Source organism: Phaenicophaeus curvirostris, chromosome 2 (genome assembly GCF_032191515.1).
Source record: "Phaenicophaeus curvirostris isolate KB17595 chromosome 2, BPBGC_Pcur_1.0, whole genome shotgun sequence".
In the NCBI taxonomy this organism is placed as follows: Eukaryota; Metazoa; Chordata; class Aves; order Cuculiformes; family Cuculidae; genus Phaenicophaeus; species Phaenicophaeus curvirostris.
The window spans coordinates 31216163-31288251 of NC_091393.1; the positions used below are offsets into that span (position 1 = coordinate 31216163).

General features: G+C 37.9%; 1 protein-coding gene across 1 annotated transcript; it reads right to left on the reverse strand.

Moving 5' to 3' along the window:
• Nucleotides 1-27217: 27217 nt before the first annotated feature.
• LOC138717342 (melanin-concentrating hormone receptor 2-like) lies at nucleotides 27218-35490 on the reverse strand. Its single transcript, XM_069850858.1, is given in 8 exon segments — nucleotides 27218-27308; nucleotides 27310-27537; nucleotides 28655-28745; nucleotides 28748-28773; nucleotides 29900-29999; nucleotides 30002-30055; nucleotides 30058-30089; nucleotides 35468-35490. Coding segments are annotated over 8 exon segments (645 nt in total).
• Nucleotides 35491-72089: the final 36599 nt, after the last annotated feature.

Consider the following 72089-nt stretch of genomic DNA (forward strand, 5'->3'; position numbering starts at 1 on the left):
AATTTTGTATGTCTAAACTGTAACTTAGTTTTTCAAAGTAAATCTCATCAGTATTCCAGAGCTGCTAAGATATTTTACTGATGAGTCATATTTTTTCTTTTCAAAACTTGCAGGCTTTAAAATGGCAATTAAGAAAGCCATTATAAAGCTTTCTAAGAAAGAAAAAAATATGTGCCAGCACTGTAAAAGGCAGTTGTTACGTTGCTAGACAAATGAATGTAAATTAGAGAAGAGGAAAAAGGGACATGAAAGATGGAATAGGACACAGAAAGAAATCTGGAATAAAACCATACAAGAAAAAATGAGTCAGAAAAATCATGAAAGCAACATTCATACTAATTTAGTGAAGGAAAAGAACAAAATTCAGTAACGAGACTGCATATCCAAAATGGCTTTCCTCTCACATCTTTCAGTCTGCCTAGTGGCTCACTGCTGTGAGTCACACTTAACTCCCTTCTTGCAGTTCCCTGATGTGCTATCAGCTATAATTATGGCATGCAGTCATCTATTCTATAACCTTGAGCCTTGTCCTGTTAATTTTCACTGGTATGAGATATGAGACTGGCTGAACTGCTTTCCTGGATTTAGGCATCTAAATTAAACTTGGTTTCTAAATAAGGCAGTCCAAATCCTGTCTCCTAGTTCTTGATGTGACATTTGGATGAACCATATGTGACCAAGTCCAAAACTGGGGAAACATAAAAAAAATCCACATTGTCTTTCAAGCTGCTGCCTGTCTTTAGAGTGTTGAAACCTACAAACCCTTCACTCTGTTACTGAAACCTCTGTGCATATCCAAACTGCCTCAGTCCAATATCCCGGTGCCTTGTTCAAACCCATGGCTAATCATAATCCATAAATTATTAATCAAATTATGATTTAAATCCAGACTCATCTTCATTTTGGCCCTCTGTTGGTCTTGTTTTCAGAACAAACTGCACATACACCATTAAGGCAAAACCCCCTAGCAAAATGTGCTTGCAGCCAGTTCATTTTTAAGAGCACCTGGAAGGAGAAATAATGCACTATATTTATACAAGGGCCAGACCACTCTGGCTCAATGAATCATGATTTTTTTTTTTCTGTGTAGTGTCACAGCTTCAAGAAGAAGGATGGAGAATCTTTAATCCAGACAGCATAACCTGCCAGTTAGAGCACCCTCTTAGCAGATATCTTGTGTCTCCATGGGCTGTGGGAAGAACGATTCTAGGTCTCACTTCCTTGACAGGTGTTTGAGCTCCAGATCAGGAAGATGAAACACTCGAGGAAAGAATTTTAGAATGGAAAAATACCACTGCTGCTCCCTTTACCTTTTATACCCCTAATGGCTGAAAAAGGCATCTCCTACAATGGTGATATGTCTTTAGAAGTGAAATGTTGGTTCACACAGAAGCTGAAGAGAAAAGAGGTGAAATAAAAGCGGCTAGCCAACAAACCTGTGTGTGCATCCAAACCAGCTAACTCTTCTTACTTAGTAGTGCTCCAATATCTCACTTGAAAGCCAAAGTAAAATGGGAAAGATGTAAAAATAGGAACATACAAAGCACCTATCTCATTTTGATTGAGACTTGTCTTCTGTAAATTGCATATTCAGGCCCTTCACAAAGCATCACAAGGCTGACCACTGACAGCTCTACTTTTAACAATGGAAACTGGAAGAAAAAAGGTCTGCAGGCATGTTGCAAATCATATATTTGCGAGTCCTTGTGCAGAACTAAACAGTGTTAATCTATTGAGAGTTGCTGTAAGAACTCTGAAAATGTTTCATCAAGGAATTATAATACAAAATTAGGCCTATTTCCTTTCAAGTGGGTAGATTTTAGAGGGAAGAAACTTTATGCCTTTGGTATAAATGTAGCACTCCAGACAGTAATGAGCCTTCCCATCCCTAAGTGAAATCTAGGATGCTTAAAAGGATCTGAGAAGAATCAGGACATTTACATAGTCTCTCTCCCTCACAGTTAATTTTAACTGATCTTCTCTTGCATATGACAATCTACAGATTGATGCCATTGTAAACTTTGAACCATGTGCAATGGAGAACATTTGTAGAAAGCAATGAAACTTTCTGCATTATCTTGTAGCTTTTGTGGAAGCCACTTTTCCATAGGAAAGAAGACAGCTACGACAATAAGACCATTCATAAACAGAGTTGAAGACAGCAATTTGAATATGAATTCATGTATCATAAGCAGAAATAAGGGAAATAAACAGAAGAAATTGTAATTCAGTAGTTTTGATATGCAAAAATTGTTAAGAATGTAACAGGAGATAAAAATGGTTCTTGTGATTCAGATGAAGGCTTACATAGTCCAGTGCTCTTCCACTGATCAACAGCAGATGTTTAAAGACATAATGCAATAAATAAAGCAACTGTACAAATGCTTTTCACAGTATACAGTTCTGCCTTTGGCTAGGAAACTAAGGATTTCAGGAAAAAAACCCCACATGGCTTATAGGATGAAAAATAAAGAACAGAAAGTTTTGAAATGTGAAGAAAACCCTAAAAGACTAAAGGCAATTCTAGTTGGTGATAAGACTCAAAGGGCAGAAGCATTCAATCACTATTTTTCTTCTGTATTTAAAGACAAGAGGGTCATGGACTCATACGATGAGGAGGTGATGAAGTACTTTCTAGTGTTGTCCTCATTGAGAACTGTAGAAGATGTCATAGCAAAGCTGATCACTATCTGAACAATTTACCAAGAGAGGCAATGTCGATACCTTCTTCGGAAATGTTCAAATATATTTTTTTTCTGGGTACATGTATGTAGTTTTTGAGTTCATACCTTTGGCCACAACACTCCTTTGTTGCTACTCCTTTTGATGTTTCTTAGAATACGCACAGCTTGACATCTTGTTCTCTGGTATAATGACTGCAGTTTCCAGCTCCTCTGTCCCAATGTCATTACTTCTCAGAAGCAGATATTGCTCTTTATCACAGTATTTAAATCCTTATCTCTTTACCAGTCTGAAGGTGATTCGCATGTATGGAAGCGGGACATGGCAGGTACATAAAGGTTTTTGGTGACCTAGTCACAAGTTTGGCAGTAGTGGCAGAAACGCTTGTTGTCATGCTAAGTCATCTAAAGCTAGATTTGTTGGCAGGTAGTGTGAGGAGTATATTGAAGAGCTCGCATAGCCTTGCTGTAACATAGAGGATGTTTAAATGCTTAAAGATCCAGAGGCAGAGTTACCAAGAGGAGAGAAGGATATAAGTAACATTCTGAAAGAGGGAATATCCAAGTTAAGGAGTCACTGCAAGTAGGAAATAAAGTGAGAACATCACTTGTGGCTCAAAGTGAGCTTTTGGGAGGCCGGGTGCTGTAGGACACCTGTTCATCCTGGCTCTATATTCAGTTTGCCCTTAGGTAGCCAGCAGATCTGCTACAGCTTTGGTGGCAACTCCTGAACCCTGTGCAGGACCAGTGACTAGGATGTTTTGACAGCACCCTGTAAAGAGAGAAGAATCTATGAACCTGAAGAATTTATGCAATTCCAGCACAGACACCCGCCATGAGGAACTGTCTTTCTTGAGGAAAGTCAGTTCAAGCAACTGTGAGTAGAAACGTATGTTTTCTGTTTGACCTTTTATAGCTCCAGACGTAAAGAGACAACACAAATTTGTAACTGCTACTGAGGTTACTTGTATATTTTCAGTATTTCAGGTTTGGATTTTCTTTTTTGTGTTGAATTTTACTAATTGTACCTTGTCTAACACCATTGAAACAACAATCTTTTCCACCAGCAGTTGAATGGTCTAATGCTATCATTTTTGTCCTTACTTCCCTATATAGTCACTAAGTCAAAAAAACTCAATGTTTGCCTTCCCCAAAAGCTTCCAGTTCTACATTTCCAGTTCCTTACTTCCACTTTTCCAAACAATTTACTAATGTATTAGAAAACAAGCCATCTATGATCTGTCAGTTTTATGGCACCCTGTATCTCCAAACTCACAGTCACTGTCATTTGCATTTAAATTAATACCTTGTTTGAAATAGACCTTACCAAAGCAGTTCCTGAAATTAAGCAAGTATTTAATACTCCAGAAAGATTAACAGACTTTCAATTGCAGGAGTTTAAAAAACTTATACCTGTACAACAAATATGGTGGTAATTTGCAATCCATATGCATGACGAATCAGTAAGATATTTGAGCCTCTGTGAATGTAAACACATATGCCATTCTTTTTTCTTTTGACCCTGGGACCTGGTACTGAAGAGGCAAGTAGTCTCTAGTTAGGCAGGTAGACTAAAGCATCCCAAATATTCAGGTTAGTTTCATTTGAGAATGCTTCAGAAATGCATATAGCCTTTTGGTTCAGAGACGTTGTGTTAGGACATTTTGCAAATGGTACATTTTCAAGCATCAGATTCACCTCATGCTTGTAGGCTGCCTGTGATGCATAAGTACTGATACTTCTTTGCTGTGTGTATATAGTTAATCCATCATGACTTGGAAACACAGCATGTGCTGTGTATGTACAGAATTGTTGAGTCATACTTCTGAACTGATCTACTGTTTTTGAAACCGCTGGGTCTGCCTAGCTGTTGCACTACATTTTTTTCTCAGCATGAACAACATATATGGTGGCCTTAGGATAAGTAGACCTACCACTAGCGATTCCATTCTCTGAAAGCCAGTTATCATTTGAGATAATACTTTTGTTTCTTCAAAATTCTTGAAGAAACGACTTTGGTAATAGCACCAACAACCTGCCAGTTAACTGGTCGACTTGATGTAATATTTAGAGACCCACAGTTCATCAGTATGGTCTTGCCAGAGAATAAGAGCAAATAGATTTTATTTTGGTCTTGGACCTTGGTTCTGTAATGTGGAACCACGAAGTTATGACAGACACTTTACATTCCTCTCAACATTTCCAGTCCCTTGTGTGGTAGTTCTGGTATCTGTTCTGGTATCATCCACTGCCCTCAAGATGATATGGTTACATCATCCTGCAATAGTCCTCAAGCTGCAGAAAAGCTTATGTACCTACATTTCATATCTGCGACATCAGTCTTTAGTAATCTGTAATAATTTATCCTTGGTCTCCCTATTGAGTGTTCTCCTGTAATATCTGTAAGGCATTCAGATCTCATTCTGAGGAAGCTACTGCACGTTTGAATTGCATAAAAGATCAATTGAAAAAAAAGAAAGGAAGAGGGGGAATTATACCTGTATGCAATACAGAACAGTAAGTTAGGGTGAGTCGTCTCACAACACACTGCACCAGAAGTCCTACAAGACAGGTCAGAAAGGTTGAGTAGTTCACCAGAAATCTTTGCATCTCATAGAAATACCAACAAAACCAGCATCTGATGTATTTTGGCAAATCAATGCTGACAGAGGAAACAGTTTTACTGGGTTCTGGCTTAAACATCTGAAAGTACAGATTACTTGTTTAGAATGAGAAAAGCAGTCTATCCGAACTAAAGGTCTCCATTCAAGGTTATGTAGGGAAAGTTTTATATTCTGGTTCATGAGAGTTTAGACTAGAGCAACCAGTTGTTAGTTGTGGCCTTGAATCTGGCTGAAAATCACTAACTGATGTGCATAAACCTCAGTCTCGAGGGATTTCTCCTGTGGCTGGATGTTTAGGCTTTCTCCCAATTGATCATCAACCTCACTGCCGGTAGGACCAGCAAGAGAACTGCTCTGTATGAAATATCAAAATTCTTGTGAGCACACAGGCAGTTACAGAAATAGGACCAACACCATTAAATATTTTAAGATTTTCCACAGATTTTGAATTAACTTCTCGGTTATTTTCATCAGGTCTTTTCTTTCACAGCAGAACTACACACTTCTGTTCTTTCTGTGACAAACATTTAAAATCCCCTGAAGTTCTCAGCAACACAGAGTCTAACTTTACTCCTTGATTCTGTTTTGTCTAAGAACTACCAAATTTTGGTCTCGTATGATGTGTAATAGTCTGTCCTTTCCTGAAAGAGTCTACTGAATACTACACACACACACAAACAGAGAGAGATGTAAGCACGTACACCCTGTTAGGTGTAACGGGACAGCATTCTCTTAAAGTCTTGCCTGAGGACTCTTGGTAATTCTCTAACACAAATATTATGCAGTCAGAGCTCCATGAAGAAAGGTTCTCCTCAGGGTATTTTGACATTTTGCTTCATTGTGATTCTGAGAACTCCCAAGGCTCCATAAGATCGACACTTGAAGGCTGAGCTAGGTCCACGCATCTTTCTCTCAATGCATTGAGAAGCACAACACAGCTTTCCTTTACACTTTCTAGTCCACAAGACCTATGACAGAATAATAAATTACTTCCCTTAGTAATTGTAGAGCATATATGCATGCTTAAAAAACTTGTTACTATTCTAATGGTAGATATGAGTGTTCGCATTTCCGGCGTAGCTGTCTGCAAAAGAAAATGGATACTATCACTGTTGTTCACATACTAGTAAAAAAGTGATTATGTGAAGTTGTTGACAGGGTGATTCACATCGAGCTAGTGGGCATAATTACCACCTTCAGCTAAGATCTACTGCCCCTGCTAGTAAAATGGTCTCTGATCTGTTTGACTACTCATGCCAGGTTGTAAAGGCCAGTAGTTCAGGAGTTGCTTCTAAAGGGGATTAGTAGTAGGCAACTGGAGAGAGATGCACAACAGAATGGGTTAAACTTGCAGGTTATCTGCCACTTAGAACTGCATGGGAGGCATAACTGATTTGTTCTCTTCCTCTGCGCTTAAATGATAGAAAACATTAATCTTTACTTAAATAGAATATAGTTAAATATATCATTCGGATATATGAGATGAAATAAATTTATCTGATTTTTACAAAAGTTCCAGCTCTTTCCGTTATAAAAATAGGCTTTAAATGGTAATAATTTAGTTAAAATGACAGATTCATGCTGAAGCATAGTTATTGCTCATTCACGGGGCAAGATGTTTTCTAAGGTTTCAGCAGTCAATAAACACAAGAGGAGACTGAGACTCTGTTTAAGCAACAGCACTGAGGGCTAGAGTTATCTAGCTGAAATCAGTGGTATTCTTGTTTTTTTAAGTGAACAGCTAGTGAGGATTCTGACACAGAGCCCATTAAAATTCAGGGCAGGTGTTTAATTGATTTTTTAATAAGTCCTTAAGTGCTTTGCTAAACAGACGGCTCGGTACCTTACCTATAAACTCATTTGCAACTCAGGAATAACTACATGCTGCTATTAGATCCTTACTTGTCACCATGTTCCACTGGGAGTTCATTATTGACATTCCATACCTTTTTTTTGGCGCATCTTGTTCATGCTTTGCAAAATGGTCATCTAACTTGTTATTTTTCTATTGCATCTGCAGTCCAACTTGCTTTATTGAGCAGTGAGCTTTGCCAAAAGCTTGACTGTACATGAAAAATTGCTTCCATAAAGTATAAAATAATTACCATCTGTGTCTCCTGAAATTAACAGGCTACTAGTCATCATTATTCAAACTTTGAAATCTTGCATTTTATGTTTTTATATCAAACTTATCTATTTGAATTTCTAAGTGTCTAAAAGTTCAGCTTCTTTTGCAAGTTACTGTATTTTATTAAAATAGTGAAAATCAAATTATCTTTTTAAAGTAAGCTTAATTTGTTTCAGTTTCCTGATCAAACACTACTGATCTGGATACATACTTGAGGCATACAAATTTGTTTAAACTTCTTGCATACTGAAGTTACTGAACATGGTAGGGAATGTTCTCCAGTTTTCAATAGAAAACTGATAAAACATTCTATTATTTACACATGTATTAAAACCCATGCAGATTGCATATGAAATGGAGAAGCTAGCTTGCTTCTTTTATGCATATCTCTATGCATTCAATGTTAAACATAAACAACCCTTGTAATGTTTACTAAAGAATCTTAAATGAATTGGACAAAAAGTTCTGAGCCTTTCATGTTAGGAATAGCCTTGCAATTTCTGAATCATCTGTTGATACTCCCTCCTCAGACAGCACGCACTTCCAATCTTTTAAGAATAAGTTTGCTCTAATTCATCCCACAGCGATTTATAGACACACACACACATATATAAACCTCCTCCAGATAATAAGCAAAAAACAAATGTGGAAGCAATCAAAAGTTCTAAGTTATGAAATACAGACAATTGATAAGGGAAAACACAGAGCTCAGGAAACATACATGATCAGCAGGATTCCCAGGAGTGAAAGGGTAAAGATATGAGTTGAAAGGGCCACGAAAGATGGAACAAATTTCTGCTGTTCATTAGAGAAGATCAGGGGCACTTGAATAGGGTGAAAAACTGCTGCTGAGAGTGTCTAAGAGCAGAGATTTCAGTTACTGCAGATTCATCTTTAACTTTGTAGAAAACGAATGTCTGTTTAGATTTGCCTTTGTCTTTGCAATACTGTTCCTCCTGTCTGTTCTTAATGTTAGGCTTAAAAACTCTTTAATTTGATCTAGCCTTCCATCCACTGTTCCCAGAGGGGAGAGTCACCAGTCTCTGACACAACTGAGACATGCAGATATGAAAACCAACATCAATCTACAAGTTCTATACAGTCTTGAAGGAGGCTCCCAGGGGAACTGAAGACAGATGAGGGCATATTGTATGAAGATGACACTCCATGTCAAAAAACTTAAACTGTGAATTCTGGGAAATGTTAATTTGTCTTCCATGAATTTACAGAGACAGTGATAGGTGGATTAAAATAGTTTGTCATCATAATTTTCTAATAAAATGACAAGTATAGCAAAAGAGATCCATGGACAACCCACAGTTTTAAGGGGATGACACAATTTCTATGGGATTTACTTTTCTGCTCTTCAGATCCTTTTCTAAAGGTAGCAGGAAAGGAACTGCATGCACTGTGCCGTGAAGTTTTTTTGAGCCATATAAATAAAGACATATAAAGTGTATCTCAGCTACTAACAACAGCATGAAAACCAGAGGTATTATATTTTCTCATAATTGACGTTGGAGTATTGGAAAATAAGAGCATATTCAGCTCTACATCCTTCTGCTTATTCCGTGTTCCTATACACTTTTCTTTTAGCATCTGCTTTTTCCTTTAAAATCTTTACTAGAGACCAGTTTCCAAATGGGAAGATTTCCCTAACCCGTGGCAGCATTATGACTGTAAGTGCATTAAAATTGTGGAAGGTATTCCAGTGCCCCTGAAGTATGGATGTGAGAAAACATCTAAGATTGAAAGCCTTCAGCATGGATCTAAATGTCTGAGACAAGTTTGTCTACTTAAAAATAACTGAAGACATAATTAAAGAGGGATGTTTGCAGCAGATGTCCAGATATCAGCTGCCACTGGGACCCTATGAAAACAGATGGCCAAAACTTTTTTTTGGTTACACATGTAGAACAGCTACCTTTTCAGTTAACTTTTCCAGTTCTCCCCTGGCTCTTTTTTTTTTTGTTCTGCATATAAAACCAACTGGGTATTTCTATTTATTCTTTTGAAAACTGAAAATTATTTGAGATATTTTTATTTAAAAACGCATCTCTCTCCTTCCTGCAAAAAGTGATAAGAGGGATTTTTTTTCTATAAAAGGTTACAAAAGTTTCCCACAGACATTCAGAGGAAAATAATTTTGTACTGAAAGATGTCATGACAGAAATGTTTCAACCGATTCTGTATTATGAAAGTAACAATAGAACTGATTTGCAGGTATAAGACTAAATCAAGGCAAGACCTAGAAGAGTAGCTGTCTAGGGGAAACAGATAGCTCTAAAATCTTACACTTGTTTCCTGCTGCCAGGGAAGATTCTTCTTTGATTTTACTCAGCAGCATACAGAACTTAAGGAAAGAATCACTACCATAAAATTGGCAAGCTTTTTCTTAGCTGTATAACAGTGAATACAAGGTATGTTCCACACCTGTAATTCTCAGTCATAGAGATTAAATCATATGAGATTTAATTGTTTTGGCTTCCAGAAAAAAGAGTTTTCAGTTCTACTGAGTTAAGACTGCTATACAGACTTGTATAATAAATCATTCAAATTTTCTGCATCGACCCAGGTCAGTGGTTTGCTCTTTGAAGCTGAAGATGTCTTCAATACAGGCATTCAAAAAAATTGTTCATATAAAGATGTCAGTTTTAGAGAAAGCAGGATGCATTTTTAATAGATTTATGCTTTATTGAAATGCAGATTTGTCCAAAGGCATGCCACCAATTTTTAAGCACGTTGGACAAGAAGTTGTAGCAGATCCTGAAATTCCTTCAAGGGGGCTTTTTTCCTCAACATTAACTTTGATTTGGCATTTATTTGATCTAGATCAGTTCACAGTTTAGCTCTCTTTGAAAATCGAAAGGATATTAGCTCTGTATGATGCATATTTTTTACTGTGTGAATAAGGAGACTTCCAGACAAGCTATCGCAATTTGTGCCAGAATGATTTGAAAAAATGTGATCCTCAAGCTTGCTTTCATTTGCAGAATGAGTAGAAGCAGATATATGCAAACGCCTAATGCTCCATGGGTCTCAGCCTGACTGTTGCGGGAGTTTAATTAACTCTGGGAAATATGATGACAGAGAAGTGAACAGAGATCTTGTTTTGCTGATTCTGAGAACGTTAAAGGAAAAACTACTGGCAGAAGAGCAGTAGTTATCACCTTGGAGTATATTCTTTAGCTAGCCTGGCTCATCGAGTGACACTTCAATTGTTTGAGCAGTTTCAGCTGCCAAAGAAAATATCAAATAATCAAGGTAAACAAAAGCCTCAGTTATTGTAAGCAGATTCTTTCATTTGGTTGCAGAGATTTAGCACAAGAACTTCCCACTGCTTTCATGGTAGTATTCCTGGTGACTTCTGTGGGAGGAGAAAAGCTCCCAGATGGTTGTTGCTGTATTTGTTTATGCATTACACAGATCTCAATCCTAAGTAGGAACAATTTTAATCTCTTTTTTACATTTAAAGCCTGATTTTTATTGGTTTTCTTTAATTGTTTGATTGACTTATCAGAAAAGAAAATCAGGTATCATCTTTCTAACTTTCACTGCTTGTCCTGCAAGTGATTTTCATACATTATCTATGATATTTACATTAATATATATCAGTCATATAATAATCAACTATTCATACAGTCTGCCAGTTATTGCATGGATTACGAGTTCAACTTCTGATCTCATGGGTAAGAATCTTCATATATAATATTTTACTCTACAATAATGCTGATTCAACCAAACTAAAAAAGATCTTGCAGGAACTTAATGATGGGGTAAGCGATATCTCAGAGATACTTCTTAAATGTGCTGTTCCAGTTGGAAAAAAAATGCAGCTTTCAGATGTTCCCTTCCTGAACAGAGGGCCTGCTTTCCCCAAGATTTTCTGTACTGCTTCTGGCAATTTACTTTAGCTAATATTTCAAAAAATTCAGGCCACTAAATGAATTACCTGTAGACAGCTAAAGTTCAAAACTGAAACATCTTGAGCCCGAAAACCAGACATCAAACTAAGTGAACTACTTTTGAAAATTAGTTCATGAGTCTTTCTGTATATGAAAGTGGAGTATGGACTTAGACATTTCAAAGAAAGGAGCTGTAAATATTACTGTAAATTTTTGAATTATTACTGATTTGTTTGTTAATGTTGTTAACAGATTTTTTAAATTATTTAGCTTAGGAGAATAAAAAGAAAAGCAATTTTTATTGTTTCATAGATATAGATGTTTGTCCTTTTTATTCTGCCTTTGTGTGGCACATATAAAATATTACATTAAAAACTTTGTATGAAGTGAAGGTAGCTGGAGCTCCATAGGTCCTTAATCACTGTTAAAACACTTATTTTTTAATTTTGTGTAGTTCTATGCTTTGCATAAGAACAAGTTTTATTGCTCATAAGCAGTTTTACACTGAGTGGAAAAGATTTTTGCATTTGAAATTATATCATCACAAACACAGGAAGAAGCATAATTTATATTAAAATACAAATGCAGTATTTATTTTGTTTAAACTTTACCTTCTTCCATGCAAAGCCAGAAAAATACACCCAGAGAAAATATTTTACCAATTTTTGTCCTCATATTCTTTCAAGAAGGACAGAGATAGTTCAGATAAAAATGTCATTCTGCTGAAGGATAAAAGATAGTCACATCACTGCTGTTTGCAGTAGTAATAGGCTCATGGAGGTGCTGTTGGCATGTGATGGAGACACAATCGTGGTTCAGTTCTAGCCATGGAGCAGTTCTGGTCCGTTTCTGACCATACTGGTAGCATACAGTTCTATGTCCACATGACTAGTGGAGAGTTGGAAGAATTAATCAGTGTGCTTATCATAGTGTGCTACTAAAACCAGAGCAGCATTGAACCACACAGTATGGTGTTAGAAATGCTTCCTGGTCACAGTGTTACAGACACAAATCACAATTTTTTCTTCTGACAGTTTTCTGCCCACCATGTTTTTATAAGAACTCCTAGAACCATATAACTACTATAACTAGAGAAGAGGAACCTGCTGACTGTTTCATCTCCCTATTAAGCTGTCATCAGAAGAAATGGTTCATTAGTTTTTTAAAAAGCAGTTTCATTTTCAAAATGCATTTTCATATCTACAAAATTATGATACTCCTAATGTTAACACTTTTGCCCCTGGGGGTAAGTTTATGAAGTAAATGCATTATTTTGCTGCAGTTGGTTTCAGTGTAGTCATTTTAGCTTATGGCTTCTCTGTCACATAGCCTGATGGATCCCTTCCCTCAGGCTGTGAAAAAAAAATCTTCTGTAACTTTGTCAAACCAATCTGGAAGCAAAGAGCTTAAGTGTATGCCACATAATAAGTAACAATTTGCTATTTTTTTTTGTTTTGTCAACATTTTCCATTAAAATAATAATTTCAAGTCTATAAAAAAATTGACAAATGCTATTCAGCCAGCTCTTCAGTGCAAAACTCACACTTGCCTAGGTTTTGACATCAAACCTCTCCCTTTTATATTTACAACACTTCACAATGTTTTTTTCTGACACTTGTCCCCTCGAAATGCTGATCTGTTCTGCCAAATAAGTTTTCCAAAAAAGAGTCATTCCAGAAGAACTGATCATGATTAAGTAGTGCTGAGATCTACCACTTGTCACTAATCACTTGCAGAACTGTTTGGTTGAAGCTAAGGGGCATTTGAAAAGTCATAAAACCAGACCAGGTAACACAGTGCCAAGATTTCTGCATTCTCATTTAACTCTCTTTGATTGCTATGGAAAGGCCTCATCATACAGCTATAACTGTGCAAGACGAGATTCCGTATGACTTTTCTTAAAAAAAAAGAAAGTGCCAGAAAATCCTATTCCTACTGAGAGGGCATTCTCAGACCAGCTATTTCTTCCCAAAGGATTTCTGCTCCTGTGCCTTTACTCACAAAGAACAGGGAGATGGGAATTAAAGTTTATTTGCTTGGGATTAGACAATCTTCCCTCAAAGGGACCACAAAGCTGTAGGCTGTTTCTGGTGAGCATGGGTATGAGGAAGAGAAAACGGAGTTTCAAAAGTAATAAAGTTAGAGATAAAAAGAAAATGAGCACAGGCACCAAATCCAGTGGCTTCAGAACAGGTTAGGGCCAACGAATTTCTAAATCTGTTTAACAGAAAATATACTGACAGTTCCAGAAACAGATGCTAGAATCTAAAGTTGCCCTTCCAATACTGGTTCCAAAACACCTGGCCACACATTTCTCTGTGGCTGGGGGCAGCTTCATGTGTTCCATGCAAGTAGAACTCTCTAGCAGGAGTGTCAGCTGCTTACCTGTCTCCTTTTTTCACATGGAAGTTTCTATGTGCCTCTTCTGTGCATACCCAGAAGTGCTTGATTCAGTGCAGAATTCACCCCAGGGAAGTTTAGGGCCCTGTCCTGGAGAGCTGGTGATAAACCTGTCAATTGAATGTTCTTCAAGGGAAATTCAAAGAAAATGAAATTAATCTAGGAGCTAGGGCACACTTTAGTTAGGGGAAGTTGTAGATCAAGTCCCCTCAGATGGAGAGACCATATTTTCCACTTCCTAGTAGGTCACCACCTCTAACAGTGTGCTAATGGGTAAAAGTGTCAGTATTTTAATGGGAGAAAATATTCACTGATAAATATTATGCAAAAATCTTCAAATGTTTCCAAAATGGGACCATCAAATATGATACAGAGAAATACGCCTAAAGATACCCATGCCAGCTCAGGCACACCCTGGTTTTGATAGAAACTGAGTGTGCCTTTTCAGGATGACACTTTTGAGAGTAAATATCTAGATTCCACCTAAATACTTTATTGCATCTTCCAATATCCTGTCTTGGATTTGTGCTCTCAGCTCCATGTTCTCATGAGTATCTAGAAAAATAAATAAAGAACACAACTTTTCCAGGTACCTTTGAGACATCATTTATAAATCCGTCCTCTCTTTTCCTCCTTAATGATCGTACTTTGATGTATTAGTTGTTCTGGACTGGAGGTGAAACACTTGAACAACTTAAAACCAGTCTTTCATTCATAAGCCCTAGAGTCAGTCTGTACACCACCAGTGTGTCTATATCAGTGTTGTCTTGGTAGTAAGGTTCCTTACTGGACCTGTGGCTCATACAGAAAAATGGGCTCAATTTCCAGTACACTTAACAGTGACTCCAAACTGCATAATCTAGGAAGGCAGACTTTGTTTACTACTGCAAATCATGCATCCCCTGATTCTATGACTCGGTGTCCACACGGGGGTTTTGTTAACTTAGTGGGATCACTAGTCCTGCTAGTCAAGCTGTGCAGTGGTGTTGTAGACAGTCAGTAGACTAACTGGTTGAAGGTGTCAGAAGTCTTTACTCTTGAAAAGATGTGGTTATTTTGCCCTTGCAAATTTGGGCACATTTTAAATGTCTTGACCTCCTTTTTTACAGCATATCATGGATTTTCTCTGAGGTAAAAACATTTGTCGAGGCTGAATGGTCAAGATGTTAGAGCATTTACCTAGGATTCAAATTGCCAAAATTTCCTTTCTTCCAGACTTGCAATTTTACAGAGAAAGGATGCCCTGGCCAATTACCATGAAATGACAGGTTAGAATACTCAAATCTGTCTGATTTATGACAATCCTGTTCTGTAGATTTGGGTACAGATTTCACAAAGCATGATAGCAAATGGACATTGTGAAAAATGGATATGACAGAAAATGGATATGGCAGACTATGAGAATTAAAAAGGACAAGTGCAAACCGACCTGCACTTTGATCTGGTGGGCTCTGCCAGAGCATTCTGATAGCAGAAGGTAGCCCCAGCTCTGAACAGTTGTTTATTGACTGGTCATTAAGTGGGATGAAATGTAGCTGTGTACAATCTGATGTGCAACATTCTTTGCAGCTGCATGCCAGGTGTTCCTTGAGATGCACAGGGAAGTCTGAATGAGGTTTTCCTGTATACTGAATATCCCACTGCCAATAAACATTCTTCTCTTTTTACATGTCTTACAGGTTTGCCATAACAATCTGCTCAAATCTAAATGCTCATTTCAAACTGTCATTGAAATAATTACCAGACTTTTCCAATATTTACTTTCTCATATTTTTTAGGAACACTGAAGTAAGTCTTCTGATCCTTCACAGTGCAGGTCACCTCATATTCTGACAACACTTATTCCATCTGTCACTGAACAGAGTTTGCTTTTCATACGGTCTTTATTAGCATTAGGATTTCTTTTCACTTCACCAGCTTACACTTTTCAACTGGTTGCAAATATTAACACAAATTAGATTTTTAGTGTCTTTCTCTAGTTCATTTTTTTCTTACCTCATAAATCTGTAATGCTGCCCTTCATCTGCCCCATGGTACAAGTAGCTTGTTTCCCTTCCCAGAAACATACATGCTGGATTTGACCAGCATCACCTGACAAAGGAGAGAACCCTGAAGAACCTGCGGGCTCTGAAGCATGTTAAGCAGCTCCACTGAAGTCATATGAGTAACAGTAAGCATATGCTTAGATTCTGCTTTGGGATTGTACCAGTAAGTTCAGCACTTTGAAAGACCAAGTCCAGAGCATTTCGGTTTACAGCACACAGGCAAAGGGGAACAGTTGAGACACAGCAGAATGCACAAGTTGTGGAGTTAATCTTGACTTCTGCAGGCACTTAGGCACTTACACTTTTTGTATGGAGCCTGGGTGAAAGAAGGAGGGAGGGCAAGCCTTTTGCTTAACCTGGCTTCCAGGAATGTGGAGTCAGAGAAATCACTGTCATTTTCACTGCTAGAGTCTGGAAGAGGGACCCTAAAAAGTGATCTAGCCCTTAAAACAATCTCCTCTGACTGATGAAGTTCCCTCTCCAACCTAGCAACCAATAAAATTAATGCTGGATCTCACAAAGTGTGGAAGAGGCCAAGAGGTGCTTATAGTTTCTCCCAAAGAGCTGCAGAAAAAGATTTTTACCAGTCCAACAAATACTTCAGTATTCAGTGCAGTATGGCTAATGCTAATATGCTGCTTTAGTCTGTTAACACAAGACAATTTCATCGGCTAGGCAGACGGAAGACTATCTCTTCTCTTATTCATTGTTGTGATCATGCGATGGGGAGAAAGCAAAGACCAGAAGTGTCTGAAATTCACAAGCTCATTGGGCCTAACATTGGACCTCCAGAAAATGTGGATTGATTTTCAGGTGTGCTATGGTGCTGAAACTACTGCCTGCAATACAATCTGATATTTTGGGTTTAGTCATGTATTTCTTAGTCTAGACATAGGAATAGATCCTGATCAACAGCAGAATCTCTCAGAGGTCACCTTAACTAATAATAAATACTAGTGTAAATAATCAGACACTAAAAATCAAGTTATTTTTTGGTTAGTCACCAACTATAGAAGTGCTTGTGTTTTTCTGAAAAGAAAAATAAAAAAGATTTCTGTGTCCTTTTCTCCAGTTACAGTTCTGTGCATGTAAATTTATGCAAGCATGTAAGAATATACAAAAGGACAATTTTGAATGTACTTCCTAAATTTACATTTCAGTCAATCCATTATGTCAATTAAAATCAATTATTTTATGTTAGACAGTACAGGAGTTAATTTGAACCACTTGATTTTGTATTGAGTAGATTCTTCAATGACATTTGCTTAATCTTTGTTATATTCATGCTGAAATTCCTTTCACAAAGTGGCATGCGATATTTTAAGATCTGCCTTCCCAAGCTTAATTCCAATTCTAGCCTTCAAGGATCTGACACAGATAAGAAATCAGTTTTTGTTTTGTTAACTAGATTTTTTTTAGGACCCCAAAACATGCTTAAAGAAAAGTCATTGTATGATCGTAACTGCATACTTAGTATAAATTCTCTTTATTACAGTTTATGGTATTCTGATTTCAGTGTTATCAAGATAGCACCCAGATGATAGTAGTGCAGTAAATGGCATAATATTTACTACATATGGGTAGTCAATACATGTTCTACTCCTAAGTAGATGAATCAGTTTTTATTCATCTAATCAAATGCTGCATTTCTGATCCATATTTCTAATCTGAACAGGCTACTTACACTCCTTTTGTAATCAGTGGAAGAAGAGTAAATGGGTATGATTCATCTTATTCTAATACAGCTGCCTATAATAACATAGATTTTTCCCTCCTTAGCTCTAAAGGTTAGCAGAAGAATGACAAAACCTTATTGCCCATTTCACCACAAATCTTCTACTATAGTATGTTAAATTATGTGTTGGTGAGGCATGAAATGACAGATAGTGGCTTGGTTCGAAGTGCAATGCTGCTTTTCTATACTAGCAATAATGGTAGGAGCAAAAATAATTTCCCAGCGTTACTGACTTTTAGTAGTTTGAATAGACATTTAATACAACAGAGTCATTCCTGTAATAGAGTATGAATTGACTTACGGCCAGGTATTGTATCAGGTTACTCGCAAAATATTGCTGAGCTGCAGCTGAGAATAAGCTATATATTTGCACTCATTATTGCTGGTTTAGTCACCCTTTTATAGGGGATAACACCCTGGTTCAACTCTGCTATGTAATGGCAGTCACAAGCTAAGGGTGGCTTTCCCATGGTCCCAAGGGAATCTTAGGAATTGATTTACAAATTCATGTCTCCTTGGGAGAAATTAAGTGTTTAAATAGTGTTCAGACATAAAGCAGAAGAGGCAGACTCCCTTGATCACTCACTTGAGCTCATCACGACAGATCTCGCATTAAGATTTTTCACAGACTCACTGAATGCTCATTTCCAGATTGCTCATTATTGTTGCTTGCAGCTTGCACTTATAGCAAACTTCATTACTACTTGTTTCTTTTCCAAGAAACAGATATTTTTTTCCACCAGAAATTAATTATCAGTTTTTGGGAACCTGTTCTACTAAAACAGAACTGTTGTTGAACCTAGAGGAACTTCTCACTTTATTTATTGGAGTTTTAAGCTAACTTACTGAAAATATTCTAATTTTTTAAGTGTTTTCATTCATGTTGATTTTTCAAGAAAACGACTAAAAACTGATGACACCAAATTGGGCAGGAGCATTGATTTGCTTGAAGGCAGGAAGGCTCTGCAGAGGGACCTGGACAGGTTAGATCAATGGGCCAAGGCCAGCTGTATGGGATTCAAGAATTGGGTTCTTCACTTTGGTCACAACAATCCCAAACAATGCTACAGGCTTGGGAGAGTGGCTTGAAAGCTGCCTGGTGGAAAAGGACCTGGCAGTGCTGGTTAACAGCTGGTTCAGCATGAGCCAGCAGTGTGCCCATGTGGCCAAGAAGACTGACAGATTTCTGGCTTGTACCGAAAATGGTGTGGCTAATGTGAGTAGCTAAGTGATCATCCCCCTGTACTTGGTGCTGGTGAGGACATCGAATACTGTGTTCAGTTTTGGGCCCCTTAGTACAGGAAAGATATTGAGGTGCTGGAGTGTGTTGAGAAGGTGCAATGAAGCTGGTGAAGGGTCTGTAGCACAAGTCTTATGAGGAACTTAAGGTGAGGGAACTGGGATTGTTTCACCTTGAGAAAAGGGAGCTCAGGGGTGACTATATTGCTCTCTACAGTCACCTGAAAGGAGGTTGTAGTGAGGAGGATGTTGGTCTCTTCTTCCAAGTAACAAATGAGGGAATGAGAGCAAACGGCCTGAAGCTGCACCAGGGGAGGTTTGGTTTGGATATTAGGAAAAAATTCTTTACCAAAAGAGTGTCAAAGCATTGGAACAAGCTGCCCAGGGAAGGAGTGAAGTCATCATCTGTGGAAGTGTTAAAAAAATTTGTAGACTTTGCACTTTGGGACATGGTTTAGTAGGCATGGTGGTGTTGGGCTAAGAGTTGGACTGGATGACTTAGAGGTCTTTTCCAACCTTAATCGTGCTATGAGTGAGGCATTAACCACGAGTTTTGCCCATGTGATGGATCCTCCACTGCAGAAGATAAATGCTGAGAAACTTGTTGTAACAATCTCCTTTAAGATGTATGAACTCACAGCATCTAGATCTGCAATGAATTTCTAAAAATGTATTGTGCTGCTTTCGTAGTTATTTAGATGCAGCTCTGATAAATGGCTACTTATCTTACTAGAGGTGAATTAAATGTACTGCCACAGTGATTTATTTTAAAAAGCTCATATTTCAAAATTCACTTGTGAAATACTGAAACTTGGAAAAGGGGTTATTAGGACATTTTCATTTGTGGTTTATGCTGGTGGCAGCTGGGTAAATTCACAAAGTCACCCTATGCTATAGAAATGTAGTGAAAAGGAGGGGTTTCTGCTGGAACAGAGAAGTCACATGAATTTTGCCCAATACATTCTGTCGAAGCTGGTGTTTAAAGTAGTGTAGAGGGCTGAAAGGCACAGTTAATATTCTGCTGATGAACACAGCTCATGCTGCTACAGCTGGTCTAGAGCTGGTAATCACGTTAGTCCAGTTATCTCTAACTGTAACACAAGCCAGAGTGTAGAAAACTGTAGCAAATGTGTTCACAAGCATGTGTGAGGAAATGCCAGCACTGTGTACATTTTTTTCAAACATTGACTATAATTCAACGATTAATTATTTTTCCTACAAAATCAGATGGAAAACCTGCAAGGTTAAATATTTTGTTAATGCTATTTTAGATTTATAAGTATTAGACTTTACAGTCTGAATCCTCACAGGTTTCTTGAGCACCAAAATCCTGAATGAGATATCATTACAAGAAAGTAAATGCATTTGTCTTTCTGTTTGTATAGTTTTACTTCCAAAGCAGGAATATTGCTAAATATAGCTTAATTGTGGGCTTTTTTTAATCCACACAAGCCAGAAGGTGCAGAAAGCAGTGCTGAAGAAAACAGATCCTCCCCTCCTCTCATTTTACTTTGTGCCACTAATACTTTCTGAATTTTAAGACTGTACATACAAAGTTTAGAGAAAATGGCTTATTTCCCAGAAATGCAACTGTTAGTTCTCTTTCCAGCTAAAAGCAAGGGTTTAATTAAATTTTTCTGGTTTGGGACACTTTACCCCAATTTGTTTAAATAAAACAGCTTATGAGTCTATTCAAATCACTTTTGTTCTCTTTTGCCGCTAGTCTAATGAATGGCAGCAGTTAAAAGCATCAGTAATGTAAAAATGGAGAATGCCTCTCCTCAAGTTTATATGAATACATTTGTTAGTAATTATTTTCTCTCTGTTTTTCACTTATTAGTGAAAATGCTTTCAAGGAGACTGTTTCTTTCTTCAAATATCAAAGTATTTAATTTTCCTCTTTCGTCTTATCTGCTCTTGCCTGTCCTTTGTCATGATTTCTGAATCACAGAAAGGGAGAGGGAGGTGAATTTTGGGAGCTGAACCTAAAAAAAGAAAGGGCTGAACTAGATGCATTTCTCTTTGCTGAATTTCAATCTGCTCCCTTTGCAGACCTCAGGGAAGGGTGCCAGCCCTTGGCTTCTTCCCTACCCAGCCCTGCCAAATGCTGATGTTTCTCCTCACCTCCTTATTCCCACCCCAGAAACCCTGCACTACCCCTTGGTGTCTGAAGGAAATGCTAGGAAGGTCTCTCTGCCTGGGATGCAATATTATTTGTCCTCACTTGTGCTCCTCTCCCTACCCCTCAGTGACGTTGCTTTTAATTTCTTGACAATGGACTCTATTTAAAAACTATTTTTCTCTGAGATGTTTGTATGTGAAGGAATTGGAAATCCAGGCTTGCAAGCAAGACTACCGTTTTGATCCCAGATCTGCAGACGGACAAAAGGCTTGAAATAGGGTCAGGCATATCTTTGTTTAAATGTCAACTTTATCCTACCAATTTACTGAAGTGATGGGTGCAGGTTTAAACATCCTCATTCTTCCCAGTTATCTTGTGGCTACAAGGCTGGCCAAAGCCACTGCAAATCTCAGACTATGCAGGAGACAAAACAGAACATCATATCACAAACTGAAGATAAAGTTTTATTGTCTTCAAGGAAAAAGCTAAGAAAATAGCTCTGATATTCTCATTTCTCTGTAGGAGACCAGAAAATAAGCCCATCAAAGTATTCAAACATACTCCTAAATCCAGATGAATTAAATAGTCAGAAGCAGATGCATAAATATTCTGCTGAATCATAGCTGAAACTACAGTATATTTAGAACAGATATATCTGTAATATACAAAGATCTATTTTTTAAGAATGGCTGTGTCCACATAAAAGTAAAAGACATCTCTGCACAGTCTGTAAAATGATTTATTGCCCACAGAGACTATCACTGCTCAAGAAAACAAGGAAGTGCAGAGATGTTATATGAATCCCATGTAGAAAGACTTCTTTAAAATGAATACCTTGTTGAGCAATAATTTCAGAATTTGTCATGATAAAAGGAAAAAAATGACTTATATCTTAAAGACCTTATTAAAAATATTTTTACTAAAGCTTTTAGTCTTTTTTGCTTTTCAGTACAAATAGCTTAAACAAAAAACAAGCATATGATCCCTTATATCCCTCCTTTTACACAGAATATTATATGAAAAAGGCATGTGCATGAAGTTTAAAGCTTAAGCTGAGACTGAAGTTATTTGCCCAAACAGTTCCCACAACTATGGCGTTACTTTCAGAGGTTCTCCTTTTCAGTTTGTAGGGTAGGATACACAATTAAGAAATATGTTCTATTATTAGCATGGCTACCAAAAAGAGAAACAAGTTGTTGTTCTTTTATTTAGCATCAGGAACAGGACTGGGTCATTGACAGCAACACGATAAAGTTTCAGTAGTATGAAGTCAATCTGCATAAGGAGAAAACCAGATTATTTTTCAGTATCAGAGCCTTTTTGGTATACATCCTACAGGTCTTGGTGATTAATTCTAATTCCATCCTTTGAAATGGGAAAGTGCAATGGTAACTAGTCATTCCCTCAACTTCATCACCTTCCCTAGAGTAATGGAGAAGGTAGCCACCTACGATACTGTAGTATGGTCTGTGTTAGAAGGCATCATCTACCTACCCACCCACCCACCCACCTACCTACCTACCTACCTACCTACCTACCTATGTTTCTGTCTGTCTGTCTATCTATCTATCAATCTATCTATCAGTTGAGACAGTACATACTTGGATGTAGTCTGTACCATTTCACAGTATGTGTGCAAAGAACTTGCAGCACAGCAGTGTGTAGAGTGGTAAACACCATATGAACAAAATGAGGACTGGCCAGTCAGTACTGGGTGAGAAGGCAGGAAAGCAATTTTTAAAAAAGGGAACAAAACTCACACAAAAAAGGTGACTTGTGACCTTTTTTGAACAAAATCATTTTAAGAGAGCTTGTGGAGTGTGTTAGTGTGGAGTGTTCTTCCAGTTTTCCAGTGATGCCATAGAAAATGATTTTCTGTTCCACACAGTCCTGCAAAAATGCACGTGAAAGATTAAAAAGTCTGACTAGAGACATAGTGTGATTGGAACCTAAACGGTTTGAATATTGGAGTCCAGGCACTGGACCTGAGGTAACAGAGCCTTGGATCTGTGGACTCCCTCAAACACAAAGTCCTTTGGCAATTTATCTACTTCTACTAAAAGACTAGGAATACACTTTCCTTTTTTTTCTGCTTCTTTTGAGGACTCTGAAGACTTCAAGACAGGCTTTCGCAACACCTTTTGAGAATGAAGGAGAACTGGGAGTGTACTTAGCAGAAGCTGCTTGGAAACAGTGTGACCCCAAGCTCTGTCTGTCAAGCAACTCTCAGTTCTAATGTTTAAAATAATAAAAATTTATGTGCAAGACTGATTAAACAATTGCGGAGATTGCCATTGCCATTGGATCAATACTACATTATGCATAGTTTAGCTGAATTATTGAACAGAAAACACACTTTTAGCTTACAGTATACATTTAAGTGTGTGGAAAATTTCCCTACAAATCTTCAAATACACAAATGTATTGTATGCATAAACAAAGAAGAAATCACTGCTTTACCAACATTGCTGTTGATTTGGATGGGGTTGTTTCCCTTTGAAGAACCACCCAGGTGATGCTGATTTTCTTTCAAGGCAGGAGGGAGCTGATGGGCCACACAAGGCACAGAAGACACTACTGCTCTACAGCAGCTTGGCCATGATAGTTGATCCTGGCTCAAATGCATACATGGCTATAAACTCAGCCCTGAGAAACTCAGCTCTAGGAAATATTTCTGAAGGTGAGAATAGTCTTCCTATCAGATCACCTCTTGAGTGCTAATTATATCCTTGACTATTTCCAAACACTTACTTGTTAGGAACTGTACACAAACACCCTCTCTTTCTGCACACACCTTTAAGTAGAGTATGCCCTGTATTTTCTCCTCCATATGGTAGTAGCATTTGGACTGAAGGTTTGGGCCCCAGTATAGCAAGTAATGTAGTCATGTGCCTACATTGACTTCTGTGAGATTACCTACATGCTTAAAATGCAATAAGTCTGTTAAGTGCTTTTACTGGGCAGGGAATGCTGCATATATCATACCATTACCAACTCCTAAACTATCCAATTTCACTCAGGCATCCAGTTTACTCATTCAGGCAGCATTTTAGACTGGATGCTGGGATTACAGTAGTCATCACAATGTACATAACAGGTGATAGGTTATTAAATCCCAAAGCTTTGACATTTAATTCTCTGGAAGCAGTTTCAGGTCCACAGTGCCCTGGAGTACAGTCAGGACTAGCTTCCTGGTGGTTTGAAAACTCTCAGCTGGAACACTCTGATTTATTGTCTGAATATTCCCCCCACAACCAATCACCATAAGCTCAAATACAATAAAAATTTCAAATGCTGAACTGGGTGGTGGCTGCAGTACAGTGGTAATAGTTCTGATCAAAATTGCTCCATTTTAAACAAGGGTTAAATGCAAAATAAACAATGCAAAACTTATCTGAAGGTATGAGTGTACCACTTATCTGTATGCAGATATGACTCACCAGATTGCAAGTAAATATCTTGAAAGAAAAGCCTTGAAATTGTAGGATTTTTGTAGCTTGTAGTTATGTGTGAAGACGCAGTGGCAAAACTACACAGAAAATACATATCACCAGCAGGGAATGGACACAGTGCTCCACTTTGAATCCAGCAGTACTTTGCCTTTACACGGACTTCTATCATTTTTCCCTAAACCCACAATAGCATTCTTCCTTCAGATCCAAATTTTCTTCATCACTACTATTTCAACTGAAAGACATACTAAATTACCTCCTTTTCAGGTTTTATAGTTGCTTTAAATTCAGTAGGTCTGCAATATCTTCCTTTTCTCCCCCTATCTATTGCCTGTTTTTATTTTCCAATGAATTACATAGTCTAGTTGTGTGGGAAACAACATAATCAAGATCAGATTCTCCAAAACATTAAAGGAAAAGAATTATTTCTATCCTGTTTCTCTATGGACTTCCATTAACATAGAGAATTTAGAAACTAGTAAATAAAAAGTTGAATATTTACATACATTTCTTGTAAATATATCTATTTTATTTTTGGATACAGAGAATTAAAGCAATAGTGAGAAAATGAAGTTAACAGTGAACTGTAAATTATTTTATTAGTGCTCCACGCAAGAGGACATTCAAAGTCCTGTTGGCCATGTTGTTTTTAGGATAATTTAATGAAGTTGTGCTTCTGTGATTCCATTTCACTGCTATGACCTCAGAAGCTCAGAAACTTTAAAAGTGAAGGTGTGACAGGAAAAGAGAAAAACACTAGGGTTATAAAAAAGACTAATTTATCATTGTTTTAAGTGTTAAATGTCATATCCTGAGTTACTATGTAACTGATGTACCTCACTGAACAGGTAAACAAGTTTGAAAAAAAAAAAAAAAGTCTCCTTTTGGAGGAGAACTTGTATCAAGATGTAACCAAAATGCCAAGCAAGGACATTAAAAAGGGGGGAAAAAAAAGGAAGAAAAAAGAGCTGAAACCTGTAAAGTTGCAGTTGTAACTCAGAAGCAAAGGTGACATGCAGACACAGACTGGAACAGTGAGCTAACAAACTGGCACTTAGTAGGCTGTATTTCTGTGATAGTCGATAAGCCATCTTTTGTGCAGACTGTTGAATGAATGAATTATTTTTTAATGACAAGGCCTGTAGGTAGAGATAAGACTTTTAATAGACTAATATATACAGCTGAGAAAAGTAGATAACCTTTTCAGATCTGAACAAATCCTTTCATCTTGACATCTTATGATTTTGTAGCTATCCCATAGGTTTTAATGATTCTACTTCCCCACTCATAAAGTTTGAGTATTTTTCTTTAGACTATATGGTTACAATAACACCATCACAAATGTTTTATGATACATTTTCTATTTAAAGCTTTGGCTCTACACTATGTATAGTGATTTTAAGTCCCTCAAACTCCTTTTTCTGTATGCATGAGACCTGTGGGACTGCCAGTCACCACATGTTGGCAGGAGCAGACAGGGCAGTACCTCAACCCACTGTTTGGGAATGTGTAGCCCAGCCTTCCCTTGGTGAAAACCTTTTCCACTTTGCTGCATCGTGTCTCCTGTAGTGGGCTGGCAGATCATGAAGTGGGATGAATAAGCATGTCCTCTGTAGTTCTGTAAATAAATGAATAAAAGGCCCTTTTGGAACTGGACAACAAGACAAGAGCTAACTGCAAGCATGAAAAGGTGTATCTTAAGTCTTTCAGATTCATCAGCTCTCCGAACAACAAAAATACTGTGGTCATAAAACCTCTGGTCCTAGTGAAATATTATCTTCATCCAATGAATTGGTAAGTGAAGTCCTGAGATAAGAGAAAGTGGTCTTCGAAGAGAATATGATGCAGATAAACCCAGACTGTAGCGAACATTTCTCAAGAAATTTCAGCATTTTCTTAAGATTTTTCAACATTTTTTTTTCACCAATTTTCTGTATTAGCTGGCAAGGTCCTAATAATATTGCTTGATTAAATCCTACTACTAGAAACCTTGTGGGTTAAGTAATGACAATAAGCAGACATTCTTTTACCTCTCTTGAAATGAGGGAGTGTGCATCCTGGGCAAGCAACAAGTTCCTCTTGGCACTTGTAGTGAGACCAGCACTGAGTTCTTTCAGGATTGAACACCCTTCTTGGAGCTGTTTTGGAAGTAGGGATTTTGAGAAAAGAGAAGCAAAGACATATCCCTGAAACACACAGTTCTTTTCAAAACTTAGGTTTAATAATTTCCAATGATGTGAACTGTGATTTCAGTTCTTTATTTGCAAGGACAGGTACAAAGGTTAATTCAAAAGTAGTTTTCTTCCAAAAGGGACTTTTATGTTTCTACTCTGCATTTAATAGCTGCAAAAGCAAGTGACTTATGAGACAGCTGTAAATGGGTTAAAAATAAATAGTTACCCTCTTCTGAGTCGTCAGTAACAAAGTCCTGGGGTGCATCATGCACAGCATTGCTAGCTGATTTAGGGAGGTGATTGTCCTGGTGTACTCTGCCCTGGTGTACTTGAGTACAGTGTGCAGTTTTGGGCACCACAGTGTAAAAGGGATATCAAGGTACTGGAGAGAGTCCAGAGGAGGACCATAAAGTTGGTATAGGATTTAGGTGGGAAGTCATACAAGGAACAGCTAAAGTCACTTCGTGATCAAAAAAAGCACAATGGCACAACAACAAAGAAATTTTGCAGCAAATCTCTGCTCTAGGAGCTCTAACCTTTCAAACAGTGGTGCTGATCGTGGTTCTTGCATCAGCCTGACACTGGTGCAATTCCAGCAACAAAACCACTTTTGAGTTACACTTTCACAAAGGAAGTGAAGTTGGACCCTTCTACTGAAATCAATAAAATCTACACGCAGATAATGCATTTTTTTTGGAAGAAGACCTTCCTTTCAAAAACTTTACTTGAGAGTGTTTTTGATGACATTGACATCCCATTCTACCATCCTGACTTCCATGTCTGTGCACTGCTGGAGACACTTGGAAGTTCCCACTATGCAGGATGTAGAGAATGTAGAGGACGCTGCTGCTGGTGTGGCTGAAGCAGATGGAGACACAGTAGCTTATGTAGAAGGTCAGAATTGGCTGAGAAAACTGGAGATTCACAAACTGGATCTCATTGAATGGGCAGTGCCTAATAAACACACTGACCAGAGCAAACACCATCTTAGTGAGGCTCATAGCTTCTTGCCTGTGGATAATAGTGGTGCACCTGCAAAACAAAGAAGGATCCCTATCATGGAAAATCAGGGTGTGAAAATGATGGCATGGGTTGAGTTTACTAATGAATGGCACTTATTTGAGACCAAATTCACCCTCAGTGCAAGCAAAAGCCAGCTCTCTACAAGTTCACTTATTTGCTGTTTGTGCATTACTGTTTCTTCTGCTTAGGCTGAGTTGATCTTTAGCCACACACATATAGGAGTCATTGAGAACTGTTTATGCACATTTGATGAAATGCTGACAATTATTTTTATTTAAAATGCTGATTCTTCTTTCTACATGGGAGTTACACAGCTTTGCACTCCTTTAAATCTGGGCCTGTGTTTTTTTACTAGCAACTGAACAGAAATATCGAGGTAAAACATGGTAATCATGAGCTTAAAGAAGACTCAGAGCAAAGGAGTAAATGATCCTCTTGCTTGAGGAATTAAAAACCACACCAGAATGGAAATAAATTTCCTTTTGAATAGAAAGTTTGTACAAGCAGAAATCCAAAACACTTAGTCCTAGAACAGAAACATGCTGACCAGATACTGCTGTCACGGAAACTGGGAACTTGTCTTGTGTCTGTTTCATGTGTCAATTTTCTTTTACTGCCTAGACTTCCCCAGGCTGTGGACAGTGGTGAGGTATCGTTCTGGGGCCCAGAGTCCCCTTGCCACAGGAGGGCAATGCAGCCTGGAGGCACCCAACCTGCAGCTGCCTGAGGTACAGCAGCTGGTGCCAGACCTGGCACCTACCTTCTTCCATGGTTTCTTAATTGCTGAACTGGAAGCTTGGAGCCATGAGACTCAAATGGTCATGTGCCCTCCTGCAGCCAGAAGTGCAGGTTTGTGTTGTGCCTTTTTGACATCCTCAGATAAACTGAGGACTTCAGTCATAACTTTCTCTGCAATGTTTCCTTCCAAATGGGTTATCTTGCCCCCTCCTCTGAATCCCGTCTATAGTCTGTTCCTTGGGAACCTAGTGCAGTGTCTGAAGCACTGAAAGTTATATGATGCAGTGCCTAAATGTTGTTTCAGGACTATTCCTTTTGGTCTTTTACATATAAAACCTTTACAGTATAAGCAAACCACACGAAATAAGAAGCATGAATAATACTTTACCTTCTTGCTTTCTTGTTTTGCTGATATACCTTCCATGTGTAACATAAAATTAAAATGCAACAAACGAAGATCGATGGTAAAGGGAAAAAAATGTTGTTACAGTAAGACAAACCATATACCTGAAAAAAAATGCAAAAAGAGCAAACAAGGTGATTACACAAAGACCATCTCATAAATGTAAAAAAAAGATAAATGATATTTTTCATAAAATGGTGTCTGATTTGTGTGTCTTGATTAGAGATACATGAAGCCCATTTAAGATAGCAGCAAGTACTTTTAAGTACTGAAATCTATTTTCAGCACTTTAAATGTAAAAAGTATGTGTCCGGTCTACAGAATAACTCTTGTAGACTACAAGAGGATGATTACAAATAATACCTCTTAGCTTTCCAAATTCTGTATGTGCGTGCTTTTTCCAGCATTTGTATAACTAATGAAAATTCTTGCAAGCATTTATGCAGGATGCAGACTGCTTAGTCCCCTGATATTTTGCTAGTTTGATAATAGACCATTGATGACCACATTCTGAGCATAGTTTTTTCAACCAGTCTTGGATCTTTATCATAATCTAATCTACAGCATTTTTCCTAGCTCTTTTGCTGGTACTTTGTTAAAGTTCAAGTTATTTTGCTTCTATTTGCCCAGGGAGGTGGTTGAGTCACCTTCCCTGGAGGTGTTTAAGAATGAGTAGATGAGGTGCTGAGGGACATGGCTTAGTGATTGATAGGAATGGTTGGACTTGATGATCCTGTGGTTCTTTTCCAACCTAGTGATTCTATTATTCTATTTTTTCTTTATCTTCTTGGCCATGAGATACTGTAAAATCACATATGCAATCTGGGGAGAGTTTAATCTCTTCTGTGATCTATATCTCCCAAATATGAAAGCCTACCGAGTCAGTAAGGGCAATGAGATGCCATCTGTGAACAACAGTTACCTAAATGCAGCAAGAGAAGATAAGGAGAACCAGAAATCCTTCACTGTTACATTTGCTATGTGGGAGCTGTATTGCTGATCTTAATCACACTGGGGCTGCCTCAATATTACCAACATAATCTGAGATGCAATGGTTTGAATGATACAAGGCTCAGCGTAAGCCTTTAATTCTATTCCTTTGTTCATTCATTCCTTCCTTCTTTCCATCCATCCATCTATCTGACCATCTGTCAGGGATGTCAAAGACAAAATCGGTGGTATCCTCAACACCAGCTGTAAAAAATGCTGCTCCAGGCTTTGAAAGCTCGCCAGAGAACATCAGGTGAGGTTAGACCAAAAGCACAGCTATCCAAACCGTCTTTGAACTTTATTACTTTTGAGTAGGTCCACACAGGGAACATCAGAATAGTGACGCTACCCATAAATATAAATTGACTCAAATTGCCTTTGATCTTGTTCTCAGGTTGTTAGGCAAAATGGCTGGACAAGAGCCAGTGACCTGTAAAAGCAGGTAACAGAGCAGTACAATAGAAAACCAATAAAATATTTAGGGCAATACAGTTGACTAAAATGAATATTCTATAGGAAGGAAACTGCATTTTTAAAAAGTTGTCTATTACAACATGCTGGGTGGCTATTCAAGCAATTCCCTTAACATTCAATGAGTTATTGTAACTGATCATGATCACAATGTTATTTAATTAATATGATGAGAGTTTTAAAGAAATTATAGTAGATTAGTATGTAGGAGATAGAATTTAGAAACTCAGACATAGAAGAAGCAAGCAGAGATAAATTCTGAGATTAAGTTATTTCTAAAAAAGTTTAGTGCAGGCAAGACTGCTATTTAAAAAAAATAATATTCTGATATATTTTACATCTAGGATTGGTTTTCTGTTATAGCTTTAATGTAAATGTTTAGTCTCCACAGAACTGAACATACAACTGAAAGAATTCACTAGAAGTAACCTTCAGTTAGCAGCAGCTTCTGATGCAAAAAAAAAATTCAGCTTATTTTTCCTGACCTTTACATTTTGTAAAATATTAGGGTGACCTTTGTCAGATCAAAATAGATGAAAGTGGGCAATCTTTGAACAGAAGACAGACTATTAAATGCAACAATTCACATGTCATAAAAAAGAAGGGCTTGGTCAAAAAGTGCTAGATGCAGACAGTACGCAATAGAGGCTGAAAATTTCCTATGCTCTGGGTTTTGGTACTGTTAGCGGCTGTCAAACTCACTGTACTCTGTACAGTAGTTTGAAGAGGGATTCAGCATTGCTCTGTGATTGCTTTGAGGTGCTATAATCGCATGAGACAATGAGAAACTAGCATTGGCTGATATCACTTTGGTGCTGCACAGGCCAGCTGCTGCAAACACAGATGTCATCATCTGGGTCTCATAGTGGAGACCTTGGCAGAGGGGTGATACTCATCACATTGCTGTCAGCCAAGGATGTTATCAGTTATGGTCTCCCCTGACATGTGTTCAGAGGTCTGTCTTTCAGGTCCTAGTCCTGATAGTGGCATCTGAACCTACTGCCACCCAGACTGAAAGCATCCAGGTGACTGGATGCTTATGGTTCTGCCTTGGCCCCAAGTCCACCAGCTTGTTCCCTAGAGCAGAGAAAAAGGAAGGTGGAAGAACCTAGCCTCTGGCAGTGGGAGTTGGCGGGTGGCTGAGGAAACATAATCCTGAAGAGAAATGTGGGAGTTTTATGGAGAAAACTCAGTTCACCCATTTATCAATTCATAATTCTTCGATTAATAACAAGCAATGCAGTCAATGAAAACCCCCGAATGACAACATTTTATACAAAATGGGAGAGATGAAACTTTGGGGCATTAATTTTAAAAAATACCTGTTGTATTTTATGGCCAGCCTCTTCAAAAATGGATCAAAAATTTTGTTCTGTCCTATTCAACTATATCACACATACATTTCTTTTTTCATACAGAATGCTGGAAGAGTTTTAGATAGTAGCGGTGAAACACAGCTCTCTTGTTGGAGTTAGATTGGCTCATTTTCTGTTAAAAAGGTTGAAAACTCTGAATCATGGTCCCAGAAATCTTTTGAAACTGTTTTCTTAACTTTAAATGAGTGATTTACTATCTGCTATGAGAAAGGCAAATTATTAGGAATCTAATAAATAATTGGAAATTATTTTCTTAGTGATTAACTATTAGCAACTTCTCTGCTATACCAAATTCCACCCTGTTGATTTCATGACAGAATATTCAAAACTTGTACAAGTTGAAAGGATAAAACAGAGAAATGTTTAAATACTGGTGAAATTTTCACTGAATTTTAGTGCTTGTAGATTAGAAAAAATGACAGCCTGACAAAATAAAACAGTCCAAGCTAGTGCAATATCAACGTTAAGATGGTTTCTGGTACTGCCTAAGGCACCCTTATGCTAAAGTGTTATCTATACATGGAATCCCACAGTGCTTGGGTTCAGCTATTTAAGAAAGCTGGTTTGGAAAGAACATCTTTTTTGAAGAAGACTTTTTTCCGCCAGAAACTAACGTTTTCAGTGTGTTCTGAAGAATGTCTATTAAATTGATATTAATGTAAGAGACCAATTCTCTATCACTGTCAAGCTGCACCTTAACTAGAAATGACTATTAATGAACTCTTTATGTTGTTCACAGATTATGTGAGAAAAATGCAGAAAAACCCCCGATAATAAAAGCCTGCAAGGAACAGTCTTTATAATAACAAGATTCCTTCTTAAAAGTACTCTATGAAAGAAATTGGACTGTGAATTAAATAATCCAGTACTGCTTCCAGTAAATAATTTGAGATATCATTGACTGGGCAGCAATAACTTTTAAAACCCGTGATTCCTTTGCTGTGTTGCTGTATCTGAATGAATACATAGTTGTACTTGTGTATTTCATACTATGCAAATATCTGATACAAATCAGAGGATCTTTGTATGTAGGTGTTGCCTGTATAACCCTGCAATATTGGTCAAGGCCCTGTATTGTTTTTTCACAGATCAGGTTCACAAGCCTGTCAGAACAAGGTGCCTCCAGAATCTCTGTTGCTTGGTATTTTGACCCTTGGGATGATGAAGACCGTAAGATCAGGATAGATTCATATTTCATGTGACAATAAATTATTTTCAGTCTGTCTTGAATGTGAATATGAAATAGATTTCTTATATTATTCAAGCTTTAGAACAACCATGTTTGTTTTGCTAAATAAAGTTAAACTAATGATCATTCTTGCTGGAATCAGCAGAAGGTTCTTCTGGCATACAATCGTCTTAAAAAGCTATCTCTAATTTCATGCAGTTAACTCTAAATCCTCCTGATGATCACAGAAAGAACAGAAATTCTCTACATTTGCAATGGTAGAACTGCTCTGTACCACTCTCAGTACAGCTGTTTCTCCTATTTCATTGGCTTCCTCATTGAAATAGCTTCTGATACTGATACTGCTTACAGAATCAGTGTAATTGAGAATAATTTACAGGCTTCCCAGGTTCATAAACTTGTGATTATGCCTGCATTACACAAAATTTGACCTCTTAGTCTCCATGTAAGCATGATATACATTGTACTTGCTTCCATTTTTCAAGTGATGCAAAACCCAACATCTCCATACAAAGCAAGGGAATAATATTACAAGTCTTTTAACTCTTTTTAGAACTGGCTGCAGAGATTTTTCCAAAGAACAAATATTGAAGAAAGATATGATGGACATTGCAAAAAAAAAACCAAACAAAACATCAGGGAATAAACTGTGAATTAAAGGTAGTATTTGTGTGAAAATGAAAGTGGACAGGATGGAAACAGGGCAGGTGAGGGAAGAACAGTAAGCAAGAAGTGCACCTAACCAGGCCCTCCTCTTCTTGCTGGCTTAAAGGAAGATGATACGATATGATATTTTATGGTGTGCTGTGCTCTCCAAACACCTGTGGATCACCCCTTAGACACGCCTGCTGCCTGTCATTAATGAGAGACTGAACTTTAGCTGGTGCACACATTTTGGGTAACACAAAATTCCTTTATGGTTTCACATACTCTCCTTCTTAGGAAGGTTTCAGTGCAATTTCCATTTTGACTCAATCAGATAAAGCTCACAAGGCTTCTAATCACAGAAACACTGATTACTTAGTCTTTCATTAAGAAATTTGTGTTACATAAATGTTTTCAAGACATGTTCACATGCAAAGAGATTTATTAGCAGGGTCTGTAGCTGATGGCATATAGTTGCTGTAAGGAAAAAATCCAAATGAAAGGAGAGACAGTGGAAAGTGAAATCTGTCCTGAGTGGCTGAAAGGAATGAGAGCAGAAAGGGAAAGCTGTCCTGAGTGGCCATCTGGGAAGAGAAACAATGGGAGGTCTCCAGAGATACATCCCTCTCTAGGGCTCTTCTCCAGTGCCATATGAGGTTCCCTCGGTAATGCTTTTTCCACAGTATCAATATAGTTTTCATCAGGACTCACTTCTTACCAGCTGCTCCTTCCTATGGTGCTGTTGGTGCTGCTGAGAACATGCTTTGCAGAGGCTGCATGCTGACTTGCTGCTAAGTTTGGGACATGCATGTTTTTGGGTCTACTAATATCAACCAGAAGTTTTGACCACAGGGTAGGAAAAGGGAGGGGAAGAAGGGGTGATTCTCACGCTAGTAGCAGTCACTTCCCATGAGAACCTACCCTTAAAATGCAGTTGGGTGTGCAGGTGCACGGCCAAGAGGATAACCGTGCAAGATCCTCAGCGTGGGAACAAGGGAAAAGTACTGCCCCCAAGGCTCCGGGAAAGGCTGCCACAGCAGCTTGGGTGACTGGGCGCAGAGCTGCCAGTAGAAAGCCAGCTACAGAGCTTCAGAGAGAGGGCTGTTAACAATGCAAAAGCCTGTGGCTCTTAAGGCACTGTGTGTTATGTAGCTTAAGAGATAATATTGCCTTTGCACAAAGAACCAGAGTCCAGCGCAGCTCAAAATTTGTCAAAAGTGAATGTAACTCATGTTGACAGCAGCTGCAGTCCACTGGCTATCAGACTAATGTAGTCTGGAATAAAACTATGTTAATGGGCATTGAAGGAATTGCATATCCAAAGGAACCCTGTAACGTGGGATGGGTGCTGGATCCACATCATCCAGCTCAAGAAGAGCATATCACTGCCTGTGTATTTGCAGTCCTGGCTCTTTTTGCTGCGTGGACGTTGTTTACCTTGATACACATCTCAGTTTTCATAGATTTCTCACAAAAGTAAAGGGAAGGTTGCTAATAATGCCTTAAAATCTCTCCTGCATATATGCGTATTTCCCTAAGTGTGGTTAGAAGACTTTTCATAGTTTCTGGATCGATTATTTTGCTGGACATTTTCATATGCTGATATGTGACTAGAAAGAATGATTTCCCTGGGCTTCTAATTCTCATTTTTAATATTCATCTGAGCAAAGGAAAAAAAGTAATTTAACGAACTTAAAGATGAAAAGGAAATTATTAGACTGGATGGAATGGAAACACCACTACAAATTCAATTTAATGTAAATGATTCCTTTTCTTGATAGAAATCAAACTGTTGGTATTCTGACTTAACCTTCCCCAGACAGTAAGATATTAATCTCACCCTAAACACTTGTCAAGCAGCTTTTGTCTCCATTCTTTTGCAGCAGTGGGTTTCTATTGGTTGTTTTAGTTTGGATGTAATTTTCAATCTTGTCTATTGTCCGATGACAAATTTGGGAAATGAAACATGAATGGTGCATTTGGGAAAACATGCTGTTTTGAAAATAAGTTGTAATTTCCAATTCAAACAGAGAGTTGAACTTAAAGGCAGACATGTGTCCTCATCTGACAAAGTAATTATCTGTAATAAAAGAGTCTTTTGTTGGGAGAAGTCTGAGGAAAGCTTACCTGAAACAAACAATAATAGGCATGTCTGAGCTGCATCTCTGACGCAGAGAGCTGGAGAAGGAGGCAGCGATGGAGCCTGCAGAGCTCTCAAAAAGTACAGGGCACCAAGTGTGTGGTGCCTCTTCCCCATGCCTATTACTACATTCCTTTTTTGCCTCTCTACCAAACGTGCAATTACAAAGCTGCCTAGAGGAACATATATGAGACCAGACATCACTGAAAGCCAAGATGACACTTTGAAAAAGGAAATATTGTATCATCGTGTTTGACTTCTATCAAAGACATAAACCTGTGGTCATACTTCTGCCATGCATATAGGACAAGGAGAGGGGAAATGTGTCTTAGAGCTTGGATTTTTCCTCGATTTTTTTTTCCTGCCCCTAGACATAACCTATAGTATTGGAGAACCTATGGTCTAATACTATTGGCATGTATTGTTTATTGTTATAACATTGTATACTGATACTATTATTATTATTGATATAACTAATAAGTATAAATTATATGATTGATGCAACAAAGCTGGTGAAAGGGCTGGAGAACAGGCCTTATGAGGAGCGGCTGAGAGAGCTTGGGTTGTTTAGCCTGGAGAAGAGGAGGCTGAGGGGTGACCTCATTGCTCTCTACAACTACCTGAAAGGACGTTGTAGAGAGGAGGGTGCTGGCCTCTTCTCCCAAGTGACAGGGGACAGGACAAGAGGGAATGGCCTCAAGCTCCGCCAGGGGAGGTTTAGGCTAGACGTTAGGAAAAAATTCTTTACAGAAAGGGTCATTGGGCACTGGAACAGGCTGCCCAGGGAGGTGGTTGAGTCACCTTCCCTGGAGGTGTTTAAGGCACGGGTGGACGACGTGCTGAGGGATATGGTTTAGTGTTTGCTAGGAACGGTTGGACTCGGTGATCCGGTGGGTCTCTTCCAACCTGGTTGTTCTGTGATTATCTGAATTGCCAGCCATATCCTGTGCTGCATCAGAAGAATTGTAACCAGCAAGGCAAGGAAAGTAATTCTGCTCTTCTACTCTGCTCTCGTGAGACTTCACCTTGGAGTATTACATTCAGTTCTGGAGTCTTCAGCGCAAGAAGGACATGGATCTGTTAAAGTGAGTCCAGAGGAGGGCCACAAAGATGATCAGAGGGCTCGACAGTTTGGCTTGTTTAGCCTAGAGAAGAGAAAGTTCTGTGGAGACCTTATAGCAGCCTTCCAGTACTTAAAGGAGGTCTATAGGAAAGCTGGGGAGGGGTACTTTATCAGGGGGTGTAGCAATAGGACAAGGGATAACTGTTTTAAGCTGAAAGAGGGTAAATATTAGGAAGACATTTTTTGCTGTGAAGGTGGTGGTGAGGCACTGGAACAGCTTGCCCAGGGAAGTCATGGATGCCCTGTACTTGGGGGTGCTCAAGGCCAGGCTAGATGAGGCTATGGAAATAGATAATCTTTAAGATCCCTTCCAATGCAAGCAGTTCTATGATTCAATGATTCAATGATTCTATTAATTGGCTTGAAATGTACCGCTGTTAGGATTTCCTCAGGAGGCAACAAAGCGCACTAGACTCAAAGGCAAATCAATGGCTGCTCGGGAGATTGAGCTTTTAAAAGGCTTTTACCTGTTCCTCTGGCTAGGGTGCATGTGACTGCATGTGAAACGAAGCAAGGAGTGACAGAAAAATGAGTGTCAAGAGTGAGTAAATAGGTTAGTCCATGACATATCAAGTAGTTCTGTCTTTAAACAACTGAAATCCCATGACTTTCATAGAGAAATGGCCCCACTCTGCCAGAGATACTGCCTCAGTAAATATTTCTTAGAGTAACATTACAACAAGGGGTAAATTAGGAACAGATTTTCTCATGCCTGCCAGTCTTGGCTGCTGTAAATGCCTGGAACACCTGGCAGTTTCTTCTCAGTCATCACAAAGCTACTTACTCTGAATTTATATTCCCAGCTTCACCTCTCCAGTTATGTGCCTGAAGCCTATAAGGGGATAGGCTAAATAAATGTTTATGCAGCCCTCAAAATTGATTGGTATCCTGTGCAACTCAGACTTCAGGGAACTTTTCTCATGCACAGAGATACTTTGCAAACAGAGTGTCCACAAGAAGCATAATTTTTTTGCTATTATAATAGACAACAGACAGCTACGACTATCAAGCCCCTAGGCTGTGTACGAGTATTCTTACCACTCACGTATGGTACCATTGGCTTTTTACCAGACAGTTGTCAATGGGAGTAAAGGTGTATCTTCAGACTCCCTGATTTTCATTAGGATTTTATACCTCTTTATGTGAGCGTTTCTCTTCTTGAACCTTTGAGCTTTTAACTCTCCACTCCAACAACCTTGTCTTTGGCTTCAATCTATCTCACCTATCTTAGCACACATGGTTCTACTCTGGGTACTTTTGTATAGCTCAACATTTAGCAAATATCTTAGGAGGCCGAGACATGATGATATAGCTGTGCTGCACCAAAAGTATGCCTTGGATAATGAGCAACTGCACCTTTATTGCGAAGATTATGTCTTTCTCATAACCAAAGTTTGTAGAAGAAGTAGTTAGAAGTAGGTGTACCCTGTAAGAAGGGACCCAAACAGTGGTATTTTCCTGCGACATACTCCAGTGGTTTCATGTTCTAGGGAATGAGATGTGTATTACAGCTTCCTGTTGCAGAAAGAAAGTCTGACATAGGCTTTACCAGCTGCACCTAGTGTGCCATGAAGAAATAGGGAAATGATGTGACTTCTGAATCTGAATCAGTTATTTCAGACTTTTAAGTCTTGACTTTTTTTTTTTTTTTAATGTTGCAGGCCAAAATGTTCTTATGCCATTTTAAAGAAGTCACTAACATAGTTAATTGCAATTTTGATCTTCAAGTCAAGTGACTTATTGGAATATTTCAAGTAACAAAGTTAGTGTAAGACATCATACTAGACTGCCTCAACCCATCTCACCATCCCTCTTGTCTCACCTGAGAGTGCCATCATAAAAGTATACCAATACTTGGACTCCAGGAGATACTGACTGCAGTATACAGAGTTCTGGCCAGATTTGCACAGTGATATTTTCACTGAACAGTTAGATTTACTCTTCATGTACATGTGGGTAAATTATATGAGGTTCAACAAGGCCAAGTGCAAGGTCCTACACCTGGGTCGGGGCAATCTGCACTTTCAATAGAGGATGAGGGATGATGTGATTGAGAGCAGGACTTGGGGATGCTCATTTATGAGAAGCTTGACAGGACCCAGCAATGCGTGCTCATTGTACTGTGGGCTGCATCAAAAGAAGCATAGCCAGCAGGTCAAGGGAGGGGATTCTGCCCCTGTACACTGCTCTTGTGAGACTCCACCTTGGGTATTGTGTACATTTCTGGAATCCTTAATATGAGAAGGGTATGGAACTGTTAGAAGAGGTCTAGAGGAGGGCCTTCAAGATGGTCAGAGGACAGGCTGTTAGAGTTAGGGCTGTACATCTTGGAGAAGAGAAGGCTCCAGGGAGACCTTATAGTGACCTTCCAGTACCTGAACAGGATCTACTAGAAAGCTGGGGAGGGACTTTTTGCAAAGGCATGTAGTGATAGGACATGGGGGAATGGCATGAATTGGAGAGGGGAAGATTTAGACTGGACATTAGGAAGAAATTCTTCATGATGAGTGTGGTGAGGCACTGGAACAGATTGCCCAGGGAAGTTGTGGATGCCCCCTCCTGGAAGTGTTCAAGGTGAGGTTGAATGGGGCCTTGGGTGGCTGGATCTAGTGGGACATGTCCCTGTCCATGGCACAGGGGATGGAATTAGGTGAACTTTAAGGTCCCTTCCAACCCAAACCATTCAATGATTCTATGATTCTATGATTCTATATTAGGATTGTTCTCTATGTGTGCCTATGTGCATCCCTGTCCAGAGAACGTATTCTGTGCATTTCTTGTTACAAATATGTCTTTTAAACAGTAGACAAAAGTTCTATTACGAAACTTTCATCCAGGTTTAATTTATGTAATGTCTGTCTGTGGCATGAGCATTAAACTGAATTAATAAAATGTGTTTCATGTCAGCGTAGGAAACGTTCTCATAGATTTTAATATGCATATTCGACTTGTATGGTTTTCCTTAATATTTTCTCATTTCTTATTAAAGTGAGTAACAAAAACCAAACTTTTATAGATTTTACCCTTCATAAATTTACCCCTAAAGCTCTATGGAGAGGACAGCTGATTTTGCCCCTTCTCAGCAATATGACAGACATCAATTTGCATATGGTAGTCATTTTATCAGGTCTGGCTTCTTCTGGAAGTGCCTTCTCAGGTCTGACCTGTTCCTGTCTTCATTTAGAAATGCTTTCATTTTTGAGAAACGTGAAAGAGAACATGAAACTGTCCAACACTGAATTAGCCATTGCGTTCTATCAGCGAGGTGGCTGTTGGTCTCTTCTTCCAAGTAACTAGTGATAGGATGAGAGGAAATGGCCTCAAGCCGCGTCAGAAGGTTCAGATTAGATATCAGGAAAAATTTCTTCACCAAAAGGGTTATTGGGCACTGGAACAGGCTGCCCAGGGAGGTAGTTTAGTCACCATCTCTGGAGGTATTTAAAAGACAGATACATGAAGAGCTCAGGAATATAGTTTAGTAGTGGACAGATATGGTTGGTGTTGACAATATCAAGTCTTTTCCAAGCAATGGATTCTATGATACTATGATTCTAAATTGTGCTTTTTCTTGCTAATTCTTGCTTTTATTGTGAATGTGGGATGATTTTTGTATCCAGAATCTTGGCATAGAAATCACCTTACCTAAATTTGCTTACGAATTTGATGTCTAGTCTAAGCTTTTTTTCTAGGCTCTCTCTTTCAGTATCTCTAACAATTTTGTTTTCAGTATACTGCAGAGACACAGAAGAACCTGCAGCTTGCAGGACTCCACCTGTCCACCCACAAACCACATTTGGAAGTCAAACTCTACCAATCATCATAATTTCCTAGGAGGGCCTGTGTGAGAAGAGTTTCTAATTTTATGTTTTTCACGTTGCCTTCACTGCTTGCTACAAGCTATGAAATAACTGTTTCCAAAGAAACAAACTTAAGCTAGAGGGAACGAGCTAGATGAAAACATTTTTTCAAAGATTTTTAATAAATTATGAAGTATGATTCACTGTCATCTGGTTTTGATGATGAAACTAAATCCAGACATCTATAAAGTGTATCTGCTGGCACTAATGACTGGAGCTTGTGGAGAGAATGTCACATATGTGATATTTTTCCTCCAGTACTTTTAGCTTTGATGACTGAAAATTCTCCAGTAAAAGAAAAGCTCCAAAGTGGGTTTCCTGCAAGGCATCAAATGCTCAAGCAGACAGATTCCAAAGCATCTGAAAACTGCTTGTACACATCATTTTACAAAAAAGTTAAAATGGTCTCTTTCTACTTTATTTCATTGACATTAACAGGATAAATCATACTAAATCAGAAATTATTTCTGGACCCAGAACAAAAATCTCAAATTCTAAACTTGCACACTCTGTACTAAATTTAATCATCAAAGATTTCATATTGAACAGTTGCCCCTTGGCTGATGTAAAGGGAAGTGTAATATCCACTGTCTCATGATTTACACTGAGGTTCAGAAAATGATGATCAGTATCCAGAGGCCAGGACATGTATTTTCATACAGACTTTTGTATAGTTTCCCATGGTGGCTCTGAGCCACAATATTTAAATTGCAACTTACACAGTAAACTTTTTGATCTCAAATAATTTTGGCCACATTTTATAGTTTATAACATTCTTCTATTTTATTAAGGCAGTGGTGCTTCTCCTCTGCTAAAACTATCACTTTACAAAAAAAAAAAAGGCAAATATTATAATAACCTTATATAATTATATATGCTGTAACCTCTTCCTCCTTTTTCTTAGCTTTTATTGCTGAGCAGACATCTCATGGTGTGGAATATCCCATAGATCAGTTAGGGACCACTGTCCTGGCTGTGTCCCCTCCCAAGATCTTGTTCGCTCCCAGCCTACTGGGTGAGGCAGGAGGCAATGTTGGAGAGAGAACGTGCTGTGGGAACACAGCTTAGCAGTAGTCAAAACACTGGTGTGTTATCAACACCTTTTCTAGCTACCAATACAAAGCACAGCACTATGAGGGCTGCGAAGGGGAAAAGTAAATCCACCTCAGCCAGATCCAATACACTTCTCTTCAATTCTACTTCTACAGATGAAACTAATTAAAAATTGGTTTGAACGATCCAAATCCATTGAAAAAAGAAGTGTTGAGCAGTCATGACAATGTGATAATCCATATACTGGCTACCACTCCAGTAACAACTTCAAGAAACATGGCAAGTGCATTATATGTTGTCATCAGTCGTTATTTATCCCCTCTGACTGTGTTACATGTTGTCATCAGAATTTATTTACACCTTCCTGGACAGAGAGTCTTCATTAACTAGAAATGCCAATGTTAAGTGTTAACTTAGAAGTAATCCTTCAGGTCAAAGACAAGGTGATTTATAGGTATCACACATTTAAAAACAAAACCACATACTCTTTTTTCAAATAGAAAAGAAGATGGCATCCCTTATGGGCTACATCTGCAATGGCAGGTAGCACCATCTTTGAAGTCCTCACACCTAGACTCCTCCTCCCCTGTAAAATCTAACTATTCCCAGCGAACCAGCTTGAGTTGGAGGAAGCTTTTTAAAATTCCCAGCTCTGACATTAACCATAGTCCACTTCCACTCCGCTCTCACTTGATCCTTGGTCTCTGAGAAGAGCAGGTCTAACAGCAGCAGCCCTATACCTACTGAACACTACTCTGTAATCCTTTCATGCTGGTAAGCAGAGACACTAAGCTTCCCATCTCAGTGAGGAATAAAGAACAGAACAGTTGAGATGTGTTGTAGGGTACTGGGTATGTTGTTCAACGTGTTAGGGTTTTCTTTTGCTAGATTAGGCAAAGCAGGAACCTAAGATTGAAAGATATAACCATGGTCACGTAACTGAGTCAACAGCTGTCACAGGCAACAAGATGAGAAAAGCTGTCCTTATAGCACACTGATTTTTTTTTAGAAAGAATGATTTAACTTCCAATACTTTTAGTGAAGGCTATCACAGGACTTCACTGTTCTGGAAAGTGAAAAACACCTTCCATTTATCAGTCTTTAATACCTCTTGACTGCTGTCTATCTGGTTGCTCTTGTACCAGTTTTGGACTTTGGTTTAAACAGACCTTTACTCTTTCTGCTGTATCTGATCCTGATTTATAGAGAGCAAGCATACAGCTCTGAGAGTTATTTTTTTTTTAAAAAAAAAACAAATCGGGGTGAATTTTCACAGCTCTCCATTCCTCTGGTTCTAGTAATTCTTCTTTTCTGTTCTTACTCCAGTCTGAATACCTTATCTTCCCTGGAAACCGATGGTGAGAGTTGTATTTCAGGCCTTGTTATGAGCCTGGAGAATGGCATTAATTTCCCTTTTTCCCCCAGAAAGGCAGAACATGACATGTATTACAACTGTGTGTGCTTCTCATGCAGCGCTAGACTAATGATAGTCCACAGCATTCCCAGGAGCTTTTCCTCTGTTGTTTTCTGACTGACAGAAGTGCTTCCTATTTAATAAAAAAAATAAGAAAATAATCATATGGCTTTGTGCTTTTAACCTTACTGCATTTCTACTGTTCTAGGCCCTCCTCTATTCTTTATCTGGTTCTTTCTGTGTGGCAGCTTCATACTCCTTCAAATCAGCCATGTCTCCCTAACGTATGTCATTAGGAATACTAGTGACACACTCCTACACCTTGACCCAGGTCTCTGAGAGAAAATATTAAATCTTGCTTGCCCCACAATCAGTCCTTGGAAGTTCCACTTTAACCTATTTTCTCCTGAAAATCTTTTAATAACAGGAAACATGTTTGTTATCAACATTGCTTAGATCCATCCACAATTTAGCTATTTTTTTTCTCATGTTATAATTTTTGAACTCATTAGGTTGTTCTTTAGCTGACTTACTAGCTTCCAACATTCTAATATACAAAATCTAATAACATATAATCTCTGATCTGTATAGACTAGTTTTATGTAGCAGTTTCAAGAATTTTCTGATGGTGATTCTAGATTCAGTTGCAAATACAGCAACTCTAGATGAAGACTCAGAACGCAAGTAATAATTGTTGTGACACTCATTTTGAAGTCTCTGTTTTAGGAAATGCTACTTTAGTGCTTGCTATTAGTTTCCTTATGAAGAATCAAGTTAATCTGAAAAGATGTGCTTATAGATAATTGAAATAGTATTGGATTCCTTTTTCAAGCAGTGTAACATGTTCTTTCTTAAAAATTTAAAGACACTAATGCAGCTAATTGATGTTGTCTGGATCACATTTTCTCCTCTCCACACAAAAACATAGCCATTCTTCCAGCAGATGGTCCACTAAAGTCAATAGGTTTACATAAAGTACTTGATAACAGAACTTCAGTTTTTAAGTACCAGGTTTTCTAGGTTGCTAGGATGAAGATTATTGGGTATTTCTGTTTGACAGTGAACTCCTGCAGCATTTTCTTCACAATTTCCTTTTTAATTAAATAGCAGCATATCTCAACTCCCTCTATTATTCCCTAGGAATGAAATTCATTCACTCAAGAAGGGCCAGCCAAAAGTTGTTGAGTCAGTAATTTTAAATTAAACCTCATGGAACAGGCTTATCTTACATGCAACTTTCATTAGGACTTTTAGTTATTTTCTCCCAGTGAACTACAGATAATATCGCTTTAATTGACACTTAAAAATGTTTGTCCCTAGCTGTCAGACTTGCAAATGAAATTGGGGAGCTGAAATTCCAAGGTTTGTTCTTTGTCATGTTCTACCATCAGTAAAGCATTTTTCTACTGGAAAGTAAATACTTCTACCTTATAAGAGAGATAATCTGGCTTCTTTCTTAAAAGAACTCTTAAAAGAATTGACTCTGTAGTGCTAACAAAAGTGAAATGTATGCATGAGAAAAATTGTTCAATAAAGAGAGAAGATACAACTCTGAAGCAGAGACATTGGGTAGAATCAGATCTGTTTAGTGGAAGGTGAGAATTTTGCATTATAATTTTTGCAATGTAGTTTCATTTTAAACATACATTCAGCTGTAGAATCTGAGGTTTGTGGCAGTCTTTCTTTAGTGTTGGTAACTACTACGTTAACTTCTTAACACACTATTTCCAAATTCCTGTGTATTCATGACCATCAATTTGAATGCTTATAATTTTCTCAAGAAAACATGGTTTAATTTTTTTTTTCAAGTCATTGTCTCATTCCCTCTGTCTCTCATATTTTTATTTAAGTTAGACAAAGACTTTTCACTAAGGAATAATAAAAATCTTTGTTCCTTCTAAGTTTCTTTCCATTCTATTATTTTAGAGGCTGTATAACTTATTTTTTAGAAACTCAATGGTTTCTTTTTTCCTTTGCATTCATTGATACATTTGAAAAGGCATATTGCCATTATGTTCACTTCAGACACTGTTTCTCCATTTGTTCCTTTCTGCATTGTAGAATATGTGCTACAATATTCTTGAGTGTATGCGGCACTGGATTTCTGGTAGTTTTCAGGGAAGTTTACTAAAACTCAGGAGCTTACAGACGCTTAGCCCTATGCTGGCCTTTCAAAATCTTTACTTTAAAAGCATGGTATGTTGAGGTGGTCTCTATCTATTAATCATTGTAGTGTATGACTTATATTAGCCTTGTGCTGTCATACCTTCCCTGGAGGTGTTTAAGGCACGGGTGGATGAGGTGCTAAGGCCATGGCTTAGTATTTGATAGGAATGGTTGGACTTGATGATCCGGTGGGTCTCTTCCAACCTGGTTATTCTATGATTCTATGATACTTTATGTAAAATTTGTGCTGCAGAGAAGAGCCACTTTTTCAAGATGTATGCTTATGGATTTAGAACTTGTAATAACATAAACCAGTTGAAAACAAATTCTTTATTATATAGAAAAAGAAATATCTTGTTAAAACTAAGAGACTAGAAAGTATTTTCTGGTGTAAAAGTTGGTTGTGTCAGACTTTATGACCCAAAAAACTTTAGCAACTTGAAGAATTTTACCTTCTCACCATACAATGAAAATATCTTGAGGTACTAATTCCTATCATGTGAGAATCCTCAAATGGCACTAAGGTCCTGTTTCTAGAAGTAAAGTGATTCTGGAAAAAAGCAACGAATTCTAGGAAGCCACTGTAAATGAACAAAAGTTAGGTAGAGCTCCATTATTAAAATAATTTGAGGCAGAATTTCAGTTTCCAAAGGAGAAAAACACTATATTTCAACTGATCTTAAAAGAATTCCATAAAGGATTACAATGCCTCTGTAGCAGCACAAGTAAAGTTTAGTCTAGCTTTTACTTGTGCTAGTGGGAAGATTGCTGGCAATTATAAGAGAAACCAGGGAAAAAGGCACTTATTTTGGTTTCCTTGAATACGTTTAAAGTCAAACATGCACTTAAATATTTTTTGATAGCAGAAAAGGCTAAGCAGCTATCTACCCATACGGTCAACTTCATGAAGATAAACAAAAGGATGTCCTGTCATAGGCTCCAACAATTGAGTTATATAACCCTTTCTTGTACCTCACTTCCTATGAACTCCAGCAAGGAAACAAACTCCTGCACGTATAGTAAGACCTATGATGGCTCTGTAAGTCGGAGCAACGTGCTGATTACTGAAGCTTACAACCTATCCTGTCCTTTCCTCTATGACAGGGCAAGCCACTGTCTACAATAAAATCAACAGAACCCTGTTGCATGAAGAACTATAACAATGAGGGGAATTCCAAACAGGATTTTTTTGTCACTTGAGGTCACAGAAACCAGCTGCACATAAATTCACCATGACAGTGAAATTTATTTCAAAAAAACCCACCCCAAAAGCTGAGAAAAGAGGAAATAATTTTGGTTGCTAAGTACAGAAGAACAGATATTTACAACATGGAGTAGGGTTTCTTCTTGAGGTCTGGATAAACTGGTGTCTGACACACTCAGATTTTGTCTGAGAGGCATGCTCATATCTGCCATTGCAAGGGTTGGCAGTTCAGTACTGAGTTTAGTATTAACTTGGAATGTTTTGAGTCAGCAGCTTATCTTTTTAATTGAGGAAAGGCATCTTTTGTCTCATTGCTTTTTGATCCTTTGTCTTGTCCTTTTCTCCATTGCCTTTATTCTAGGAAAAACTAGACTATGCGGATTTAATTCTTGTTTCTGCTACTGATTCAGTGCATGACCTCAGGCATGTTTGTTATGTCCTTTGTTGCTCAGCCAGTCCATCTGCAAAATGTGGACACTTAGGAAGTTGTTCTTATATCTCAGTAAAGTGAAAAAAGATCCAGAGGCAGAAAGTATTTGCTATACTGCTATTCAATCTATATCGTGCAAATACACTATAGTTTCAACTATAATGCTGCTTAATCATAATGAAGAGTGGAAAAATCAGAGCATACTGGGTGCAACCTGTGCTTGTATAAGGCAACCAGGAACTCTGATCAATGTTATTGTCAGTAGGAGATTTTACAGTGCCTTTAAATGCCTTTAGGCACTTTTTGCATAGTCACAGACAGTGAATTCTTAAGTAGTTCTTTGATTTTTCTTTCTTATTAAAATAACTATATACCTACATGACTGTTTATGCTGTTCTGCTTGATGACATGGCAGAAACACTATTTACATTAGTGAATTTATTGATTCTTTTTCTCACAGAACTTCTTAAAATAAGTGTGAGATTAAATTCCTGCCAGCTTCTAAGACATTTGATTGAATGTGTCCTTTTTATGCATGCAAGAGTACCTCATGGTTCTTGAAAGCGAGACTTCTGTGCTTGAACACACCTAGGATTAAAAAGAAGACAATAAAAGAATCTCTGGTGATTTCTGCAGCTCAGCTGAGACAGTTTTTGGCACAAAAAAAGAGCTGTATCCAGGAAAAGACAGAGGTAACCCTACCAGAGAAGTCATGAGATTTCCGCCAGATGCAAATACAGCATAATTAGCTTGGTTTAGTTAATTTCTTTCTTGTGCGACAGATTACCTCCTCTCTAGTACATTGTATCTCTCTAGAAATAGCTATTTATAATTCTAGTTGACTCTGTCTAAACTAATACATGACTTGAAAGTATCTCTATCAGAGCACAGAGAAGAAAATAAGAACACGTAGATCGGAGGAGTGCAGCTGATAATCAAATAAAAATAAGATTGGGATGTCAGAATAAGGGCAAACTTCTTGACATACAGTATCTTGGACAAGTATCTCTCAAGTATTTATTATGTAAAACTAGGTACTAATTCTGATTGAGCTCCTAGATTTTTATTCTTTGTTCAATTATAAAGGACTCATTAGGACTAATACTTTGATGTTTATTGGAAAATAAGCTTATTGCTTTTAGAGTGACCTCCTCAAGTAATTAAATTTTCTCAGCTAGGAATTACTGTCAGTCATTTAGTAATTTGTGTGAAGTAAGTGTATTTCAGGAAGTGCAGGATGCTGAGTATGAGTAGGTAGACGATGATGTTCAGCATCTCTTGGGAAGCTGGAAATGGAACAAAGTTATTCTGATTTTGAAACATATGGCCAAAACTTGGGGAATAATGATCTGTGAAATTACTCCTTTTCTAAAATTAATTCTCCACTGCTGAAGTGTGTTTTGAATGGCAGTCAGTAAAGACTTGAATTCTGCAAATAACTGATGCATTTTAATCCTTTTTATTGCTTTGTTGTCGTGGAAAGAAATAATTTTACACAATACAACAGAAAAAAAAACTTACAAGAGAACAAATGAAGAAGAAAGGAGAAAGAGAGATTTGGGAAAGGAAAAGAGCCTTGAGCTGACAAGTCTAAAGACCATAACTCAAAAGCAGAAATTTGAGATTTATGCAAACTTGTTTGAAGCAGTTACAGAAGAAAGTGGGACATCCAGAAATCCTCTTGGTTTCTGAATCAGTTCAGAAACCTTCTCAAGGGAGCAAGTGAGCATGCTGACAGCATTTACTATATTGATTTCAATGTAAGATTGCTAAACTCTGACTTTAGAAAGGCTAAGAATTACCCTTTGCTTTTTGTTGATGTGAAAAAGGTTAACTGGTTATTTGTCTAAGGTTGTTGTCCAAGGAATATGGTTTGTGCTGAAATACTTTATTCATTCTCGCGTTGATTAACCTTTTCCATTATCTGCTTCTGAAATATTGAAACACCTTAACTAGTTTCCTTCTTGTGTTTCCCCTGGCATTTCATTGTTAAAGCTTCTTAAAAAAATCTGCTTAAAAAATTGTTAAAAAATAAGTATGCTCTGAGCACTAACCTTGCTATCTTCCACCTAGATAAAATCGTTGCCTTGTATGATAAATCAGTTTGAATAGTTATGCTAGCACTCTGTTGATGCTGAGACACTAAGTTAACAAGGGTGTGCTGATCATGTTTTCCTTGGAATATCTGCAGTCTGTTTGCTGTGTGCTGTGTGCCATATGTTACATGGCAAGGGGTTATCTAAGCAGTCAAAGTGAATAGCAGCTGTGGAATGGGTCAATTTAATTTGCTGATCCGAGTGTGAGAGAAATACCAGTTTACCTGCACATCAGCCATATCCTTCTGGCACATGACACAACTTTGTTTCTGATTTCTAGGAAGAAACAATCAAATCAAATCAAATCAAATCAAATCAAATCAAATGTATGAGATTGTTCATAAACAGGGCAGGGTTGTACTAAAAACTGGGTGAGGGTGGCTGTGTTGAAATGGAAAGCAGGGAAGGAAAGTAATTAAAGATCTAACTTCTTGGCCTAAGAGCAAAACAAGAATATATGCCTCAGTTCTGTAAAGCAGGGCTGAGACAGGTCCTTCCACCATCATGCAACAAGCCCATCTGGACCATGACGACAAGACTAGTGCTGAAAATGCAAAGTAAACATTACTGCTTACATTATGCCTTGACATCCACCAAGGTTAAAGAACTCGAGGCAGCACATAAATTTAAACGTTTTACATGGCTTTACATTAGAGTGGATATAGGATACTTTCCAATACTTGGTACCAAGTTTCAGAACAAGCAATGTACTGGACATCAAGTTAAATGAGAATGCAGAAACATTAATCTCTGGCCTGCTTAGGATCTGTTCGGTTATTTTAACCTACTGGAATGTTATCAGAGACCCGTGAGAATTGCTACTTGTGCTGCTTCCATATTTCTGTTTCACTATGGATACAGCACCGCTGTATCTTTGCCTCCACAATACCAACCTGATGGACAAAAAGTCAAGACCAAGTCATAGCCAAGTGATACCGCATTTCTTCAACAAGTGCAATCTTCCTTGGTCGTCGTGTGTGGTGAACTCCATACTAATAGGAGATATAAGAAACCTTCTGAGTTCTCCTTTACTCACAACAGACTTTCTTTGCACTTGTTTGGCTTCTCCTGGAGTCTGCCTCCCCCACAGTTATATAAGAGATAACTACAGGCGAGCTGGGTTTATGTTTTTCACAAATATTCATACAAGAGAACAAATATAACTTTCCAAACCACTGTTAAAATTTTCATGTTGTTATCAAAATAATAACCCTGGATTACAAACCACTGTGGTGCAGACAAACATCTACCCTTTTGATAGTTTGCATTTTTTTCAGTTTTTTTTCAGAGGGATGGGGTGTAACAATAGAAAACTAGAAAATACTGAAAATGTTCCCCAGTATATGACAATTTCATAGAGTCATAGAATTTTTACGACAACATAGCAGAAGTTCTGCTTGGAGATTTCTATGGAAAACTAATATAAATTGAATATAAGAATGGCTTCCACAGAATTCTTTTCAGTGAATCCCTGGTTACTCCTTAGCTGGCTTTACAAAGCAAATGTTTATTTCTGTAATGCTGACAAATGAACCTGAGTTAAACTATAAGGGAAGATATTTTACATCACATAGTATGATGTGACTTCATATGAGTCTGATATTGAAATGCAAGATAAAAAAGGCACAGTGTCAGAAGAAAAACTAGATAAGCTCAATAGCTCCATCTGATTTTTGACCATGATTTTAATGCTTGAATATTATGCTGTAAAATAGTCTTTAAAAAAACCCTCTAGGTTTCATTTTTGACCCAGTTTCCACTGCAAATGAAAGATGTTTGTGAGTTTTTCATTGAACATGGGGCAATGTATGACCAGCAGAGAAGGTCATTCAGACTAATTCCAATAAGTAGGAAAGATTGGAAAATTATAATTACTTTTAAAAAGTTGAACTGTTGACTTAAAAAATAGCTGTCATATCACACAAATCTTTTCTTAGCTTTCATGTTTTCTTCTTATAAAACCACCATCTGAAGGACTTTGCCTTAAATTAACACCATAGCATCTTGCTCCACAAGACAGACTTGGAGAGATACTGACTCCCACTTTTCTCCAGCCAGTTAAACTTCTTCAACGCTTAACTGAAGGCACACTCACACATTTCCACTACAGACAAGCATCCATCCAAACGTGGAATCTTTTTTTTTCATTAAAAGTCCCAAAAGGAATAGGAAAGAAATCCCTTATAGCTGAGAGTGGACAGAGTACAAAAGTTTGGAAAATTGCAGCATCCTCAGTTGTCATCACCTGCCTCCCTCTTGCCCTGCACGCTGCTCCTTGGGAAAATGCCTTCCCTCTCCCCTGACCAACCCGTGGAGCCCCCTTTCACCCCATTCCCATGGTGCCCCACTCCCTGAGCCCTGCTCCCTGGGAGCTGACCAGTTATTCCCTGGCAGGAGCATCCTGCTGTCCCTGTGAAAGAGCTTGCCTGTAGCTGAGCTCTGCTCCAAACCTACTGCTTTGTCAAACAATCTTTGGGGGAACATGAAGGAAATGGCATGTTCCCCCTAAGACACAGTCTGCTGCTGAGCGCGTCTCTAAACACTTGCAGAAATGTTAAACATAAACCCCCGACATGCTAGTTACACCAGAGAAAACAAAAAAACCAAACCCCCACACTCCGAAAGAAGTTTGAAGACCATAGCAAAATACGATACCTATTTTACTGCCTACTCGACGCTCCACAGCTCTTACATCTTCACAGTTTTAAACTTCCCTGACGTTTCACAGAATCCCTCTTAAGAAACAGGAAAGAGGAACACAGAACCAGCCATATCTGCATAATGACATAATAATTGTCAAAGAACCCTGGCAGCTGTTCAGCTATATTAAAACAGAGATGCCAGGCAGTTGTGATTCAGGCTTTTCAAATTATAAGCTCTGGATCTGATATACAAAGGTAGTGACCTAAATATATTTTTTTGATTCCCTGTCTCATGCAAGTGTATGATTACATGCTTTGTTTTAATTTTACTAGCTGGACCACTTAAGTCAAAATTTTGGTACTATACATTTTTGTACTATACATTTCTGTGAATTTTTGTACTATACATGTAATAATACTGGAATGGAAGACTTCTGCAGCCAAGACATTGCAGCATTGTGATGCTGACAGCAGATTACTGTCACAAGTGCCTTTTACACTTAATTTTGACAAAAGTATTTCAAATTTGATTGAAATCTATTTTTGCTGAAACAGTCCTGACTTCTCTAATTTCAAAAACCCATCTCAGTTGACTAGATTCAGAATCAACACTATCATTTCAGCTCCTGCAGAAAAGAAGTCTTGCCCAAAAGTTCTGAGCTGTCTTTAAAAACCAGACACTCCCCCTATACTCTCTCAGAGAACTGCAGCTGTGTAAGAAACATGAACTGTTTCAGTAGACTGGACACATGAGAAAGGCTACTAGGAAAAAAATTATTTGAGAAAGAAGTTTTACATTCAAAGGAAAGAGAAATTCTCAGTGGTATATTCCTTAGTGATACGCTTCTTTCCAGCCCTCAGCTGTGGGAAATGGAAGTTTGTTCGGCTGCCACCAGCTGTCTTGCACCACCAGTGGCTGAGTTAGTGCAATTGCCTTTAGCTGCCCTTGACACCCTTAGCAGAGATTTCTTCTTTCTCAGATCTATGAACATTAACTGCAGGTTTCATCCCTCTCTTACCTGGTTCTTGTCAAAAGATCAGGGTTAGAAAAGCTTGCTATTAAAAGAACTTAAATGAATCCATGTGAATCTGACAGAATCAGCTGAGACAGGTAATAATACACACAGCACTTACAAACCTGTGAGAAAAGTAATCTCTGGCAAAAACTCCACAACCCCTGCATCAGTCAGAGTCTGCTGTGAAGAAAAGTTCAAGTAAAACTGAGCAAAGTAGAGTCAGGCAGCCAAAATCAAGAACTGTGGTTAATATTTGGAATGGAGGCTTCTGCCTCCGGATGTAGCATCTTCGTAAACGATTACAGGGGATGGGGGGAGAGGAATGTGGGTTGTGGAAAATCAAGCAGACACAGGCTGTCAGGTGAGATAATGCAGATAAGTGGGTAATAAAGTCCTTAGATGCATAAAGACTAATACCAATAGAAGGAAGAGAAGGAGAGCTACTAACTTTATTTTGTGCAGGGTGTACTGTGCCCTGTTCACATTTTTACAGCATAGCAGAAATCACAGACAGTTTAAAAGCAAGATGATAATTTTAAGGCTGGAAATCAGGCAACTAGAGAGAGAGATGAGGGGGATACATATGACAGAATCTCTTTCCTTGGCAAAGGAAATATTAGAAGGTTTTATTAACTTATGAATATCAAAGTAAGAAAAAAAAAGAATTTTGGAAGAAAAAGCTATCTGTCCAGCAGATGGTAATAGTATTAAATAGTCTGAAAACTGAAATAGAGAAAAAACATTGTGGAAATAAGGCAGCAGTTTATAGGTAAGACCTTGGCTGTTAGTAGCTGTTGGAACAACTCACCAGGTTGAAAGGTGACTTTGCAACAGGGAAACAATTCTTAAAGCAACTCAGATATTATTCAGGAGCACACATTCTTGCTCAAATGGGAATTACTTACAAACAGAGCATTTTGCAATATTTTACAAGAGGGCAAACAACTGCTTACAGTTTGTTCACTAGTTTTCTAGTCCATGGAAAGCTGGTACAGTAGTCTGAAAGTGTGATACTTATCCTTTTGGATGAAGCTTTGGATATGGCTTCATACATTTTGACTTCGCAGATACAGTGGCAGAATGAAAATCCTGGAACTTTTGATAATTTGTGATGCCGAATACGTCAAAGCAAGTAAGGTGGCAAATATGAAAATACCTACTGAGAGGTGAATTTAGGCCAGGCTACAAGACAGTCTCCACGTCTTACTGAAAACTGTTACTACTTTGCTTTTTTCTCCAGTCATGCTGTAACTTGAACAATTCTAAAAACGTTTTTCCTTTCAAAAGGAAAGTTTAAACCCCTAGAAAATTGTATCAAGGTAAAATTAAGATCTGTCAGTCTGTAAAGGCAGTAAACGCATTGTTTATTTTTTACTGTGGTAAAGCTCAAAATCTGGCAGCTTAGTTTTGGCTGTGAAAACTTTTATTTTCCTGTCTTAACCATTATGTGCCCATACTTTACTTCATTTCTTTCTATTCTTAATCTTTTATAGGGACAATTGGGAGTTGTTTTTGATTCATAACAACTTTGTCTCACAAATGCACATGTATTATAACCACCACTCTCACAGACAAAGTAGATACATCTCACTACTACTTCTGCAAAACCAAGGCAATGTGCACCGTTCAGCCATTGCCTTCTCTTTGGCAGAGAATGAGGGGTATCAATGAGTTTGAATATAGAGTGTGGAAAAAAGGATAATAAAATTAAATATTTGTTAATACGATCCCCCTGTCCAGGTAGGAGTGTTCCAGGTAGATATGATTTAAAAGCAAAACCAGAGAAACTGGAATAAAGGCAATAGTTCCTCTTGCTAGAGAGAGCACAGGCTGCACTTTTTTGACTGTGCATTCTTGTATGATTCCTTTAGATATTCTTACTGCTCTGATATGCCTAAGAATGAAAAAGCTATATAGTCCCAGTATTACAAAATAAATGTCTGATTTGCTCCCCAAGCTTTTTCTGTCTGCAGAATACCTAATTGGAGGGAGGTATTATTTATTCTGAAGTGTTCTGAGGTGTTCTTATTAATGAATTGTTACTTCACAATGTCTTGTCTCATTTGTACCTTTCTTGAGGTAATGTTTTCACAGCAAGCAACTGTTTATTGCTCGAGTCTGCCTTTTTCATATTGCATTGGCTAAAAGCAAGGACATTTTATACTTTATACTAAGTCTATTTCTAGTGATCTTTTCTGAGAGCAAAGGTTTCTCTTTCAAGTTGACTTTTCTTATTTATGCTTTAGATCATTTACGATCTTATAGCCAAAGAACTTCCATGTAGGGTACATGGAAATTCATGATTTGAGACTTGATGAGGCTATTTTCTTTGCTGGTATGGAGTTGAAGGTATATCCTCAGCATTTATTTACGTATGTTCCTGCACAGCAACAGTTATTTGTAATGTAACTTCAGAGCCAAATACTCTGATGCTATGCACAAGAAATATTTTCTCCCCTTAGTAACTTTTGGTTTCTTTTTAAAGTTATAATTTTTTTCATTATGTCTCTATTTGGTAGTTTCACGGAAGTTCCTTCCCAGAAGTTCTTGATTTGTTTGTCTTTTTTTAACTTTTGATTTTTATTTAAAGTGGCAGCGTGCTACTACTTCACCTTAGTCAAATCAGATCATACATAGAAAATAAACAAGGCTCATGGAAAACAGATTTGCAGCCTCTAGGAGAACCCTGAGAGTCAGAACCCACTTTATTTAACCATTAATCTGCTCACACAGATTAATGATCTTGGATACCAACTCTGGCCAGCTGACTATAGGCAGTGGCAGCAAACTAGAATCTTCAGGTGTGCCCACCCAAAATAAAAATGTACAAGCATGTCTACCTGCTCACAAACCTAATGAGACCCCCATCTGCAACCATGACTGTACTGTCCTGGTGGTGAGAAGGTTTAATAAACAGTGCCAGTGTCAGTTGTGCCAATAAGCAAATTCTTTATGACCAAATTAATGATCTGTCCTCTTTGTTTTAACCTTTCTTAGCTTTAGGACATCTGTGGAGCAGTTTTCAGATACTGTGCTCAGTCAGCCCCTGCCAGTGGAAACCAGTGTGACAACTGTTCAATGCATGTGAACAAGGTCAAATGTATTATTATGGGGGCTGCTACTTGGCTACACAATATACACAAGTATTTAAGTCTTTTTAATAAAAATAAAAGAAAGTATTTCCCTTCAAAATTCTTAAGTACATACTTGCTCACACTATAAAGGAACTATGTTTTGTAGTCACACCAAGGTCTTGACTATGTGTCATGGAGCACTCACAAAAAAAGACAATCAGCCACTCACAATGAAGATTCATTATGAAGTTACTTAGCACTCCAACAAACCAAAGTAAACCTCAAATTCAGGTATCAGACAGGAATATTAGTAGACAATTCTTGAGTTTTGCTAACAATTCTAGTTATAGAATTTTATGATTCTATGATCCTACCCTCTAATAGCATGATCCAAAATGTGCACAATCACTTACTGACGAGATGAGTGCTCTCGATCCCAGGGAAGTTACCTTCAGTGGCTTCCTGATCTAGAGAGCGAGTCCTGACTGCAGACTCACTGTCCCAAGGAGGACTGACTCAAATAAGTTGTCTGCTGGGCCACTGTTTATACCTAGTTGAGTCTGATTTGTGGTCAATTTTAATGGGCTGAGGGCCCCATCTTCCAGGGACTTTGTGCCTGGCAATATTTACTGCAAGTGCGTGAAAAAGGCAAGGTAAGCACATGAAACAAAGTAAGCAGGTTTCAATGCTGGAAAGACCCCATTTTTGTTGGGTCTTCAGCAAGCCCTGTTCTTTGTTGGATCTGTGTTAGGGTGGTTACATTTGTCACATCATGGTGCAGGTAAGTTCTTATCAGTTCCCATGACTGACATAGCAATCACTGATACAGCAGAACTAGTATAGGCTACAAATTCAAAATGGGAAGGCTTTCAATGTGAACCAGTAGAGAGTCTGAAAAGCTATGCCAAGTCAATCTTTTTCAGATGCATTTGCCCAGCTGAAACTATAAATTTGTGTATATCTAGATCCTCCTTCTAGAGTATGCACCTTGTGTCTTTAGAGATGTGTGTTATTAAGCATCGATTCCTTTATACAAATATGTCTTTCTAATTGTTCTGCATTTAGTTTTGTGAATCTATTTCTCCTTCTTCACATTTATCTGTCTTAACTATTTTTCTAATGTCAAGAGGGATGTGTAATTTTCTGCCTTGATAAAGCACCTACACATTTTCAGTTCTGCCAGCAGATGTTCCTACTCCATCGAGATCTGATACCACTTCTGCAGCTCTGGTTTGTGACAGCCAGCTCTTCTTAAGCAAAGGAATAATATAACAATCAGGTTTGTCCAGGAATGCCAGTAGAAAAAGGACAAAAGTCTAACTCAAAATGAAGAGATAATGTCAGTGCCTGAAGTCAAGAGTCCAAATTGGACTTTATTGAGGCTTTACTGCCTCATATTGCAGTAGGAAAAGGGAAAGTCGTATACATAAAATGGTGCATGCAGAAACATATATGGAGTTTGAATTCGCTAGGCACTTTGTGACATACTTTTTCCTGGACTGAAAATGTAGGGAAATTGTTTCTCCTATCAGCTTTTTCCTTCTAGATCACTGTTTTTCTTCAAAATGTCAAGCTACCACTCCTACTTTAAGTTAGACTCTGATGCAAGAAAATTTTGCCTATAATGAATAATAGCATGAGAGCACTCGTATGACCTCATTAATTAGAAGAAATAATCAAAAAAGTTAGGCACCAGCAGTTATTTTTAAGCACTTAAAAATGGGTTCTTCAAACCTAAAAAACAAATGTCAGAAGCATCTCCTGGATTATGAGAACAGGAAAAGTACTTCTTCAACAGCAAAGTTCTGTTCTTGTAGTTACTGATAACTAACATAAAAAATAAAATACAATTGTAATCATAAATACATTTTTGCATTTCAAACTCCGTCTTGATGTGAGATCTGTAAGTCTGAGCAGTTAATAAGATTCTAGATTTTTGTCCGCTGGAAACTGGAAGGTATTTCTTTTGAGTTCAGTGGATTTCTTCAAGCTCAAGGTGAAAATTTATTTTAAGAACAGTGAAACATTTTCTAACAAGTAGTACATGCTTGGATAGCTCTGCAGTCATTTAATTTTGCTGATGGATATTAACTTCCTTGAAAAAGAATTCAGATTATATATAAATCTGGTAATGCTAATTCATATCACTTCTAGGAGAAAGCAAATTATTTCAGTTCAGGAGCAATATTTTTTCCTTAGACTATTTAAAATAGAAATATTTGGAAATCAGTACTGTTTTTAAGAAATCACATCATAACAGAAATATTTCAGATAAGTAGTTCTCACACCCTTTCAGACTCCTAGAAAGTTTAAATAAATTTCATCATCCCCATTTCTTTATAATATATTAGATGAAATATAACATTTTTAATAGTCTAATGTTAAAATATAAAGTAAAAACCACAATATCTCAAGTTCTCTTCAATTATTTTGGCAGCTTTGATTGCCATGGCTACTTACAAAATAGATTGAGATTACAAATGATTAATTTTAGTTCTTCAGCACAACCAAATATAACCTTATGACTACTACTGTATTAAAATGGAACAGAATAAAATAGGACAAGCAAATACAGAGAACAAATATGGACACTTAACTATGCAGCTGTTTTAGAAGAGTATGAAAGCTGTATGCCTGTTAAGGGTTAAAGGTATGTAGGATATTTGTCTATAGATTTAAAATCTTATTGAAAAGCAAAAGAAATTCTTCAGTAGCTTCCTTTACCTTCTGCAGCTGTGTACTTCTCTTGTACACTGCAATACCTGCCTCTTGGGGAAAACAAATCTATTGAGAAGCCCTTCACATATCTGAAGATCTGTATTAAGAAATCTTTCATTGGTTGGACAAATCTAGTTCTTTCACTGAACCTTGTTCACCATGTTTTCCAAGCTTCTGTCACTCTAGCTGTTCAATGAATTCCCCCCAATGTGTGCTGCCCCCTTACTCTCACTGAATAGAGCAGAAGGGGGACAATACTGAGAACATGAAAGAAAAATTACACTGTACAAAATACACTTTTTGCAATTATCCTAGGGAGATTCTATTTAAACACTAGAACAATCTGTGATTTTTCAGTTCTACATATTTTACTTTCAATATAATTAAAAATAAACCAGAGTGCTTTATTCTAAAATGAAATGCCTGAGTGTTGGCAGGTAGGTGAGATTTAAGTGTTCTGCTTCAACACGCACTCTAAGTAGACTGAAGGCCCACTTACAGCACAATAAGGACAGTGTGTACACAAAGATTAGTAGAAATAATTAATTACAGTGAATTAGTTTCTTATTCTTATTCTTATTCTTATTCTTATTCTTATTCTTATTCTTATTCATTGAATCAGCTGAAGTATGAGCCTGACGTCTTTTATTATCTAGAGATAACAGATCATTCTGTGTTTCTCCCTTAATTTTAGATCATCAAAGCTCTGACTTTTTACTAACTTTCTTAGTTCAAACTGTATGTAGCAGCCACTGATGCGTTTTGTTTGAATGAAGTATCATAACCAGTTTTTGTATAAAAAAATTTCAAAAGGTCCAACACAAAGAAGCCAAGATTAATCCTGTAGCTTGGGAACCAAGAGTAGAAGAGAGAGACAAAGAGACGGCTATAGAACATATTCTAACCTGTCACAGTGAGACAAGGCTCAGCTTGATTACTTCACTTAATACTAGCGGACATGCACCCTAATATAGATGTTTTCTTAACCTCAGTCAGAAAATGTTGGTGTGCTAAGCCCACAATGCTTTGTCTGTGAAGCCATTTTGCTGCTAATAACAATATCACTGTGCTTGAGCAACTACCCTATTCACCAGACTTAGTTCTTTTCCAACAGATCAAGTTGGTGCTCAAAGGAACCTATTTTTTGTCAGTAGAATATATGAAAGCAAAAATGATGGAGATCCTCGATGACCTTTCTGAAAATGATCTGTGGAATTGCTTTGAATGTTAGCAGCACTGCATGCAGACGTGTGCCAACTCAGAAGGGAACTATTTTGAAGGTGATCATAGTTGTTTCTCTTAATTTGTCAAACAAAAAGTGGTACAGGCACCATCTTGTGGGTTTTTTGTGTTGGACCATGACTTCTCTGGCAGGGAAAGTCACAGAGCTTAAAAAAATGATGACATGAATTGTTACACAACCAACATCAGCCCTAGAAAACATTTTTCAGATGCAACAAGTTTTCTTACTGAAACTGAAATGCAGATTAATGCAGCCTGGTCATAACTTACTACAGCAAATTAATATATTCTGTGACACTAGCTAATTACACCAAAACTTGTGACCTCCTCATAATTAGGAATTGCTATAAGTTCAGTGGTTTCTGAACAACTAAACATAGCTACAAAAATCAGGAAACAGTCTATTATAGATCTTCATTTGATACATTACAACCTGATGAAGCTTTTAATGGGAGCATTCTAATTTCTGTTGCAAAACCTAGCATAATCTTATTAGCAGAAACTATGATCAATAAATTACAGCCAGGGCATTGAACATGCTTCAGAAGATACACTTGCCATTTTAGGGCAAATAAAGCTAGACAAGCAAAATAACAAGATAATTACCAAAACCAGAGTGATGTTTTTTTAATTATCTTAAAAAAAATCATAATTAGAAAGACTTGATTTTTAAACAACACCACATGTGCTATACTATTCAATTAGAAAATGTGAGACAATATGATGTTTTGTCCTATGTATATTTGATTTATAGTGTAGCTTGAAGTATTGTGGCTTTACATGAACCAAGAAAAATTTGAATGTAAGAATAGATGTTATCAACAGAAATGACGAAAGTACTGCATACTCACGTAAGAACTTTATATGTAGATGATGAGGAAGGACATTGTCATCTTTTTGTTTAGTCTTCTGCAAAATACAAAAGGAGGGAAGTAGTTTCCCTGCCATAATTGTGCAGACTCCTGTAAAGGTGTGCAGCCTTCCCTATCATCTCTGAGCTGAATCATCTCTCTTTAGTAGTCCAGAGGCAGATACAGGATATCTTTCACATATTTTCCAGTGATGCTCTACTGTGATGATCTCTTTATATTGATGGGATGTTTGACCCTTTGTATAATGGCATTAACTAAAACACTAGATAAGGAAGAGACAGCCTGGTTTCTGAGCGTAAATCAAATTTAGCAGGTAGATGCCCACAGTACTAGGAAATTGTGCTAGTCATCAGTGTGTAGAAGTGTGGAGCGCTCCATAGGCTAGTGCTGTTTGTGACGTTGAGTCACTGTGTCATTAGGAAAACAAAAATCATGGAGCAGGAATGTGGGAAAGAGGACATCTGGTTCTTACCATTTCTTCAGGGTTCTTAGACAAAGTAGGAGAGATCTACTGTTTTTCCATACTCTTAATAAGTTTTTCAGAATTTATCCCACAAGACTTTAGGTGAATGGACTTCCCAATAAAGGCTGTGAAAGTCAAGTGAAAATTAGACTCCACAACACTTTTAGACCAGATGCAGAGTGACCAGCTTAAAGAGATGGTGATTGAGACAGCTAAGAGTCCAAAACAGAACAGTTAAGGGCAGCTCCTAGCAGATTGCCATAGATGCTAGGGTGTAAGAGACATTGATTTTACATTGTTAACCACAGGTGGAGATCCTGCAGCTGAAAGTCTACAGTTCCTAAGTAAGTCTTCTTGTAAGTGCTTCTTCTGAGTCTTTCTTCTATTGAGAAAGCCATAAGGTGCACCATTATTTCTGTTACTGAGAGTTAACCATGGTATGAGTTAACTCTTAGATATTATTTTAGAATGGATTAGTAATACTATATAGCCTGGATCTCATGTAGCTACAGCCAGTTTAGGCTTTGCTGTAGAGTTAATATACTGCCAATTGAAAGAGGTGGATACCTACATTAAGAGATCTGGATCGTCCCACAGGTTCTTGATTTTCCTAAACGCATAGTTAAGGGAGTCCTTTGATGGGTGGTGGAAGGCATAATCAAAACCTCCTTCATCTCTCCAGTGAGTATATAAAGACTAGTGACATTTATCCTTTCCTTTTACCCTAGGGTTATGTATCTGAAATACAGATTCATTCCTGTTGCAGAATATATGCTGTGTGTGGTAAGCATTTTGGATAGTCTGATTTTTTACTGTTGGGTCAAAAGGAAAGAGACTGTAAAAAAAAAGAATAGGATTTATAGTGTGGTTATTTAACAGCTCAGTCCAAAGACTACTAAAACTCTCGAGGGTTTTCCCATCAAAATATTTGGAATTTGGCCACTAATGACTACAGGGAGGGGAATTTGGAACATAAGCCTATTTAGTTGAATGTTATTTGAATCTAAGTGCTGTTGGATGCAAATTAGTACTCACCAGTATGTCTGGCTCTGCAATAAGACTTTTTGCTCGGGGAATTTTTTCTATCAAGCAGCCAGTGTACTAGAAGAACAGAGTGTATAGGATATAGCTACAAGTACCTAGTGAGTTAGGCAGATAAATGTAATAGATGTGTTTTGGGAAAATATGCATGCAGAAAATGACATGGAATGTTTATTTACTTTCTAATTAGCATCGTTAAATCTTTGTCATTCCCCAGCAATAAAAAGACAAAAAATTGAAAAGTGACAATTTTTAACACTGACTTAGAACCTATTGCATCCCATATGTAATTAGGTAAAAGTGTAAGCCAGTACCTGAATGCTTTTTTGGACTTGAATTTTGTACCGAATGAGCAGAATCTGTATACCAAGAATACCAATGATATAAGGAATGGAATTCCAGAAGACTATATTAAATCATAGAGCTGTGATTCTCTTATATTTTTTTAAATGCTTATTTTTTCTATCAAAATTAAGTTGTTTTGCTTATTTGTTTGCTTGTTTGTCTGCAGACAAAGGTTTCAAGGCTGTGATTTCTATAATAAGTGAATACTCTGAACCCTACCAGTAAGCCCAATACTCAGCCCAACACTTATTACAGAGTTCCAGTCTAGAGATTAATGAACAGCTCACTATCTTATGTCAGATTTTAGCAGTGTGGGGATTAGTGTGTTGATAGACTCTGGATTAAATTAATCCTTTTCAGATGTAATGAAAAGCAATAAACAAAAAAATGAAGATTTTTCTGTGGCAGAAACATTAAATTTTCAAGAGAAAATTTACTGAGTAGAAAAAAAACACCAAACCACATCATAAGTGTGTTCTAAGGCATATGGAAATCTATCTTCCCTGGATTTTTGATCACCATCCACAGAAAAAAAGAGAAGTAGACTAGCTCAAGGACAAGGAAATACTGTTGTTGCATTAGCTATTTGCTCAAGATAAAGCATGCTTGAGCTTGAGGAAGAGGAAAGGTATGCAAACAGTTTGTGACAATCTGGTCACTGGAGTGCAGAGTATGACAGTACACCCAGATTTACTACAACTCGCACGTAATTCATGCATTATGCCCCATCAGCTGATGAGCCTCCTGCCTACATTGCCATAAATTTGGATTGCTTTCTGGGAATTCCAGATGATTATAAAAGGTAATGTTCTCTCTAGTCACCTGAAAAAAATAGATTCCAGATTTTCTACTTATTCATTTTACTACTTGGCAGTAAATGCTATTTTTGCTCTGCAGGCTATTGCAGAAACACCTAAGTGATTCACTACCATCGGTGTGTTACATCATACTTAGCAATAAACAGCTTGATTCCAATCCAAACCAGCTTTTGTAGCCAGTATACCAGAAAAACTTCTGTGAAACCATCTGTGACTGTCAGAGCTAATGGGTTAGAGGCATGCACTGGAAAAGTGAGCAAGAGTTATCATAAGCGAAGGCTTATGCCAGAGTGGATAAATTCTTGCAATTCTGTTAGGCCAGCAGGTGACTTTATTTGACTGGTTGCTCATCCTCTGTAACTTTGTGGTGAACTTTGTCTACAGGGACTGCTATCAATGTAAGCTAATATTGATTGGTTAATATTGAATGAAATTAATATTTGAATTTCTCCTTTGCATTGTTTATTGATCTTTGTGATTAAGTTAAAAAAGTGCACAACCAAACCAGAACTTGTGGCCCTGAAATTTGTCAGTTCTTTCTGATATCCTTTGTGATATATAGAGTCAAATTTTATGATGTCCGTCTGGCCAAACCAATTCACAATAAGAACACCACAATATAAATAAGTTCCTTGACCAAGTCAGCAAGTATTATACATTTATTTTGGTATTTTTGAAGCCAGATCTGAAACTGCCTATTAAAATATTCCTTTAACACGATGTGTACAATTACACAGTGCCACATTAAGCAACTTCATTATTTTTGCATGATCACATCTTCAAAGGTAGAAAATACTAGAAAAAATTGTGAATATATACCATAATGAATGCTGCACATGTTATGAATATTCATATGACGGAATAAATATTATGAACTTATTTAATGAAACATGCATTATGAATACATGTGTATTATTTTTAGATGTGTGTTGTCAATAATATTTTCAGGAGTCAGTGAATTTTGCTACTAGTCTCTAGGAATGGAGGTGAGAACAGAGAGCTTGGGAGATAAGTTCTCTTTAGTTCTTACCGGAAAGATTCAGGGAAAAAGTGCTGTGGAAATACATGATGTGAGATGATGCCACCAATAAGCTGTTGGTTTCCTTCATCATGTGGCAATATTGTGTTGACTAAAGGTATATTCTGCCTCATGAGAAAGGGGAAAACCAACGTTGTGTATCTGCCTGCTAATCTAGTGAGTAATGCTTTCAACTAGGAACAGAGAGCAGCATCTGAAAATCCACGCAACAGCTTGAAGGGCATAAGGTCTAAAACTAAGGGAGGGTGATCCACTGTGCTCTTTTTTTTTATACTTTCTCTCATTGCCATATCATGATTAAACTTATCTATCAAACTCAAATGCCTGGATAGCAACCCAAGAATTGTGAGAATTAGCAAAAGGCACTAGGATGCTTGATGCATGACCAAAACTACGAGTGAAGTATTGCAAAAAGATGGTGGGTAACTGATGACTGGTTGTTTCATAGAAAATGTATGGTTTGTTTAGAATGACATGTGAGAGAGGAGGAAATGCAGAGGTCAAACACTTCATTTGAGGTACACAATATTGACAGATCTAGAGTTGCTGACATTCTCCATTGGAAAGAAGGGGTTGAGAATCAAAAGTTAAGAGCAGTTTAGGCAACAGTGATGATGAATACATTAAGAATTTATGATTCACAGAAACTGGCAAAATGAAGAACTGCATTTCAATAACTAAGAGTAATAAGTTACTAAGAGTAACTAAGAGTAATATTTCAATAACTAAGAGTAATAAGTTACTCTTAGCTCTATGTTTCCAAGAATATTCTCAGAAAAAGCAGCAGTGCACCAACTGGAACTTCTGTTTTGAGAGTAAACATATGGGCTAACACTTCTTTAAGGTTACAACTCAATAAATAAAGATCTTTTGAGGTACACTGTCTTTATTGGCCTTACTACTAATGTATTTTGCAACCTACACTGCCTGTTTATACATCCCAGTTTGATTTTTCGTTTTAATTTCTTTTTTTTTGCAACATCAGTAGCATAACATTGCACAACATAACATGTGTTGAAATTGTGAACCGCTATGATCTGCATATTCTTTCCTAAGTACCATCTTGGCATCTTCTCCCACTTTCCTGCACTGCATATATATAGATTATTATTGCTCATATGTGATGTCTGATGGAGCACAGGGCAAAAAATCTATGCTTAAAGGGGAGAAAAATAAACTTTCTTAGTAAAAATTTAATCTAATTCTTCTTCAAGCCATGCTTCATGCTCTTACTGCAAAATGGAGGTGAGCTCATCCATGAAACATACTGGTAGGCTGAGATACAAGTTGGTCAGCAAGGATGGCAACCATCCTCTTGGAGCTGTCCACATGAAGGGGAGAAGCAGCTTCTGAATTTATGAGTGAAAAATTTAGCCATTCTTTTGTGAGAATTGGTTATCCTCTAAGAAGAGGAAGCTAAGGGGAGATGTTATTACTCTCTATAGCTACCTGAAAGGAGATCGCAGTGAGGTGAGTGTGGGTTTCTTCTGCCAGGTAATAGATGATAGGACAAGAGGAAATGGCCTCAAGTTGGACCAGGGGAGATTTAGATTGGTTGTTAGAAAAAATTCTTTACCAAAAGAGTGTCGAAGCATTGGAACATGTTGCCCAGGGAAGTGTTGGAGTCTCCTTCCCCAGAAGCATTAAAAAAATGTGTACTTTGGGACATGGTTTAGTAGGCATGGTGGTGTTGGGTTGACAGTTGGGCTTGATGATCTCGGAGGCCTTTTTCCAACCTTAATGGTTCTATGATCCTGTAAGACACGTGACAACAGTTATATTGACCAGACCAGCATAAGCTACAGTCAGAAATGACCAATGCTTTTAGGGACTTACTGTACTTATTGGGTAGCCACGTGCCTATAAAGCCTGTTTAGACACAAGATTATGTGCATATCACTTAAAATGATTAGTGTTGGTGAGTAAAGCACAATATGATTCAAGTGCATAACCTCTGACCTTCATTTGGGTGTTTTCATACAATTGGGTATCCAAAGGTGTCCTCAGTGCTCATTCCTGCCATAGGGATCCTGCCATAGGATTGTTGAAGAGTAGCCACCAACAGGTTGAAATCTTGTGGGTCAGAATAAAAGAACAAACAGGAACCTTGTGGTTGGTGTATACTACAGGCCAACTGATCAAGGAGAGCCAACCAATGAAGCCTTCTTCCTCCAGCTACAGGAGGCTTCACTCTCAAGCTCTCATTATACTTCAGTCTTCACTGACAATCACGCTCCTCACCCCTCCTGGGTCATGGGACAGCAAGATGGTGACCAGGGAGTAAAGGCCTTACCACTGTAGGGGAGGATCATGTTCATGACCACCTGAGGAACAGGAACATATATAAGTTTAAGGGGCCTGATTAGATGCATCCAAGAGGCCTGAGGGAATTGGCCAGTGTAGTTGCCAAGCCACTCTGCATGATATTTGAAAAGTCATGGCAATCCGGAGAAGTCCTTGGTGACTGGAAGAAGGATGAGTTCGGGTAAGGGTCCATGACAAGTGGTGTCCCTCAGGGGTCCGTACTGGGACCAGTGCTGTTTAATCTCTTCATCAATAATATAGACTGTGAGATTGAGTGCATCCTCAGCAAGTTTGCAGATGATACCAAGCTGAGTGGTGTAGTTGCCACAACAGACAGGATATCATCCAGAGGGTCCTCAACAGGCTGGAGAAGTGGTCCTACACCTGGGTCAGGCAATCTGTGGTTTCAGTACAGGATGGGGGATGATGTGATTGAGAGCTGCTCTGCAGAGAAGGACTTGGAGGTGCTGGTTTATGAGAAGCTCGACAAGAGCCTTCAATGTGTGCTTGCAGCCCAGAAGGGCAACCGTCTGGGCAGCTTAAAAGGAAGGTTGAGGGACATGATTCTATCCCTCTACTCCTTTCTTGTGAGACCTCACCTGGAGTATTGTGTCCAGTTCTGGAATCTTCAATATAAAAAGGATGTGGAACCATTGGAATGGATCCAGAATCATAGAATTGTAGAATAGTTGGGGCTGGAAAGGACCTTAAAGATCATCTAGTTCCAACCCCCATGCCATGAGCAGGGACATCCCACTAGATCCAGATACCCAAGGCCCCATCCAATCTGGCCTTGAAACCCTCCAGGGACGGGGCATCCACAACTTCCATCTAACTTCGTGTTAGGTAGGAATGAATTCTTAAAACCATTTAATTTTTTGTATCAAAATTTTGATAGTAATTACTATACAGTGAAATAGTTATATGAAGAAATAAAATTATCCTGGACCATATCTCATTGGATATGACCCTATATATACAGCACATAAAAATAATATAAGAAGACAAAGTTGGAATAAAAACTTGATATAATTACTAAAAAATTTATATCAAGGACTTGTAAAAAAATTATTTTGCTCACTTTACTGGTTATTGGATAAATGGATCTAAATGAACAAATTTCTCCATTTCCAAGTTAAAAAAGAAAGAGATTTTATTGTAATAGTCATCTTAGCAATTATTTGAATCTGTAAAGAATCCTCACAGAGCGCACTGTCAAAAATGTGGGCAGTATGAAGTGAATTCCCAGCTCCACCATTTCAAAGATTATCTCGGCATTGTATCTTTACTGACAATTCTATTATTCTATTGCATCTTTTTGCTCTGAAGATTTTATGAGCAAGGGCCTACTCTTGCCATGATCTCACAGAGAGAGATCGCGCTGTAGAACCACAGTTGTAATTCTTGACTTCCACTTCTCTTGTGTTATTTAGTTTGTGTGTTTAAAGAAATTTGTTTATGTGAGAAATGCAGGAAACCAGATATATATCAGCTGTCTCAAAAAGAGTCCTACTTTATTTTCTGTCATTCTGCAGGACCTGATTGATTACCAAAAAATCTTGGAATTCCAGCTACCTGGGGCAAATAAGTACTCAGTAGAGGGTATATAATAAACAGCAGCTAAAAATAAAGTGACAGCAATCACTGTAAAGCCTGATAACTGAATCTCTAGTGTCTGACATAAATACTAGTTTTAGGTGCCTTTTATGCATTTTACAGCAAGAGCCAGATGCTTGATATCTGGTACGTGAGTTTATATAAATTAGTTCCTTACTTGGCTGACTTTATGACACCAGTTCATCTTGAATTTATACTTTGCTTTAAAAGGTCATAATTACAAAATAAACCCTGCAAACAAGATATTGAGATCTAGCCTTTCTGTTTCTGGCAGTTTTAAATATATGTCCTGTAAATATTTTGAAATACATACTTGCAGATTTTATGAAATGCTCCAGTCTTACCTCTGTGTATTACGTGAAACCTGTAGAATATGCCTAAGTTATGAGTAGATAAATATTTCCATATGTGTATAAAAGCACGTCTAAGTAAGTTCTTTCTCTCTCCAGATAGCTATGACTTAATTTCTCAGAAATGTGCAGTATAAGCACCTGTTTATTTCATCTAATAAAATTATGATGATAATGTGCTCTTAAAGTGTACTTATGATTTGGGACAAACTGGAACCAAAATTGCATACTACAGGTAGGAGCTGAGACAGCATTGCAAGGATATGTGTTTGTATTACACTGAAGAAGACAGCGTAGTATCCTTTGTCTACGGCCACTACAATGTGCCGAGTTCACTAGGAAATGATATGCAGCAAGAACCTATAGGCCAACTGTTTGTGCCGTGGCTTGGCTATGCTCCACTGTCCTACTGCTGTCCTTTGTCTTCTCCTGCCTTTTATTGATATATTCTGAAATGAGTTTGGATATACGTGGGCTGCTAGCAGTAGGAAAAAAAAGGTAAAAGGAACTAAACATAGAATCATAGAATCACCAGGTTGGAAGAGACCCACCGGATCATCGAGTCCAACCATTCCTATCAATCACTAAACCATGCCCCTCAGCACCTCATCCACCCGTTCCTTAAACACCTCCAGGGAAGGTGACTCAACCACCTCCCTGGGCCGTATGATACATTTTTATACTAGGGAAGTCAATCTTTTATCCTTCAGAAGGTGTGTGGTCTGGGACTGTATGAAGGATGAGGCCTTATGGCATATGAGGTAATAAAAGCTGCCATGGTGACAAGGAAATGTAAAATCCCAACAGAAGTCAGTGGGAATTCTGCCACTGATTTTAATGAGGTCAAGATCTCACCCCACAAACTGGACTCTTTCCATCACTAAATTCTAGTTTGTGTCTGTGAGGAGTGTATCAATGTATTCATGAGAATTTACCATTCTGTGTCTCCATTTGGGCTGTAGTGCTCTAAGTCCTGCATGTCCCCAGAGACTATAAATTAGCTTGAGATGCTGTACTGACCCACTCATGCACTTAAAGTAATGGTATCAGTCTAAATTAGAAAAAGAGTCTGGACATTTACAGGAAGGATATGGATCTGTTAGAGCTAGTCCAGAGGAGGGCCGTGAAGGTGATCAGCAGGCTGGACCCCTCTCATATGAGGACAGGCTGAGATAGTGTGGCTTGTTTAGCCAACAGATGGCTCCAGGGAGATCCTATAGCAGCCTTCCAGTACTTCAGAGGGCCTACAGGAAAGATGGAGTTTTTATCAGGGAATGTAGTAATAGGATGAGGGGTAGTGGTTTTAAGCAGAAAGACAGTGGATTTAGATCAGATACTAGGAAGAAATTTTTTACTGTGAGGGTGGTGAAACACTGGAACAGGTTGCCCAGAGAAGTTGTGGATGTCCCATTCCTGGAGGTGTTCAAGACCAGGTTGAATGAGGCTCATTAGTATTCTATGAAGTTGGAGAAAAATACAGCGCTCAATAACAAAGAGGTCTCCTTCCTGCAGTTTATTCACCTAGCCAGTATTGCCCAATGCTACAATTTATAAAATAAGATAAAATTTGGACAGTTTTAGAATTACAAGTAATTGCTCATGAAGAATATTTATTTATTATTAACATGACAATTTTATAATGTTTATTAACATATTATTATTAATATTTTCTTATTATTAATATTTTCATGCTATTAACATACATCTACATACATCTACAGGCTGTAGAATCTTCCCACAGCACCGCACTGATTAGCCAGTGAGGGCTATTCAGAGAGGGCTACCATATCTCTAATTTTCAGTGGAATTACCTTTTATTTCCAGCTAGAAAATGTAATGAGACAAAATTTGAGGACTTCTGGATAAGTATTGAGATTCTGCCTGTGTGGCTGTTGTCATCTCAGTCTCTGCAAGTCAGTACAGTATTCAGAAACCCCAGGTATGTTCCCTCCACTGGTGAAGCTCATTAGTTTTCAACAGAGATGCAGCATCATAAATGCAGTGTCTTTTAGGTGAGTACATGTACCTTGACAGTAAGTACATGCATATTCAAAGAATTCAATTGGCTCAAGATGTTTCGGACTTCATGTGTGAATGGTCTTATATTACAAAAATATCTATGGCTTCCTAGATATACGGCAACCTTAGAATCAATGAGCATTACACCATCAGTGAATGCATGACAGAGACTGGCAAAGACAGCTGAAAAACCCAACCAGAACAAAACAATTTTTGCTTCCTCCCACAGCTGTAAGGGCAGATATTGAAGGCCCTCTAAATATTTATGTCCTTTCTGCCACAGGGGGTTTGTCTAGCTGCAAATTGTGTTATTAGCAAAGACTTGCAGTTCTGTAGGCCTTTCTAGAGCTTTTGAATAATGCTTTCTGGAAAAAGTAGCAGACAACAGAAATGTCACCCATTTAACCATGAAATTTTATGGGCATTCAGATGCTGTATAAAAGCCTCTAACAATTTTCTTTCCAACTGTTTTGACTTGGTTGAGGTATTCCCCTTACAAATATGAACATGATTCTTAACACCTCACAAGAAGAGCAAGGACTTATTTGCTGCCTTCCAGGCTTCTGGTGTAAATAATGTTTTGCTTATATCTTCCTAACTGTTCTGAAGTCTGTTTTCAGCACCTCCAAGAGTCTTAGCTAAGCTTTATTTGGGCTTGTAGAAACAGCCAAATTCTCAGACTACTCAATGCACTTCAGACTTTCTTTATTCAGGGTAACCATTTCCAAGTGTCTCACAAGCACCTTAACTAAAGTAAATTACACTGAAAACTTCCACAGGTAGACTGACTGCCACCTTGAATAATTCTCAACACGTAAACATTAGGGATCTAGTTAAATCGGTTATCCTCATGAAAACTCTAAGACTGCCTATTTAGATACTGTTTTTATGGTCAGACGAGTTTCCTTACAGGGATGTTGTCCTCATCTCCTTGTCTTCCCTTGACCATAGTGAGAGCTGAACCTACTTAGATGATAACTGACTTTGCAACAGTTGGTGACCTAATATTACCTTCTCTACCAGTTCCTCTTCTTTGGTTTCATGGCCAGCTTAACCATGTCTGCCATGCCAAGGTCACAGCTTCTGACTACATACTAGAATGATCACAGTAGTAGTCAGTAATCTTGTACCTACCTTCCTTTGAGCAGAGCACATTTTTTTGCTTTTGCTTCTTGTATTCCAACAGGTGGACCAAGTAGAGTTAACATAAAATAAGTAACCTTTTGGTTAATATTGACAAGGACATATATTCTGTGCTGCCTTCAGTTGCCAAGATTTGTAGAAGTATTCAGAATCTAAACCTCATGAACCTGAATTAAAAAGATCTATTGTTTTTAGCTTGCTTTTTGATTTGTTGTGGTTTCAGTTGGTAGAAAACAACAGCAGCAGCAACAAGTAGTAAATTGAGAATTCTTTTCTGTAACTCTACAAGGTCATACTTAATGATCTGACATATATCCCACACATCTTTCATAAGAATTGGCAGGAATACATATGTTACAACACTTTTCAGGAAGACTAATACTGTGCATATGGATTAAATTTAAGATACTTTTTGCTTTTGTTTTTGGTTTTTTTTTCCAAATGTTTTTCTATAAGCACACCAAAATAACTGCTTTCACACTCTCTCCTTAGTTTTGATAACCATTTTTTTCACGCTTCCAGTCACCTCCTTGTGTTGTGTGAACTCCTCCTCTTATTTCTAT